The 68538-nt window shown below is 57.0% G+C and overlaps 3 protein-coding genes across 4 annotated transcripts; all 3 read left to right on the forward strand.

The window, feature by feature from the left end:
* Window positions 1-694: 694 nt before the first annotated feature.
* Window positions 695-16956, forward strand: RAC2 (Rac family small GTPase 2). Of its 2 annotated transcripts, XM_072844076.1 has the most exons (7): window positions 695-873; window positions 3927-3998; window positions 11123-11240; window positions 11756-11818; window positions 12217-12376; window positions 15686-15818; window positions 16435-16956. In XM_072844076.1, exons 1-6 carry the CDS (start codon window positions 839-841, stop codon window positions 15814-15816), a joined length of 579 nt encoding a protein of 192 aa, XP_072700177.1. In that variant the 5' UTR covers window positions 695-838; the 3' UTR covers window positions 15817-15818; window positions 16435-16956. The 2 variants fall into 2 exon arrangements, with proteins under 2 accessions (XP_072700177.1, XP_072700179.1); XM_072844078.1 differs by lacking the exon at window positions 16435-16956 and having other exon boundaries at window positions 12217-12383; window positions 15686-15746.
* Window positions 16957-29009: 12053 nt separating this feature from the next.
* SSTR3 (somatostatin receptor 3) lies at window positions 29010-37576 on the forward strand. The gene is made up of 2 exons (XM_072844079.1): window positions 29010-29674; window positions 34138-37576. Exon 2 carries the CDS (start codon window positions 34174-34176, stop codon window positions 35449-35451), a length of 1278 nt encoding a protein of 425 aa, XP_072700180.1. The 5' UTR covers window positions 29010-29674; window positions 34138-34173; the 3' UTR covers window positions 35452-37576.
* An 8114-nt stretch (window positions 37577-45690) lies between these two features.
* Window positions 45691-52479, forward strand: C1QTNF6 (C1q and TNF related 6). The gene is made up of 3 exons (XM_072844080.1): window positions 45691-45824; window positions 48515-48779; window positions 51735-52479. The coding sequence occupies exons 2-3, from the start codon at window positions 48521-48523 to the stop codon at window positions 52280-52282; spliced, it is 807 nt and encodes a 268-aa protein (XP_072700181.1). The 5' UTR covers window positions 45691-45824; window positions 48515-48520; the 3' UTR covers window positions 52283-52479.
* The last annotated feature ends 16059 nt before the right edge of the window (window positions 52480-68538 follow it).

Raw genomic sequence — 68538 nt, forward strand, 5'->3', positions numbered from 1 at the left:
CTGGGGTGCCTAGTCCCCCAAGGCAGCCTCCAGCACAAGACTGGCTCCTGTGGGGTACTGCCCATCACTTCCCTTTTACTTTTTCTCCATCAGCTGGCCTCCACCCCCTGCCTGCCCCAGCTGCCCCCCCCATCCCCCTGTACCTCCCATCCTTCCACACTCCAGGACCCCCACACTCGCACCTGCTTGGGGGAGCCTTGCACTTTGCTCACACAATCCCTCATCTGGAGTGCCCTCTCTCTGGCACCACCTCTCAGGCACTGGCTCAAATGCTCAGAGGCCCCAACTCTCCCTCTGTGTAGCTCTGAGTTCCCCTCCCCAGAGATCCCCCACCCTGACCCCATCACTTCCTGCCTTGTCTTATGGACACATGTGTCAGGTGGCATCTTCCCCAGGGATCGGCTGTACCTTTTGCACCCTGGACTCGCCAGCATCTGACACTATGGCTGGCATACAGCAGGCACTCATTAAATGCTTGACACTTAGAATTAAGATGAACTGAATTTCTGGAAGCTTAAGTCTTTGGAGAACAACTGTGGCCCTACCCCAAGGGCAAGCGGGGAGGCCCCAGCACAGAGGGTCCCCAGGTCCCCTGCTGGCGTCCCAGCCCAGCACCTGAGGGGCCCCGAGTCCTACCAGACCGCATGCTCCGCCTTCTGCAAACGGCTGTTGGGGCAGCAGCTTGGGTAAGTTCCCCTTCCGCTTCCTCCTGCCTCCTGTCCTGCTGCTGCTGCTCCTCTGGCGGGGCGCCTTGCCAGGCTCTCCAAACCCCTGGAGCCCGCGGAAACGCTCTGTGCCCTGAGCTGTCACCGGCGCTACCTCCCAGGCCCGGAGCGAGATGCAGGCCATCAAGTGTGTGGTGGTGGGAGATGGGTAGGTACCTGGCTGCACCTCCTCACCTGGCAGAAGCTCTCTCCTGGGCTACCCCTGAGGCCCGCCTGCCCTGGAGTCTCTGGGGGGCAGCTGGGAGAAACCACTGCTCCCTTCTTGTCCTGGGGCCCAGGGAGAGCCCCCGAGGTAGGGAGAGGACAGCTTCATCCTCTTTGCCCACTTCACTCCGGAAGCTGCCTGGGTGGAGGTGGGTGGAGGTGGGTGGAGGGCACAAGACTGAGGGTGGAGGTGCCTGGGGCCCTTCACTTGCACCCTGAGAGCTGGAGCAGGTCTCTTACGGGAACCATCTTCAACTCTGTGGATGCAGGTGGGGGGTGGCCTTTTTCATCAGGCTGGCCTGGGCTCCAGTGGCTGGCTTGCATGGCTGTGTGTCCTTGGGCAAGCCACAGAGCCTCTCTGAACCTCAGCTCTGCCATCTGGGAAGAGACCACGCCCCCGGGATTGATGTGAGGGTCACCTGACATATTTTGAGTGGCTGTCCTGTGCAGAGAGTGCTCAAGAAGTATTAACCCCCCTCCCCCCTCCGGTGCTGTCCCCTCCGCCTCAGCCTGCCTGGTTGGGGAGGATGTGCGGGGTTTGTGGGCGAGGAGCAGAAGGGGGAGGGGGACACGAAAGGAAGGTGCAGCAAGGAGGGACAGGAGGGTGATTGGGAGGGTCAGTGAGGGCCAGGCTGGGCTGCGGGGGGGTGGGGGGGCAGGGGAGGGCCCTCAGCTGTCAGGTCTCAGTGGCCTCAGGTTGTCAGGTCCCCGCGGGTCTCTGTGTAACGACTGGTCTAAGCTGCCCATCTTGGTGCTGGCCAGCGACAATGTCTCTGGGTCCAGCCACCTGGGGTTTTCCGTGAGTCCAACCCAGCAAACCCCCCAGCATTTCTAGCTGGGCGGGCCTCCCTTGCAACTCTCCCATTCTGCAGAGGGGCAGCCTGAGGCCTGAAGAGACCCAGATCTTCCCGGGCCCGGGGCCCCGTGGCCCTGACCTGTCGGCCTGACTTGGGCTCTGATCAGTCTCATGGGAGCGGGTGCATTACCAGGCAGCCCTCTGCTGATTCTGAGGCACCGGCTTGGCCTTATCTGCCCCCGGCCCAGCCCCGCTCACTTCCTCTTTGTATCTGATCTGAGGAGGGGAGGGCAGAAGCCAGCATTCAGTCATTCAGAGTCACCTTGGTGGCAAGCTCTGGGGAGGGCAGCGGTGGGGAGAAGGTGGCCAGCCTCTTCAGCATAGGACGTGGCAACACCAGAGTGGAGCTGGAGGGGACAGGGCTGCCCCTCTGGCTGCTGGACTTCCCACTGCACAGCCCAGGTCCCCTCCCAGCCCAGCGGCCCCGCAGGCCCAGGGAAGGCAGCGCGCCACGGCCATCGCTGGCACTGACTACGGGCCAGGAGCTGGACCCCCTGGAACCCCTCCCATTTGATCTTCCCACCAACCTAACACTAGGCCCATTTTACAGGTGGGAAAACTGAGGCTCAGAGAAGTCAAGTAATTTGCCCAAGTCCTCGTGGGATTTGAGGCCAGGTCCCTCTGACTTCAAAACTCAGTGCTCTTAACTGCTGCTCTCTCGGGTGTCGGGTGAGGTGGGACGGGAAGAGGAGGGAGGTCAAGTAATTTGCCCTCATGTAGACTGGCTGCTACACTGTGCCAGACGTGGGCTGGCTTCTTCTATGGGCTTTTTTTTTTTTTTATTTTTTTTTATTTTTTTATGATAGTCACAGAGAGAGAGAGAGAGGCAGAGACACAGGCAGAGGGAGAAGCAGGCTCCATGCACCGGGAGCCCGACGTGGGATTCGATCCCGGGTCTCCAGGATCGCGCCCTAGGCCGAAGGCAGGCGCCAAACCGCTGCGCCACCTAGGGATCCCTCTATGGGCTTCATCTAATCTACCACTCAGCGCGCTCCTAGGAGAAGTAGCTCATCTTCTCCCCATTTTCTAGATGGAGAAACTGAGGCTTCTGGAGGCTGAGTGCCTTGCCCGAGGCCGGAAGGTGGTGGAGCTGGTGTCTGGAGCTCTGGAGCCCAGGCGCGTGATCGCAGAGCCCTGGTCAGGCACTGTGGCTTGTCCCCTTCCGTTCAGTGGTCTCCTGGGTATCTCCCCGCCCCCTGGCCCCTTCTTTTTTTTGGGGGGGGGGGGCTGCACACTCGCATTATTTTATTTTGCTTTTCCAGTCTGAAGCTACTATCATGGGCGTTTAGTTATACAAATGACACAAAAAATAAAAGACCAAGACACCCAGAGTGAGATGTATGGCCGAGATGAACTGGTAGGGGCGGCTGGCAGGGGCAGGGCTGGGAGCCAGGGGCCTGGGGATTCCCCATGGGGCTCCCGGTGGAGGGTGACGCCCAGCTACATCCCACCCCGAGACCCGAGGAGTCCAGGACGGGGAGCACCGATCACACCGGGGGTTCTGGCTGAGGCGGCGAGGGGGCTCAGCACCACCAGATGGGGACAGAGGCCTAGGCAGCCCCCGGCCCCTTAACCCTGTGCCCCACATCCGGGTCACCTGGGAAAGCTGGTTAAAAATACAGATTCTGGCAGCCCCGTGGCTTGGCGGTTTAGCGCCACCTTCAGTCCAGGGCATGATCCTGGAGTCCTGGGATCAAGTCCCACGTCAGCCTCCCTGCATGGAGCCTGCTTCTCCCTCTGCCTGTGTCTCTGCCTCCCTCTCTCTCTCTCTCTCTCTCTCTCTCTCTCTCTCTCTCTCTCTCATGAATAAATAAATAAAATCTTTAAAAAAATAAATACATAAATAAATAAAAATTAAAAAAATAAAAATACAGATTCCCAGTTCGACCCCACCCCCCATGATCAGAATCTCTGAGGTAGGACCCTGGAGCCTGCCCTTTAACAAACACCCCCGATGACTCTCAGGACTTGGGTTCGGGACCATTGAGGTTGGCATCCGCAGGTGGGGACACTGAGGCCTGGGGAGGTGGGCCTGGGTCTTCCCTGAGGGCTGGGCTCGGGGACGGGGCGGGCACCCAGAAAGCTCCCAGTGTCAGGGGCAGGGCCATGACCGCTGTCCTCTGGAACTTCCTGTCTTCCAGAGCCGTGGGCAAGACCTGCCTTCTCATCAGCTACACCACCAACGCTTTCCCAGGAGAGTACATCCCCACCGTGTGAGTCCTGCGGATGCGCGGGGGGCTGGGAGGATGGGAGACACATCATCGCCAAGCCCGCCTCCTTCCCAGGCACGTCCTGTGTGCTGGGGCCCAGGGTGGGCACCTGGGGGTCTCTCTGCCTGGCGGGGCTGCCTGGTGATCCTAATGACCAGTGTTGCAACTTTGCGACGGCCAGTGAGGACCAGTGCTGAGGCCCCCGGCCCCCGGGTAGGGAGAGACTGGACGTGGTGGGGTGAGGCAGGAGGCGAGTGGCGCCTTGATGGGCCTGGGCCAGAGTGGGACACCGGACTGGGGTTGGGCAGTGGGGGGGGGGGTGAGGAGGCGGCTGTCAGGGCCTTGACACTAGGGGACAGACAGCAGGACAGGGGCTGTCGGTGGAGAGGGCCCAGGGAAGCCCTGCCCTCCTGTCGGGTGTGGAGGCGGGTGTCATTGCCGTGTTAGGAGTTTGTGGGTGGCAGCCTGGGTGGGGGAAGGGTAAGTGGGGAAGCACCAGCCCTCGGAGGCCCCAGCACTCACTGGACAACTTCCCCACCCCAGCACCGCACTCAAGGCTCCGTGTGGGCTTCTCCCGACCTCGCCTTCCTATGTCACAGCCCTGTCACTGCTTCATGTTCTGTCTGCTGGTCCCCACCAAGCACTCCCCGGGCATTTCCTCTTCAGGGCCTTTGCTCAGGCTGTTCCCTCTGCCCAGAGAGCCTTTCCTTCCTACGTGTCTAAGACGTCCAGGCCAGCTCCTCCTCCGGGAGCCATTCTCATCCAGCCCCAAGGACCTCTCACCCCCTGGAGTGACTATATCTGATCTTCCCCGTGACTCTGAGTCTCTGCAGGGCAGGGAGCCTCACCCAGTTCTCGGGTGCCCCCATGATCTTATGCACACTACGATCTACACATTGTCTTATACACGATGGACGCGTTTTGAGTTGACCTGAATTGAACTTCATGGAGAGGCCCCCTAGGAGGATCCATCAGAGCTGCCCTCCATCTACTGAGCACCTACTGTGTGCTGGCCCCCACACAAAATGTCACCCATGTGTACCCTCATTTGATCCTCAGGAGAAGCGGGTGTTCTACCCAGGTCACCCACGAGGGTGAGGCTCAGAGCAACTAAGGGGCCTGTCGCCCAGGACACTGGCCAGCACCTCGACCCGGGCCGGAGGAAGGAGGTAGCCAGGACCCAGCAAAGAAACCAGGGCAGGGAGCCTGCAGCACTGGTTTTAGCCCTAGCTTGGCTCCTGAGTCCCCAAACGCCTGGTGCCAGTGCTTGTCCCTCTCTGCACTTGCCCTATTTGCACCTTTGCCATCAGTCATCAAACGTTTATCAGGCACCTTCTAATGCTGAGGGAGGGCTGGCTCGAGGTGGGAGGTAAGGCGGTTCCTGCAGAAGCTCATTGTCACCAGTGGCATGACTGTACCCCTGCCCCTGCCTGTCCCAGCTGGGCTGGGGGCCCATGTGCTGAAGAGCCTTAGACCAATCACTTCCCCTCTCTGAGCCTCAGTTTCCCTTTTATAAGGCCAGGGCTGGACTGGGCAACCCCAGGCTCACTGCCAGGGTGCCTCCCGTGGCCAGGGAGAAGAAAGGCGTGTTCTCTGGTGCAAGATGGTGGGACTAGCTAGGGCCAGTTGTTCTCAGCGACTTGGAGAACAACTCGGGACACCGGACGCCCTTGCAGGACAGACAGAATGAAGCAGGCAAGGTCTATGTTCCCAGGATTCTGGGGAGTTGGGCAGATAGTAGGACAATCTTGAAATTCTTAACCTTTGAACAGGAGGTTTTGCATTTTTCATTTGGCATCAGAGCCTACAAAGGATGGTCCAGTTGTGCATGTCACCCTCCTTTGTCATCTAGGACAGAGTTGCTCAGCTCTGGACAAGCCCTCCGAGGGGCTCCTGCTACAATGCCTGTACTCCCATTGTCAGGGGGAGATAAATCATGCTGAGCCCTTGATGTTGGAAGTTGGGGGTCACTGGGGAGAGCGGAATTGGGGAAAACAGGGGATCTTTAGCACAGAGATAAAGGTGGGGGTACCTGCTGCGGCTTGGGGCTGGGAGGGTTTGCTGGGGGTGGGCGGGTTTCCTGGGACCTGGAGGCATGTGCTGCTGCACACGATCAGATAAGCAGGTGAGCTGAGCTCAGCTCATGGCCAGGGTGGGGGTTAATAGCTCAGGGTCATACCCCGTTTCCTCAGATGGGGGGACTAAAGCCCGCCCTGTGGATGGTCTTGTGCTGGGTGTCAGGGATACCAACACATGGCAGGAAGACCCTGTGATCTAGGGGCTCTCCCCTTCTACCTCTCCCCTGTACATTCTCAAAAGGAAGCCCAGATGAATTTTCAAAAATGAAAATTAGATGCAGCCATACCTAGGCCTAAAAACCCCCCAAGGGTCCCCTTCACTCTTGGGACCATCTCTTCTCCTGGCATGTGAAGCCCTGAATGGCACCTGCTCCAAGCCTCACCTCTGGCCATACCCCCCCTTACCCACCCTCTCCAGACTCCTGGGCTTCCTTGCGGATCCCAGACACACCTGTCCCCACCCCCCATGCCTCTGTCCTCCTCCTTCCCATCACTCAGCTCCCTGCTCGGGGGTCAGCACCCTGACCCACCGTCCCTCCTGGCACCCAGGCCCCCCCATCCCACCGCTCCATGTTGTTCAGGCCCTCTTCCTAATCTGACTTCCCCTGCTGGCAGGGAAGCTCTGGGAGGACAGGGCCCTGGTCTGCCCAGTTCACTGCCATCACACCACCTTCTAGGGCAGAGTGAGCACATCACTGGTGCTCTGCAGTGACTGGATGTGCTGGCCGGCTCTGAGAAGGTGCCAGAACTCAACCACCAGTGGGTAGCTCAGGGGTGGTAGGGAATGTTCGCGGTTAGTTTAGGTCGGATTGGCCAGTACTTGGTGTTCGCCTTCATTTCACCTCCTGGCAAGTGGAGCCTGGTAATCCATGAACACGGAGACACCAGCGGCCCTGCTGGGCTCTCACTGCCCCTCACCCCTACGCCTACCACCAGGGGTGTGATTCACTCACTGGGCCCCGCTGCCTCCAGCCTCCCTCACTCATGCACCTTCTTCCGTCCCCTCGTGGTCTGCCTGGGACTCCCCCCTGCCACCCTCCCCTCTCGCTACCAGCTTGGTAAGACCCTCCGCACTGGCCCCCCACTGCCCCTCTGACCCTTCTCCCAGACTTCTCCATCCAGTGGCCAAGAGGAGCCTTTTTTTTTTTTTAAGATTTTATTTATTTATTCATGACAGACACACAGAGAGAGAGAGAGAAAGAGGCAGAGACACAGGCAGAGAGAGAAGCAGGCTCCATGTAGGGAGCTTGACGTGGGACTGGATCCCTGGTCTCCAGGATCACACCTTGGGCTGAAGGCGGCGCTAAACCGCTGGGCCACCCGGGCTGCCCAAGGAGCCTTTTCTAAAGGCAAATATGATCACGTCACCCCCTGCCTGGTGAAGCCTCTCAGCAGGGCCCCGTTGCCCTGAGGACCAGGACCAGAGTTCCAACACCCCTCCTGAACGGGTCAGTCCCCCCGGTCCCCACGTCACCAGCCATGCATACTCCAAGGTCTCTGGGTTCCTGAATACACCACCTTCCTCTCTGAGTGTGGGCTTGGGTGGGGGTCAGGTGATGCTGGGTGCAGAGCCCCCTTCCTCCTGCCCCCAATCCCCTCCTCCTCTCCATGCCAGGGTCAGGGCTGGGCCTGGAGCCCTGGGGATGCAGAAAGAGGCTATGGACACTCTGGGTGAAAACACTCCATCTGTGTGACCTCGGACAGGTCACTCCTGCTTTCTGAGTCTACACCCTCAAGTATAAAATGGGGACAATGGTGGCATCTGTTAACTGGGCCCACTTAGGTGGTCTAAGTAGGAAGGGCCTGGAGAAGTCATTGACACCCGCGGGTGCTCAGCAAACATGAGCCATCTGGGAAGCCCCATGCCCAGGCTCAAACCACCCACCTTCCAGCCATGAAACAGCCCCCGTGTTTACCATGTGGGATTTTCTGAATTGGGGAACAGCACTTAGTCCTTGCTCTGCCACCAACTGACTATGAGATCTTGGGCAAATGCCTTCCTGTCTGTGGGCCCGTTTCCTCATCTGGAAAAAGGGGTGAGGACTGGCCAGGCTGGTGTGAGGTTCCTCTGGTGCTGGCCGCCTGTGAGTCTCAGGAAAGGAGACCCCCGGGAGGCGCGGGTCCCCGCTGGCTGCCTGCGGAATCTCTCTGGCTCTGGAGGCTGGACCTCTGGGGAGGGACCAGTGGGTATGTGTGAGGACGTGGAAAATGAGATCACTCAGCTCCTCAGCATCTCCCCTCCGGGTGGCTTGAAAGTCCTTTCTCTTCGGATCTTCCTAAGGGCCACACGAGAGAGGACTTTTTTGCACATTGAAGAGCGTGAGGCTCAGAGAAGCTAGGTTACTCACTCAGGGTCACACAGCCAGGACGAGGCTCATAAGGAGCCTTGTGCCCTCCTAGCTCTGGGTAACTGTCCCTGTAGAAATCACAGCCACGCCCCCAGGTCATTTGTCCACTTGCTTACAAGAGGTGTCACAGAAGGAGCAAGGCTCAGTCCTGGCTCCTTCACTTATGATATGGAAAGGTCACTTGACATCTTGAGGCCTCAGTTTCTCCATCTGTCCAATGGGAGTAACTTGAGGTCCTTTTCTTGGGTTACATGGGACTTCAAGATCTAACATATAAAAGTCCCTAGCCTTCTGCCAGGCCCCCTATTCGGTGCTTGGTGCTGCTATAAGGTCCCAGGACCCAGCTCTAAAGGCCCCATCACCATGGCCCCTGAGACCCTGGGGATGGCTCTGAGAGGACCATGCCTTTGGCTCAGGGAATCTTGGGAGGCTCTTTGGCCCCAGAATTTCAGGCTGGACACTAGAGAGGAGAGTGTCCCCACACCCTAAGTGTGATCCAAAGGAATGTTTCTGACTGAGGCCAAGGACAACCCTAGGTGCTTCTTTCCCCATCATGCCCTGTGGTGTCTCCCGGGACAGCGCCTTATTCCTGAAATCCCATGGCTGTATGGGTGGCATCCAGAGTTGGTACACGGGGCACCTACTACGTGACACGTGCTTTACTGGCCTCAGGATGCAGGGAAGAGCAAGCAAGGCAGGCTCCCCCGCTGTTTGGGTAAAGATTGCTGGGTTGGGGCCTGGACTAACTGGGGGAGCAGGGAAGCCTCCCTGAAGGAGGTGACCTTGAGATAGGGCTAGAGGTGGGTGAGGAAGAGTCAGCCGGGCACTGGGGACGAGGAGGGAGGGAGGAAGAAGAGTGGAAAGTCAGAGGAGGAGTGTTTGTAGGAGCTTCCAGGCAGTAGGGAGCGAGGCCATCTGAGGAATGGAGAGGTGACCGGAACACTCCATGGATGAGTACGCATGGTATATACTTCATGGTGTGCATACTCATCCATGGAGTGTTCAAAATCTCAGACTGCTCACTTTTGTGTGTTTGTGTGTGTGTGTGAGTTTCTCAGAACAGGTGTCTTTGGAGTTACTCTGAAGCATTAGGACTTCTTCAACCTGTCAGTGAGCAGCATTCTGTGAGGGCTTCCTGGAGGAGGTGGCATTCCAAGGGCTTCAGTTCAGTTTGCTTTAGTTCCAATCCACCCGCATTCATGGGTGCGAAGCCTGAGATTGCAGATGAACCCGGCCTGGGCCCTGCCCACTCGAGCCCACGGCCCTTGGCAAGACAGAGACACATTAACTGCAGTGTTTAAGGTCAAGACAAAGCAGTTGCCTAAGGGAGGGAACAAGAAGCTGTTTCCAGGTGGGGGACAGGGAAGGGGGTGGCCTGAAGGCTTCCCCACAGAGGAGGAACTGCCTGGGCAGGACTTTGAAGCATGAAGAGGAGACAGGGTGAAAGGGGGTGGAAGGGTATTCTAGAACGAGGCACAGGCAGGAGTGGAAAGCCTGGAGAGTGGGCAGGACCCCATGGCAGGTCAGCAGGAGTATTTGGACAAAGAGAGGTGGGGAAGGGCTTTCTGGGGAGGAGCAAGGACAGAGAGGTGGGCAGTGGAGGCCTTGCTTGGCTGGTGTATGAGGGGAGGAGAAGGAGGAGGAACCTGAGGTCTCAGTGGGCCAGGGCAGGGGACAGAGAGCAGGGCCAGCGTGGGTGGCCTCAGTGAGGAGAGACAAAGTGATGGCCCTTAGCCCTCCCGGGCAGTGGGTGAGCACAGCTGGACACAGGGCCGCGAGTGCTGGTGTGAGCCCTGGAATCACACACAACTGGTTTCTCACTTAGTTTGGCCAGTCGCTGGCTGTGTGGCCTTGGGCAGGTCACTACACCTCTCTGATCCCAGTCTTCTTTTCCACAGGCTGAGAAACCCGCACCTTCCTCTAGGGGTTATGTGTAGTGAGAAACCCAAATTGTTGCAGTGAATTAAAAAAAAATCTGGAAGCTTGTTTGGTTGCCCCGGGGGCCCCTCTGGGGCTGGCGGGAGATTTTAGCTGTTGATGCCGGACACAGCATGCGTCTTATCTGTGTGTGGGGGTGGCAATTCTTGAAACTGTCTGTGAGGATGGCTCTCGGTGTGCACTCCAGAGTGGCCTGGAGGACCAGGGACTTAGTGTCTGGGGACATCCTTCTGCCAACACAAAATAGAGATGCTGGATAGGAAGCCTCAGGTCCCACCGCGCGCCCTGCAGCGCCACTGGCCCTTCCCAGTCCCTAGCCCATCTCCTCCGGAGGCTCCTCTGCACCACCTCCTCCTCTCAGGGTTTGTTCGGGGCAGCGGGGCGGGGGGGGCACCCCAGCTGAGACGGAGTTCAGCTGGGGGAGGCCTCAGTCCAGCATAGGATGTGGGAAAAGTTGATACTGATGGAGCCAACAGTGTGCAGCCTCCAAAAATCACCTGTTGTCAGGATAGGCAAGGGCCGAAGGGTGATGGGAGACGACGCTTTCCTCGTGATGCTCACCTGCATTTAAAACTTATTAATGTCATGAATCAGCAGTGAGAAAAAAGAAAAGGAATGAAAAGCCGAGGGCACGGAGCTCTGGGACTCTGCCGCTGTGGCCGTCCCTTAACCCCCCTGGGGTTGCAGCCTCCGCACCCCACGAGGGAGGCTGGATGGGAGGGCCCAGGGGAGGCTGACTCTTCCGCTCACCTGCTCCCCACAGGTTCGACAACTACTCGGCCAACGTGATGGTTGACAGCAAGCCGGTGAACTTGGGACTGTGGGACACGGCAGGACAGGAGGACTACGACCGCCTCCGGCCACTCTCCTACCCGCAGACGGTGCGCTGCCCTGGCCTCCTCCCGGGCCGGGCTCGCCCTGCTGCCGAAGGGGCCACATCCGGGCCTGGGGGCTGGGGGTCCCCGCCCTCCTTCGGTCCCCCAGTTCTCTCTCTGCCCATCTCCTCAGCCCCTCTACCCCATGGGCTCTGGCACCCCCTGGCTCCCAGTGGTTGGGGGGCAGACAGACCCTGGATGAGGCTCCCATGGGGACCCCAGGATTCTGAGTCCCTGGAGGAGAGGTGGGGGCCCGCCTGGAGGTGGCTGCTGGGTGTGGGCATCCTTGGCCCTCCCTCTAGGCTGGCCAGGAAAGGGCTGGTGCCCGGGGAGGAGTAGGGGCTCTGGTGGCTCGCCCCTGACCTCACCTTCCCCATCTGTAGATCGGGGTGGGAGCGGCACCTGCTGCAGTGTCATGTGAGGATTAGCCTCGAGGGACAGGCCCTTCGGGGTGGGAAGGGCCCGGGTGGGAGGCCACCAGGCCTCCCCTCGTGGGTGACTGTTGCCTGCTCTGTCCCCAGGACGTCTTCCTCATCTGCTTCTCCCTTGTCAGCCCTGCCTCCTATGAGAACGTCAGAGCCAAGGTGAGCAGGACAGGGTGGGGCCTGGGGGGGCGGGCAGGTGACCCTGAGCAGGGGAGGGCCCCGTGACTTCAGGGCAGGGGCAGGGGCCGCAGAGAACATCCCCAGTGCCTGCCCACCAGGGCTGGGGCGGGAGGGGGGGGACTCGGGGGGAGACTCAGAGGGGGCTCTGAGGGGCCTGGGGTAGTCAGCTTTACCCCGCCCTCTATAACCTTGCCCCTCTCCTCCCCGCCCAACCTCCCAACCTCTGCCTGCCTTTCTCCTCTCATGAAATCTTGCTGCTGCCTCTCTTCACCCCCTTGTGCCCCCTCTTCTCTTCCATGCTTGGCGCCCCCACCTGCTCATGCCTATGCGCCCTTGGGCTGTCCCCCACAACTTCTCGGTCCTGCCCCCCTGCCCAGTGGTTCCCTGAGGTGCGACACCACTGCCCCAGCACGCCCATCATCCTGGTGGGCACCAAGCTGGATCTGCGGGACGACAAGGACACCATCGAGAGGCTGAAGGAGAAGAAGCTGGCGCCCATTACTTACCCGCAGGGCCTGGCCCTGGCCAAGGAGATCGGTACGGGGCTCGGGCTCAGATTGGGGAGCTGGCTGCCAGAGGGGCCCGACTTGGGCCCGGGCCAGGCTGTGTGACCCTGGCTGAGTCTCTGTGCCTGTGTTTCCTCATGAGCGAAACATGGCATAGTAATCATTCCCAGCAGTTGGGGGGCATCAAATGAATTCACACCCAGGGAGCTCCCAGCTCGGCACCTGCAGGCCGCACTCAGGGCAGGTCAGCAGCAGCACACGCGCCCCGTACGCAGACACTGAAACAAGTGCGCTGGAGCTGATGGAGCAGGGATAGAGTGAGGTGCGCTGTGGTTGCTCTGAAGACCAGCTGCCAGGTCAAGCTTGCGTTGTCCAGGAAGGCTTCCTGGAGGAGGTGCCTCTGCCTTAGTTTGAAGGGTGATTTCTCGCCTCTCTTTCCCTGGCCTCCCTCCTCACCCCAAGTGCTCTTTGCATCCCAATCACTGGGCCAGAGAAGTGAAGTGACTTCTCAAGGTCACACAGCCAGAAGGTGTCAGATCTGGGATTTGAATGCAAGACAGCAGATTGCTGGCTCAGAGGCCCTCCTCCCGGGGGCTCAGGGCTGCCCGTATCACTGATGGGTCTGGCCTCTCCCCTGGTGCCTGGGCCTGCTGTCCCGGGTCAAGCCCTGACCGGCCTGCAGCCGGGGGATGGGACACTTGTCCACGAGCCTGGCATCCCTAGCTAGGTGGGGCCGCCGTGAGCCGTGATCCAGCTGCCCGGACACTCTGCCTCGGCATGGGTTCCCGCAGGTCCAGGAGGTAGGGCCTACTTGGAACCCCAGTAGGTAGGGCCTCCCCGCCCCAGCCCTGCCTTGGCCTCACCACTCTTCCTTCCGCCGGAACTGGGAGGGCTCTGGGGACTCACATCTCTACAGGAAGAGAAACCGCAGCTGCCACCTCCTCCTTCCTGTGACTCGTCCAGCGACATGGCCATCTTCCTCAGGGGGCCTGGGGCTGCTTCTTAAGCCTTGAGTCCCCAGCCCCATCTTGGGCTCTTTGGCTCCTCGGCCTGCTGGCTTTCCTCACAGATGTGGGGCTTGTACCCTTGCTTTCTCTTGTTCTCTGACCGGCCCCAACTCCTTCTGCCCCCCGCTGACTCTCTAGCCAGCCTTGGACACGTCCCCTTCTAAAGCACCTGCTTCAGGACAAGGAGAGGGGCTAGAAGCCTGGATGCTGGTCCTGGCTCCAGCCTTGACCATGTGTGTGGCCTTGGGAACGTGGCTCCCCTTCTCTGTGCCTCAGTTTATCCATCTGTACAAGCTGGCCTGCGAGATCCTCAGAGGTCCTTTCTCCTCCGTAAGGAGGGGGCTCAGGGTCCTGCCTTGATCTCTAGCCAATCTCTCCTGGAACTGATCCCGAGTGGGGGTGGGGCAGGGGCAGTGACTGTGAACTTGACGAGGACCAGCCTCAGCCACAGGGGGGAAGTCCCGGGGGACCCACAGCTGCCTCTGCCCTGAGCCTGTGGTGGTGAGTTGTGGGGCCAGTCGAGGCCCCAGCTGATAATCACAGCAGGCTGATGAGACTGAGCACTTCTGGGGTGCCGGGCCCACTTTGTTCTCACAGCAGCTACGAGGGAGGGTCTCAGTGCCCCCACTTTACAGAACTGGAAAGTGAAGCTCCAGGAAAAGTCATTGGTTCAAGGCCACCCAACCAGGCTGGGGCAGAGCCCAGATTCAAAGCCGGGCTGCCTGACTCCATTAGTCATGGTCATTGGGGCACCTGCTGCCGCCTGCCCACCCCCTGGCCCTCTGCTGCTCCTCTGCCCCACCTGGCTCAGCTTGACAAGCTGTCCCAGGTCCCCATGTCCTAGACAGATGGGAGAGTGAGACACAAAGAGGGGGCTGGCTGGCCAGGCTCCTAGGGTGGACAGAGGCAGCGCTGAAGGGAGCCCAGCAGCCCCCCACACTCACCTCCACCCCTGCTCAGGACCCTTGCTCTGGAGGCCACCAGGCCAAAAAGAGCAAGAGGGTGGCAGGGTGCAGGGAGGTGACAGTTGGCCAGTGTGGAAGAAGTGGACACTGGCTATGGTCCCTTGCAGGGAGACAGTGGCCAAATGCCTGGTGACACGATTCTTGGCGTAAGAGGTTATAAGGTGATGAGGCTCCCGGACAGAACCAAGGGCACTCTGTCCCCACCAGCCAGGCCCTTGGGACCACTACCCACGCTCCCCAGTGGGAGTATGCTCCCAAGTGTGCCAGGGACGTGCTCTGTGAACCTGTCTCCTTGTCCCCGCCCCATCTTTTCTTTCTCTCTTTCCAACCCCAGGTCATCTGTGGGCTTCCTCCATCTGGAGGTCCTGGCTCCCCTCTCCCCAGCTGTGTGTCTCTGGGCCCCATGCTTCTCCCCCCTTAGCCTGTTTCCTCATCTGTAAGTGGGAAATCACAGTATTTCTTCACAAGGGTTTTGGAAGCACCCAGCTCGGTGCTGGGCAGAGAGCAGGTGCCCATCAGCGCCGGTCCACTTCCTTCCCCCACAGGAGCGGACTCCAGGGTGAGGGCAGAGTTCCCCTTCCTGCCCTTCTCTTTCCTCTTGTTCCTGAATTCAGCCCCCAGCCCCCTTCAAAGAAGGGGTGTTGTGGTTCCTTACTTCACGGAAACTGTGGTGTAGTGGTCATGGGAACTCACACAGGCTCCTTCCGGAAGGTCATGGAACACTGGCCCTGGGAGCGGGAACTCAGCCTGCCTTTCTGGCTGTCTGCTCCTCAGGCTCCTGCTTGGAGCCGTCAGGTGGAAGAAGTCTGGTCCCTTCAGGGGGGAGGGAAAGCTCTCTCCTCCTGTTCCCCTCCCTGGCAGCCCCCAGCCACCCCGAGGTGGAGGAGAAACTTCCAGCACGTGACTCTGGACAGATGAGTCCCCGCCTATGAGCCTCAGTGTCCTCGTCTGTAAAATGAGGTGACGCTAAGGAATGGTCAGGTGACATTTGGAAGGTCTTGGTGCCTGGGCCATGAGGGCCTCCTGGGGGAAGCATGGAGGCAAGTGTGTGGCTGTTTTCTAGAAGAAACTGAGGCATGGAAAGATTCAGTCACTGTCATGTTGCTCGAGCCCCTGTCTCCGCCAGGAATGCCTCCACATTCCTGCCTGCCTTCCAGAAAGTAAGGGCTTCCGCATTTAAGAGAGGTCGGACCTGCCTTGGGGGGCTCAGCCTCTCCTTTGGGGATCAGGCTCCCTCTTCCGGGCATGAGGCGGTGGAGGCAGAGAGTGGTGGTCACCCTACCCCACAGCCTGGCACAGGGGGTGCTCGGGAGAGGTTTCTGCCCATCCCCTGACCTTGGCCTCTGCCCTCTTGCCGCCCCACCCTAGACTCTGTAAAATACCTGGAGTGCTCGGCCCTCACCCAGCGAGGCCTGAAAACCGTCTTTGATGAGGCGATCCGGGCGGTCCTGTGCCCCCAGCCCACGCGGCCACAGAAGCGTCCCTGCAGCATCCTGTAGGGGTAAGAGCGCCCCTTCACCGCTTCCCCACCGCCCCCCACCCGCACACAGTAGGCTCGACCGGGGGTGGGGGGGGTGGTGTCCAGCCGCTGCCCAGTGGCCTCCTGTATCTCTGGGAATAATAGCATTTAGCCCAAGACAGAAGGGGGGGGGATCAAAGTGGCCTCAGTTTCCCTATTTGCCTGAGCCAATCCAACTCAGGGGAGCCTTCTTGTTTCCAAGAAGGAAGGTGCAGGGTATGGTATCAGAAAGTGCCAGAGCCATGTCAGGAGTGTCACCAGGCTTCCACCCTGCTGACCCTGCAGGAGGCCATGGAGGACAAGGGATGGAAGCAGAGCCCAGTGGAGTCAGGGAGACTCAACACCCACAGAGAAGGGTGGAGGCAGGGCAGACTGAGCTGAGAGCCCCTGGGGTGGAGGAGGGACCAGCATGGGGTGGAGGCTACCTGGTGGGGGGACAAGAAGGATGGAGAGGGTGCTGTGTGGTGGGCAAGCAGGGTGGGCTGGTGGGAGCTCCAGCCCCGAAAAAAAGTTGGGAGGTGGCAGCGAGCCTTGAGTCGGGAGCAGGCGATCTGCTTGTCCCCAGGTTCTCACCCTGCCCCGCATGTCTTCCTTCCAGGTTCCACCCAGCTCTCCCAGCCAGATGGTTCTGACCTCCGGGGCCCTCACCCAAAGCCCAGTGGCACCCTGGCTGGCCCTGCTGTCCCCTCCCCGTGGTGTTTCTTAGCAGATGGCTGCAGAGCTTGGTTGATCATCTTCTCTGGGCTGGAGGCCCCCTGGGGCTGGAAGGCTGTGAATTTGCAGGCTCTGCACCCAATCCCTTCCTGCTCCTGCCTTCCCAGGGGTCAGAGGGGAGCCACCCTTGCATTACGTGCCACATGTGGAAGCATCTGTCCATTTACCCCAGGCCCGCCCGATGCCTGAGTCCCCTCTGGAAATCTCGGGCCGGATGGTGCCAGCCACCACTTGCGTACCTTTAGGGGTGGGTCCCTCCTGAGGCAGGCTACTCCCGTATTGATGGTCTTGCTTGTCTGCAAGTTCTCCTTCTACTGAGCTAAAATGAGTGTCTCAGAAGTTTGCACCTGCGGCCTTAGTTCTTGTTTTTGGGACAACATAAAACAAATAAAATTTTCTGAATGTTGGTGGGTTCCTGCAACAGCCAGTCAAAAACCCGGGTCCAGCTGGCTCCTGCCATGTCTCAGATCTTTGTACGCCACTCACAGGATCCTGAGCTACATTTGCCTGTAGAAGTCTGGATACTTTCAGACTCTGCCAGTCAGAACTTTTGCCATTCCTAATTCAAGCTGCTTAAGCAGGAAATAAATCTATCAATCCAAATTTGGAAACATCAGGGGGACTCAAATCAGATCATCAGGGCTTGCTGTCCTGCACCTCTTTGCTCTGCCTCCTGCTGTCTGGTTCATTCTCAGGCAGGTGACTCGCAGAGCATCCTTCCAGGTTCAAGACTAGCAAAAAAAAAAATAAAAAAACAAAAAACAAACAAAAAAGAACTTCTGCCCCAGGCGAAGTTCTAATCAAGGTTTACTCTGATTGGACCAGCCTGGATCCCAGACCCCACTTCAACCAATCATATTTGTCCCCGTGCTAGAGCCAGGAGTGGAGGCAATCCCTTAAAAACCTGGCGTCCTTGGACACAGGGGTTGGTTCTCAACAAATGCAGAGTAAGACCTGGCTAGAATCTGGGGCTGTGGGTGTCGGGCAGCCAGAAGTCCCCAACCCCTACCATTGGAGGTCACGACAAGTGTCCCAACAGTGTGTCAGGTAGCAGTGTTCGGGGCAGGCCCTGAGCGAAGGCGAACTTCTTTAAGAGGGAAGGTGGGGCTGCCGTGTCCAGCAGGGCCTGGTGTGGAGTGGGTGCCACGGGGGTGGGGGTGGGGGTGGTGCTTTGCTACTTTCCCGATGTCTGTCTTTCCGCTCCAGCGTCATCCACATTCAATGCACACTTACTGAGCACCTTCTCACTGTGTTCCAGGTGGGGGGTGCAGCGTGGCGCATGAGTTCCTGCCCTCGTGGGCTGACCCTCCAGAGGGGCTACCGGGAGGGAGTAAAGAGAGAGATCTAAGCCTCCTGGCCGCCCCCTGACAGCACAGAAGTCCCCCGATTCCCAGGACAGAGATGCTTTGGGTTTCTGTCTTCTGCTGCCCCTGAGCTGCCCCCACCCCCAAGTCCTGAAGTTTGGGGGCTGGGCCCTCCAGCTCACTGGCCTCCTGGGATCCCCACCCTCTTGAAAGGGACAGGGATCCCTGGGTGGCTCAGTGGTTTAGCACCTGCCTTTGGCCCAGGGCGCGATCTTGGAGACCCGGGATCAAATCCCACGTCAGGCTCCCGGTGCATGGAGCCTGCTTCTCCCTCTGCCTATGTCTCTGCCTCTCTCTCTCTCTCTCTCTCTCTCTCTCTCTCTCTCTCTCTGTGTGTGTGTGTGTGACTATCATAAATAAATAAAAATAAAAAAATAAAAAAAAGAAAGGGGCAGGGTTTGAGGGGCCAGGGGGGGAAACCCCGTGGTGCTTCTCAGTTTCAGCTCAGAGAAGGCCTTTATGTTTTTAAGGTTACTTCTCCTTGGAAACCAAACACCCCGTGAAAAGCCAACACTGACCCCCACACCGCCGTTTAGCAGCCCCGGGGCGCCCCCTCCAGTTGGCCAGAGTCTCAGGAGAGCCTCTTTTGCTCCCAGCTCTCCTAGGGCCTCCAGGTAAACCTGGGACCCCTTCTGGTGGCCCCTAGTCTTGGTCACACTGCACCTCCTTCTGTCCCCTGCACACACCTCCACCCTCAGAGGGAACTCTCATATCCTCAAAGCCACCTTGACACCTCTATCATCCTGGTCCTTCCACACCCTGGTCTGGTCCTCTTTCCTGGAATGATTTCCTCTGTTCTTCCAACTTCCTGGCATGCTGAGGGTGGGCGTGGCAGGGGGTGCCTCTGCCATGTGTCTCTTCCCCTGAGCCCACCCCAGTGGGCACAGTCCTTGACTTATGCCAATAATAACGTGGGTAAATAAATTCTCTCACCACTGTGTTCTCATCTAACACATATTATCTCATTTAATCAGTCTTTCCAATGTTGATGCTAGCAGCTCAGTTTTGCAGAGAAGGAAACAGAGGCACAGGAGAACCTGGGACTGGGAGCTAGAGCTCAACTCACAGGCAGACACTCCCCTTTCCCATCTCCTCCCATTACTCCCATTCTTCTTGCTAACGGATACCTAGTTTCGGGCGGAGCCCTTTTACAGCTGGCGTCCCAAGGGTGCACAGTCACTGGCCAAAAAGACAAGTGTAAGTCAGCTGGAGAGGTGGTGTCTGTGACAGTGTTTGTTTTCTTCCACAAAAAAAAAGGACACTGCCCTTTGCTCCATCCTCTTCCCTGATGAATACTGAGGGGATGTCTGGAGCCGCAGCAGCCATCTTACACACTTGAAACCACAAGCATGAAGATGCAAGCTAACATGCTAAGAATGGAGGAGCAGAAAGATCAAAAGAGCCTGGATCCTCCACGACTTTGGTTGGCAGCTGAGCCAATGCCAGTGGCTGCCTCATTATGGGAACAAAAGCTAAATGAAACCACTGGTTGTGCTACTGTTGGTCAGGCCTCTGTTATCATTAGCTGACAGCATTGGTATCTGAGGTCTTTGGTCTCTTAGCTCTGTGCTCTTTCCACTGTATCATTGTGTCCAGCAGTCACTGGACATGGGGTGAGTCACTCATTTCTGTTTTGTGAAGTGGCCGAGGACCAGAGGCCCTTTAGATAGGAAAGAGAAACTTGAGGGGAGTAGGTGAGGAGCTGGTTTTGAAACAGGAAGAACTGTTGGTTGCAGGCAGAAGCTGACAACACGGTGATGCTCACTCTGATAGTAACCACCCCTGAACACCCACCTAGTTGTGCCAGGCCTGGGCTAGGCTTCCGGGCATCAGACTGGGCGCCTTGCAGTGATACCATTGCCTGGCAGGCAAGGAAAGCACCTGCCAGATGAGCTACTTCATTTGGGGCTTTCAGTCTCAGAGCCTGGCTGCTCCTTGTTCATTACTCCAAAGCAGAGGCCTGGGGTGCGGGGATCCCCTTGGTTCCTCCCATTCCCTCCCCCAGCATCTACTCGTCACCAAATCTGGAAAATCTGGCCTCTCTTTGTACGCTAAACCCATCTCTTTATCTAGCCCCACTGCCACTCCCTGCTCCAGGCCTTGCATCTCTTCCCTAGACAATAGCTGTGACCATCTCAGTGGCCTCCTTGCATCCACTGTCTCTACCTAGACTCTGGCCCCGCTCAGGCAGCCTGGGGGCTCCTCCTTGTTTACAAACAACTGTGCCACTCAGATGCCACGATGTACACCTATTGCCTTAGAAAATGCTTGTATGACCATGGATTCATTCAATCATCTCATCACTTAGTAAATAGTTTTTGGGACCATGTACCAAACACAGGGTTTGAGGGTGAGTCAAGTGTGGGCCTGCCCATAGGAGCTCACAGTCCAGGGCAGAGACAACTGAGTCAGCAGCAAACCCTGAGAAACAGCGCCTCTGCTTGGATGGCTCCCCATGACCCTAGCGTGTATCTGGCACCTCGTAGATGCTGGATAAGTGTTGTTCATGTAAGTGAACAAGCAGATGGAAGAATAGACTTTCATGGAGAGAGAAACCCAGCCCTCCCAGTGACCCAGCTGAGCCCAGCCTTCCAGCCATCCTTGCCAAGGCACTTGTCATGTATGTCAACTATCTTGAATGTGCCAGCCCAATCAAGTCTCCGGATGACTGTGGCCCCAGGCAAAGTTATTGTGCAGCAGAAGAGCATCCAACTGAGCTCAGCCGCCTCATAAAATCATGAGAAATAATACCATGATGTACTGAAACAGTGGCTTTTCTGGGGCTGAGGTCTCTGTTATCTCTTCCTTTGATCATTTCCCTCTCCTCCCTGCCCACTTAATTGCCCCACCACCAGAGAAATAGTCACCTCTGGGGACATATGACCCCATCCAGGTCTCATGGGATGTAAGAGGCAAGGCAGGGTAGGCTCTGAGGAGGGAGACAGAGATCTAGGATGGTTCTAGAAGACTTCTGAAGGCCCTCAGGTAGGTGAAATGATGAGCAGTCATCCATGTAACTTAAAGTTCAGTTCAGTTTAGTTCCTATGTACTAACCCAGGCTCCATGCCAAAGTGTGTGGGAGCTGGAGGTGTAGAGACAGTGAGACCCAGCCCTCTGCTCCCCAGGGACTCAGAGGCTAATGAGACAGACAGATGAGTAAATCAACACCTGCCATGTGGTTGATCCACATACCACGGAAGCGTATGCAATAGAGCAAGAAAGAGATTCTGGTCTCAAGATGCGAAGGTTGAGATGTTTCTGCCGCCTGCCCCCCCTTACTGAAAAGCAGCCACGACAATAAGGAGAACACGAAACAGAAACACAAACTCTCATCTTCAAAGAAACCAGGAGACACCTGTGACCCCAAACCACAGCACACAAGTACAGAGAGCAGATGGAGGGATGGTAAATGATTTAACAGAGCCCAGGGAAACCTAAGTGCCTGCTGTTCTGTGGTGGGGTGGGCTGGGTGGGGGGGTTGGAGATGGAAGAGATCCAAACCAACTGACCTTGCAGAACCCTGGGAGGCTCTGAAGTAGGGGGTCCAGACACCACAGATGGCAAGGCAGGAGGTTGAACGCCAGCAAGTTATTTGGAAGTTTGTTTTAGGAGCAATTAGATCCCCAGGTCCTTCCCCCTGTACTATGCACCCAGGCAACCATCCCTCCCTACCCTGGGCAGGAAAATCCAACCAGAGATTTCTGGATCCAAGGACACCAGCTACAGGGCAGATGGAGGCGAGGTCCCAGACTGATTATTTGGGGTGTAGTAGGTTGGGTTATGTTTGGCAGATTATTACTCCTTCCTCACCCACCTCCAGGGGAGGAACACATTCCCCATTCCACTGATGCTAGCTTTGGCCTTGGGACTTGCTTTTTGCCAGTGAGATGTTAGTATATGCATCATAAGGTAAGACTTGATGCACTTGCACCCTTCGGCATGCTTTCTTGTGCTGATGAAAGAACATGCCCTGGTAAGCCCACTGGATTCAAGAACGTAAGGGCAGAGGTGTCCAGCTGACCTGCACCTCAAAGCATATCTGCCTAGCTTAGTCCAGCCCATTCCAGCTGACCTGAAGGTGTGAATTATAATAAAGGCTTATTGTTGTGCAGCACAGAGATGTGTGGTCGTTTGTTACACAGCAATAACTGACAGATGAAGGGGGAGTCAGTGAGAGTCTGAACACTGAGCAGGGTGTCCCTAGTCCTTTTCCCTGGCTGAGTTCAGGAATGCTAACACACAGGCATACATTTATCCCAGAATCTGTGGACAGGTTCTGACCACCTCAGAGAAAAGTCTTACAGATGCTGACATTGGGTAACATCTAGTTATCCCTGACAAAAGATCCAGCTGTCTCTCCAGAGATGTTCACTATCTTACAAGCTCTGCCTTTCTACACAGAGCTGCCAATCTGAGTTTTAATGCTTCATTCTGAAAAATGAATAGATAACAAAAGATGAACTGACAATTGAGGAAAGCTCTGATATGAAAGAGACCCAATTAAGAAAAAAAAAACAGAGAAAAAGGAACTAGTAAGAAATAGAGACAAGGCAGAGAGCAGAAGAAAACTCGAAAGAAACCATCACTGCTATACTTGGAGAGATAAGGAAACATATTATACCCACAAATAAATAGAGAATACCATTTACAAGGGAATAATCAGAAAACAGAGAAGGCTCTCAGAAATTAGAAAAAAAAATTAAATAGAAGATTTGGAAGATAAAACAGAGTGAGCATCAACAACAAAAACAACTCCTAGAAGGGAGAATAAGATGGCCAAAGTAAACAACAAGAAAATTATAGGGTTAAGCCAAGAGGCCGATAGTCAAATAATAGGAGTTCCAAAAGAAAACAATAGAAAAATCTTGTCCTGGGGTCCCTGGGTGACTCAATAGGTTAAGCATCTGACTCTTGATTTTGGCTTGGGTCATGGTCTCAGGCTCATGGGATTGAGCTCCACATTGGGCTCTGCACCCAACTTGGAGTCTGCTTGTCTCTCTCCCTCCGTTTCTCTTCTCTCTCACTCTCTAAAATGAATAAATAAATAAAATCTTTTTAAAAAGAAAGAAAGATCTTGTCCATAACTGAAGAGCACAAATCTTCAGATGGAAACGGTTCACTAGGTACCCCCAAAAACTTGGTGTTGGAGCCAGGTATGTGGGGCATGGGGGAGGGGTGCACAACCCAAGCAAAGATCCTAGAATCTTCCAGAATAAAGGGAAAATGACCTAAGTTTACACATAATGGATTGAGAATAAGAACAGTACTGGGAAGCCAAACTATGGACTGTGGAGAGAGCCCAAATGTCCAGTGACTGATGAATGGATAAAGAAGAAGATATATATATATATATATATATATATATATATATATATATATATGAATAAAGTGGATATATATCTGAGAAGTTTAATGTATATATAGGTATAAATGTATATATATATATGTCTATCTATCTATAGGTATATATATATGAATATCATTCAGCCATCAAAAAGAATGAAATCTTACCATTTGCAACAACGTGGATGGAGCTAGAGTGTATTATGCTAAGTGAAATAAGTCAGAGAAAGACAAATACCATATGATCTCACTCATTTGTGGAATTTAAGAAAGAAAACAGATGAACATATGGGGAGGGGTGGGAGGGAAGGGAGAGAGGAAAATAAAACATAGGAGACTCTTAAAAACAGAGAACAAACTGAGGGTTGATGAAGAAAGGTGGGTGGGGGATGGGATAGATGGTGAAAGGTATTAAGGAGGGCACTTTTTGTGATGAGCACCGGGTGTTGCACGTAAGTGATGAATCACTGAATTCCACTCCAGGAACCAATATTGCACTGTATGTTAACTAAGTAAAATTTAAATAAAAATTTTAAAACTTAAAAATTTTAAAACTTAAAATTTTTAAATAAACATTTTTAAAACATTAAAAGTAAAAAAAAAGAAAAGAAAAGAAAGAAAAGAAAAGAAAAGAAAAGAAAAGAAAAGAAAAGAAAAGAAAAGAAAAGAAAAGAAAAAGGATAGTCCTGGGAGTTAGACATATGAACAAATGCCTTCCACCACCAGAGTCAAAGTAATTCTCAACCTAGAATTCTATACCCAGCCCAGCTATTAATACATGTGTGAAGAGAATGAATCTTTTCAAACATGCTCACTTGCTCAGGGAATTACCAGAGGATGTGTGACAACAAAATCAGGGAGTACACCATTAAGGAGGAAGATTCAAGAAATGGGATCTAACAGGAAAAAGTTGAAGGAAATCACTGCTAGAGTGGTGAAGAGAGACACTCCTAGGGCAGCAGTCGTCACACAGGTATAGAGGACAGCCAGGACAGATGAGAGGAGTTTAGATGCCTCCAAGCAGAAATCCTCATGGAGCTCAGGACCTAGAAATTCCCCTGTGAGGTTTTATGAAGCAGTAGGAGCAAATGCAAATACTGAGTCCTAGGAAACTGAGATATTAAAAAAAAAAAAGACTAAGCAAATGAAAAAAATGAAGCAATTATGAACTCCAGGCTGGGCAGGTAATAATATTTCCAGTGCATTCCTAATGAAAACACTGAATATACATTAATGGAGAATGTCATTTCGTGGAGAGGGTGGAGAGAAGGGACCAGCGTGTGTAAGAAACCTACAATCCTCATCTATCGTAATAGGAAGTCAGTAGATACTGGATAAAATTGAGGGGTCAAGACATAGAAAAACAAATCATATATTTAGCAAGATGGAGACAAACACAAGGAAAAAGAGCTAAGAGGTGGAATTGCCTCTGGGAGAAGGGGTGGGTCAGGACCATGGGAGGACCACTATTTTCTGCTGTTGTAAGTCTTTTTTATCACTTTGGTTTTTAAAATTTACTTGCAGGGGCACCTGGGTGGCTCAGCTGTTGAGCACCTGCCTTCAGCCCAGGGCATGATCTTGGAGTCCCGGGATCGGGGTCCCACATCAGGCTCCCTGCATGGAGCCTGCTTCTCCCTCTGCCTGTGTCTCTGCCTCTCTCTCTGTGTCTTTCATCAATAGATAAATAAAATATTTAAAAAATATAAAAATAAAATAAAATTTACTTGCAAACAGCACTTTGAGAAAAATAGAAGCAAATAAAAAAAATAATTGTATTACAGATAAAAAAGAGAAGCCAGAGGAGGGAGCATCAGAAAATGGGAAGGCTTCAGAGCAGCTGGCGCTAAACGTGCTGAGGGATTAAGAGCTCGAGAGGGAACAGTCTGTGCAAAGGGCTTGGGGCACACATGGGGTTCAGAGTCAAGACCATGGGACTGTGGAAAGAGAAGAAGGGGCGAGTAGAAAGGAAGCAGGCAGAGGCGGATTCCACCGGCTTCTCAGGCCATGGTGAGGATAGGGGATTTCATTCTGCAGCAGCAGGTGGCCCTAGGAGGGTCTCAAGGAGGAAGCCACTGGCCTGACTTGGTTTTTAAAGGACTCACTCTCCCCACTGAGGGGGCAGGATGAGGGCAGAAGCAGGGGGGACAGAGGAGCTGACAGTGGCCTGGCGCAGAAGGGAGGCTGGGGGGCTGGAGAGCAGCGAACAGGTCAGAAAGCAGAGAGTTCGAGGTGGAAGCCACGGATCGCGGTGCTGGAGGCCACAAGCTCGCAGGCGTTTCCTCCGTTTGGCCATCGTACAGGAAGGTGGACACGTTCTACTGAAGGAGGGGCTTGGCAGGGGCGTTTCTCGAAGTCCCGCTGCTTGACTGGGCCAGAGCTGGGGTGGAAACTCACCTGCTCAGGCTGCTAGCCTTCCCGCCCCTGCTGCCCAGGAGGACGGGGCAGGCTCATGCTGCGGGTGGCGTCTCCGTGTCCCTGGGAGCTGCTGCTGGGTGGGTGTAGGGCTTAACTAGTCCTCTTGTCTCCCCAACTCTGCATGGCGGGTGTTGAAGCTGAGAGACGGAGGCTCAGAGAGGCTAAGTCACATATTCGAGGTCACACAGCCAGTAAGCGGAGGAGCTGAGATTGGAGGCTAGCGGGAAACGGCAGGGGCCCAGAAGAACCAGAGGACACCTTTAACAGGGACTGGGAAGGTACTCTGGCTCACCTTGGCCTATTTGAAGGAAAGACCTTAGTGTCAGTGGCTCAGGCCCCCAGTCTACACTGTGGTCGGCTTTGGTCTGAGGCCTTGTGAGGGACGGGAGGGAGGACACAGCCCTGTCCTGGCTCTCAGGAATGGGGGAGCCTGGACCCCAGCTCCTGGAAAACCACCTGTCTGACATCAGAGACACGGTCACAGGTCTCCAGAAGCCCCACAGTCTGAGGGTGGAGACACAGCCCTCGTTTTGAGGAGGTGGGGGTCTGATGGCCCAGACACAGAGAGGCGGTCCAGGCAGCCCCTGCAGGACCCCAGGCAGACACAACGCTGTGCCAGCTCCGAGGTTAGAGGCCCTCGTGCTCCAGGACCTCGACGCCAGGCAAGGTGGGGCCGCGCTCGGCTCCGCCACCCAACATCCCCTGCGTCCCAGGCTCACTGATGTGGAGCGGCACTTCCCCTTCCTGCGCTGCCATCCCCAGAAGGAGAGGCTGATCAGGGATCCCGAGTCGCTTCCGCTCGGGGAAGGCCCCCCGGGCAGGGGTCGGTGTCTGACCCCGGCCACACCTGCCCCCAGCCTGGTGTCCGGGACCGTACCAGCACTCGGCCCCCAGCAGACATCCTGCAGAGTGCAGTCTTCCTCCTCCGCCACCCTGCCCCTCGCCCTCCATCCACCTCCTCTTCGATAAACATGCAGCAAACACCTGCTGTGTGCTAGGCTGGTGCCAGGCCTGGGGACACCTGTGTGGCCGAGGTCTCTAGGAAGTCGAGAGGAGAGGCCTAGCTCATCTAGGATGGGGAAGACTCCAGGAGGAGGCCGCCTGAAGGAGGACTTCATCTCACACATAGGGGTGGGGTGGGGTGCGTGAGGAGAGTGGCCAGGGTGGGGGGCACAGCCTGTGCAAAGGTCCTGTGGAGAGCCAACACCGTCACCGCTGCCTGACTGGTGAGCCTTTGAAGAACATAAATTAGGTCGAGAAGCTCCTCTGCTCCCACCTGTGAGGCTCCGGACCCACCGAGACTGAGACAGGACCTTCCGTGGTCAGGCCTCCCGGCCTCCCTTGCCTCCAGCCACCCTGCTCTCCGCCTGGGCCCTCTTCCCTAGGACTGCTCCATTCCCCTCACTGTCTCACGGAGGCCTGAGCCCACCCCTCTAGAATTGAATGAATGAATGGGTGAGGCTGGGTGTGCCTGGAGCTCAGGGAAGAAGGAAATGAGCAGAGGAGGCAGAGGCTGGAGGCAAGGCCAGTGTGGTATAAAGCCTGGAGGGCTGCATGGGGTCGGTTCTGAGAGGGCCCCCGGCAGGGGAGGGGAGGGAGAGGGCCCCAGAGAAGCCTCCCTCACTCCCAGGAGCTGCCCACCGCCTACTCCTCAGGAACTTGCACCGGAGGAACCCTGAGGCTGGAAAGAAGGGCTGGCTTGCCCAGCTCCCCTGGCGGGTGGAAGGGGGGCTCCAGGGGCCTCCGGAAGCGGGTGTGCTCCTAGTCCCACTGTGTGCCGCAGCCCCCAGAGCGGCTCTTCTGGAAGAATCGGATTCCCGGCTCTCTGAGGGGCTACTCCACATCAGCCCGGGGTGCCCAGTGACGGAGCAGGTCCAGCCCGGTCCTGAGGCACAGCCCGTGGTGGAAAGGGGCCTGGGTGGTGCCTGGCACCCCGCAGGTGCTCAACGGAGACCCATTACCTTCCTTCCCCTCTTCTCCGCTGGGAGGTGCTGACGGGCACACCTTTAGCAGGACGCTCTTCCCTCTCTCCTCGCTGGCTGTGTGATCTGAGCAAACTGCTTTCCCCCTCTGAGCCCCAGCTTCCCGTGTGTAAACACTGTACTGCTCACTGTCATCGTCGGCGGTGTGGTGGCCACGACACAGGGCAGCGTGTGTGAAACAGCTGGCCCTGGTGGGGGGGTGTTAATAAAAAGCTGTCATTACTGGGATGCCTGGGTGGCTCAGTGGTTGATCATCTGCCTTCAGCTCAGGGTGTGACCCCGGGGTCCCAGGATCGAGTCCCGCATTGGGCTCCCTGCAGGGAGCCTGCTTCTCCCTCTGCCTGTGTCTCTGCTTCTCTCTCTGTGTCTCTCATCAATAAATAAATAAAATCTTTTAAAAACCACAAAAAATCCCTATCATTCCCAGTTGACCCCTAGGCATTTCCGATGCTTACATCCAAAGAGGAGCTAGGAATGATCTAGTCCAACCTCCCTACTATCCAGATGAGGAAACGGGCCCGAGGAGGGTGTTCTCGCCGTGGTCACGGGGTGGGTCAGCAGGAGCTGGGGCACTCATCCGGGGGCACCCAGGGGTGTGCTCAGGCCCAGCGCCTTAGCCCACAGGCTGGCACATCCGGCCCAGGGGCCCGACCCAGCCCACTGCCCGTGTTTTGTGCAGACGGCAACTAAGAGCGGATTTTACAGGTGAGCATTTGCAACCGATTTGAGGATAGGAAATACTGACTTGATCTCTGATGAAACACAATGTTACCCGCCCCCCCAAAAGAATTCCACTCTTCTCAGTAACATTGTTCTCGATTCTTATCCCATTTTGAGTTGTATCAATTTCTAAACAGTGGAGATTTGTTTTCTCCTGTACAGGATCTTTGATCCTGCCCTTGGGCCCCAAAGCCTGAAATCTGCATTCTTTACCCAATCCTCCCACCCCGACCCTGCCCTGGGCTCCCCGGGCTCCGGCCACCAGACCGTCTTAGGACTGCTGCCCTCACTTGGCCTTCCTCTGGCTGGTGTCCAGCCTGCGGCCAGGACTGTGGACTCCCAACCCAGTGCTCGCCCGCGCTCTCAGCCCCTCACCTGCCTGGCCCTGGGACCCAGCTGTCGCCTAGCAGGACACGTGCCACAGTGGCCCGGGGGGCGTCCAGCTCCCTAAACGCCACACTCTCCTCTCCGCCCCACCGCGAGAGCCAAGGCCAGCGTGGGTGGCCAAATCTCCGCGGTAACAGGGTCTGCCCCCCCACCCCCCCTGCCCTCACCCCCTCTCCCCCTCCTCTCCTAACCTGCCACCCCTCCCCCCTGCCTGCACCTGCTCTCTGGCCCCTCCCGCAGCCCCCCCCACCCCTGCTCCCTCCTTCCCTGGCTCTCCATGTCACCATCTGTGGCACAATCCCTCTCTGTCACTCTGCCTGCCACCCCCTCCTTCTTCCTCCTTCCTCGCTCTCCATCCCTGCCTCTTTTCTGCATCTCCCTCTCGCCCCTTCTCTCCTCTTTGCTCCTGCTTCTCTTCTCCCTGCCACGCATTTCTTATCACTCCCCCTCATTCTGGCTTTCCACCCACTCACTGTCTTCTCCCGTTCCTTCTCTCTCCACCTCCGACCGAGCCCCCCTTTCCCTCTATTTCTATTGGCTTCCGACAGTCCCTGCTCCCCTTTTCTCCTCCTTGGGAGGTTCTCTGTCCACCCCCACCCTGCGCTCCTGCCCACAGACCCCCCACTCTGGGCCTCCAGCCACCCCCCCCCGCCAGGACGTGTCCTGGAGATGGGGGGTGACGCACCAGGAGCCCGTGGGAAGTCAGGGCCGGAGACCAGATGGGAGAGGCTCTGTGGGCAGCTGTGGCCGCCGCAGGCCTAGGGGGCCCGGGCTGTAAGCCGCCTAGAAGTGGGCACTGTGGGGGGACCCCAGCTGAGGGTGCTCTGGGCCCTTGGGGACTGGGCAGGGAGAAGGGGCAGCAGAATGATAACCAGCCTGGCAGCCAGCAGGGGAGCCCTCGCCCCATGGGCAGGTAAGGAGGCTGGGGGTGGGGTGGGGTCCCAGAGGGTGGGGAGCTGGAGCACACCCTCTGCCCGGAATGAACCCGGGAAGCTGCGGCTGGGGGCTGGGAGAGGGTGGGAAGGCCCAAGGAGGAAGGAGGGCTTCCTGTGACCTCTTGGTGGGCTGTGGGGGGTGGGGGGCAAGTCAATCTCAGAGTCTGGGGCCACGGTTCTCGAATCCTGGAATCATACAGCAGCAGAGCGTCAGAGCACTGGAAGAAACCAAATGCATCATGTCGGTGGGCCTCCCCGGCCCTGGGGCCAGCTTTCCTGAGCTCCCCATCCATGCCGAGCACTGGGCTCCACAGTATCCCATTTAATCTTTACAGCCACCCTGGGAGGTGGGTCTAACAGTCTTCATTTGAATAGGAGGAAACTGAGGTCCAGAGACAGGAAGTGACTTGCCCAAGGTCACCCAGTAATTGGGTAGCATCTTTCTGTGGCACAGGCCAAGTCCCCCAACCCAGGGCCTGTGGGGTGTGTCCCTGGGGGTCAGGCCTCGTCTGGGAGGGGAGTATGCTGGTCGGCTCTGATGATCAGCACAATCCAGATCTTTGAGTGGAAGGCCCAGGGTTACAGACAGCAAGCAGAATGCAGTTGCCCAGGGGCAGCAGCCTGTAGCCTTTAGGGCCGTCCAGGCCCCAGTCCTGGATTCCTCTCAGCCCTCAGGGGAAGCCGGCAGGACCCGCAGGTACTGATGGTTTAGAAGTAGACAGAACTGGGTGGTAATTCTGGTGTCCCACGCACCAGCTAGGTGACCTTGTGTAAGTTACTGAACTTCTCTGAGTCTCAGTTTCCTCCTCTTTAAAAATCCTCCCTCCTGGGCTTTGTGAAGATCTCACAATGGGGGCCTGAGCCCTGGGCCCAGGAGCAATGCCCCATCTTGCTCCGAGCTCTACTTGCTGAACTGCTTGGTCTGTTCACGTTTCCCAGTGCGGGGTGCTGTGCCAGGTCCTGAGGCTAAAGTAATAAATAGCTTAGGGTCCCTGCAACCCAGAGCCAGGATTCAAGAGGGTAAGTGAATGGGAGCAGAAAAAAGGAAAGTGGATTGAGGTGTTTGGCATCTTTGAGGGGCTGTCCTGAATTGCTGTGTGGCTCAGGGCAGCCACTCGTCCTCTCTGGGCCTCTGTCCCCTCTCAAACAGTCCTCTGAAGAGTCCACCCCCAGCTTTCAGGCAAGCTGGTGCCAAAGATAAACCAGGCAGGGAGAAAAAATCCCTCCTCCCTGAGGATGAACTAGATCATGCACAGGACTCCAGCTCCTTAAAAGAAAAGGCGGCCCTTAAATTGCAGGTTGGCTTATGCCCGCAGAAAGCTATAATTTTCCTGCTCCTGGCACCCGGCCTATTAAACTTTGACAGGGAAGATGCGCCCAGATGAGGGTGGAGGCAGAGAGTCCCCAGCACAAAGGCAGGGCCTGGCTGGCTGTGCTGTGTTCCCGCCAGGGTTGTGTGTGTTAGCATGTGTGCATGTGTGTGTGTGTGTGGGGGGCTGTGCACGCGTGTCCCTGAGCAGGAGGGGGGCTGTCCTCAGAGCTCACCTCCAGGCTTCCCTGGGGGCATCTGTCCCTGCAGCCTGGAAATTAGGTTTGCCCAGCTCCCTGCTCTCTCAGAAGAGAGCACTTTCCTGCCTCCTCCAGCCCTGGGCTGTGATTGGCTGCCCCACGGGGATGCTGTAAAGAGGATGTGCGCAGGGCAGCAAGGTGGACAGATGGGTGACGTAGGGCTCTCGGGCTAAGGAAGCCAGAAAGATCTCCAAGGTCTCAGATCCCACAAATCCAGGTGGAAGAGGGCTGATGCTGGCATTCAGGAGTTCTGACATTCTGATTCAAGGACATGGAGTCTAACAATCTATGACTCCACACCTCAGTTCTAAGTATCTAAAATTCTATTTTTAGGACCCTGAGATTCCAAGTGTTTGAGTCCCTGAATAGTCCAAGAACCTGGAGAGCAGGGAGGGGAGCTCTGCATAGGCTGGTGGGAGAGTAGAATGCCGGCTGGGTGCCTCCCCAGGGCCCAGACTCAGTCTGTGAAATGGAGGTGGTGCGTGTGTTGGAGGATGACCCGAAGGGTTCGCCCAGGTCTGCCCCTTCCTAGCTGTGTGTCCAGGGCTGTGTGGCCTCACCTGTGTGCCCTGTCTAATGGTGGGGACAACGCTAGTCCCTCTCCTACAAGACCCCATAGAATGCTGCATGTTGCCAGCTTAGCCTGGAACCTGGCAGCTGGGGTGGGTGACAAAAAGCCGGCAGCCCTGTTAGGATCCTGTGAGCCCTGTGTCCACTGTCCCAGGCTCAGGAGAGCAGATGAGATCCCAGGGTGATGACAGGTTAGGGGCTCCTGCCCTGGGGTTGGAGGAGCAGGGAGGGGTGCTCTGAGGCCAGACAGCCTGAGGTATCAAAACGGGGAGCCACAGCCAAGCGATTCTTTGCCTATTCTCTGCATTGCCCGGCCTGGTGCTCAGACCTTTATAAAGCCAGGGTCCTCGAGCAGGGGCAACAGGCATGCCTACCCACCCAGAGGCGTTTGCTCCAAGTTGGGGTGCCTCCCCTTTCCAGAAGCTTTGCATCTTAAAAATCACATCTGCATAGGGCAGTGCAGGTGGCAGGTCCCACTGGAGGTGATCCAGGCTCCGTGTGGGCTCAGAGTGGGGACATCAGAGGCTTTCCTTCTCTCTCAGGGTTTGTTGTAGGTAGAGGCAGGGGCCAGACAGGAGCCGAGGGATGGGGGGAGGTCATCAGAAAGGAGAGATGGGGAGAGGGCCTCCTGAGAGCCAGGAAGTCCTGCTGAGGGAGGCTCCAAGTTCTGAGGTGGGCGGCCTTTCTGAGCAGGGCTTGAATTTCCTTTGTCAGCAATTCATCCCCCCTTTGCATTGAGAATTGTCCACTCCGGGCTCCTCTGATTCATTCAGTGCCTCAAACACTGATGCAGAGCCTGTGCTGTGTGAAGGGACCAGAAGATGGTTCAAAGCTGAGAGCGTGTCTCCCCATGTAAGGGGAGCTGGTCTAGCTGGGGAGTGGGGAAGAGTCCTAGCTCCTTAGAATATGCAGGAAGCATGAGAAGAAAGGGCATGCTGGTTCCCACTGTGCCGCTGGGCAAACTCTTATTCGTGCCTCAAGACCCATCTGAAATGTCCCCTTCTCTAGGAAGCCTGCCCCACCAGTGTGGAGGGTGAGGTGGCTTCTCTTGCACTTACCCCAGTGTGCTGTGAGTTCCTCACCACGGGGTGAGAAGGGGCCCCACGCGCCCACCCCCAGCTTCACAGCTGGCCATCCCAGGCAGGGCCTCTTTGGGGGCCCCAGGGGATGGGCTAGGCTTAGCAGGTGCCCAAGCACTCTGACTCCCAGGAGAGGGGACATTGATGTGCCTGTGGCTCTTAACTGCATTCAGAATCTGAGGAACCTGATAAAACCTCTGGGCTCTACCCAGAAAAAGGCAAGGATGCATTAGTGTGCACCAGTTTTGGGTGTTCATGGATCCTGTGCAGTTCATCTGGAGACTCAGATTCAAGGTTAAAGACCTGTGATATGCAGCTGCTGGTTTCCCAATGTGAGGGCTGCTGGTGGCTGCCTTAGTCGGTTCGGGGCTGCTGTAACAGAATACTGCAACCAGAGGAGGGGGCTTATAAACAACATTTATTTCTCCAAGTTCTGGAGGCTGAATGTCCAAGGTCAGGGTGCTGGCAGATTCAGAGTCTGGTGATACCTGCTTCCTCGTTCATAGTCATCTTGCTGTGTCCTCACATGGCAAGAGTGAGGCAGCTCTCCGGGGTCTTTTATAAGAAGCCTGATCTCATTCAGGAGGGCTCTACCCTGAAGACCTAAGCACCTCCCAAAGGGCCCCCCCCCAACCTCCTAATATCTTCTCTAGGAGTTAGGATTTTAATGTATGAATTTTGGAGCAGGGAGAGGAACACATTCAGTCTCTCAGAGTGGGTGATCCACTTGGGGTCCTGCCAGCGGGGGGCATCCTATGCAAAAAGGCAGGTATCGCTCTGTGAAACAATATGATTTCATTGACTTGCGACGTAAGACACATTGGTGTCAAAGACGTTTGAGAAAGAACAGGAAGGGCATATGTTGCCATGGGCCGATTGAACGACCCATTCACTCCTCTAGTAGACATTTGTGGAGTGCTCACAGGTGCACGGGTGAAGGAGATGCTGAGGTGTGCAAGCCGGTGAAGGTCGCTGCCCTCGGGAGCCCGGCAGGCCTGCGTCCCACGCCACACCCTAGCTACATGACACGCTTCACCTCTCCGAGACTCAGCCTCCTCATCTGAGAAGTGGGCATACCTTGCTGGCCTAGGCAGAGTAAAAGAGGTGGTGTGTGTCAAACGCTGGCCGGGCATGCTCTAAGTCTCCAAGGTCAGTGCGATGGGGAGAGCATTGCGGAGAAAGCCATCATCCACCATGACGTGGCTGTGTCCTTCCTCCTCCAGGCCAATAGCTGACTGCTGACCACTCTCCCCTCGGCCATGGATACCCTTGGCTATCCTGCATCGGTGCCCACAACCCTGGAGCCCGGGAACACCTCCTCGGCCTGGCCCCTGGATGCCACCGTGGGAAATGTGTCGGCAGCCCCAAGTGTGGCAGGGCTGGCCGTCAGCGGTGTTCTGATCCCCCTGGTCTACCTGGTGGTGTGCGTGGTGGGCCTGCTGGGCAACTCACTGGTCATCTACGTGGTCCTGCGGCACACGGCCAGCCCGTCGGTCACCAACGTCTACATCCTCAACCTGGCACTGGCCGACGAGCTCTTCATGCTGGGGCTGCCCTTCCTGGCTGCCCAGAACGCCCTGTCCTACTGGCCCTTTGGCTCCCTCATGTGCCGCCTGGTCATGGCCGTGGATGGCATCAACCAGTTCACCAGCATCTTCTGCCTCACGGTCATGAGCGTGGACCGCTACCTAGCAGTGGTGCATCCCACCCGCTCGGCCCGCTGGCGCACGGCGCCCGTGGCCCGCACGGTGAGCGTGGCTGTGTGGGTGGCCTCGGCCGTGGTGGTGCTGCCCGTGGTGGTCTTCTCGGGGGTGCCCCACGGCATGAGCACCTGCCACATGCAGTGGCCCGAGCCGGCGGCAGCCTGGCGGGCGGGCTTCATCATCTACACGGCCGCGCTGGGCTTCTTCGGGCCGCTGCTGGTCATCTGCCTCTGCTACCTGCTCATCGTGGTCAAGGTGCGCTCGGCGGGGCGGCGGGTGCGGGCGCCCTCGTGCCAGCGGCGGCGGCACTCGGAGCGCAAGGTCACGCGCATGGTGGTGGCCGTGGTGGCGCTCTTCGTCCTCTGCTGGATGCCCTTCTACGTGCTCAACATCGTCAACGTGGTGTGCCCGCTGCCCGAGGAGCCGGCCTTCTTCGGCCTCTACTTCCTGGTGGTGGCACTGCCCTACGCCAACAGCTGCGCCAACCCCATCCTCTACGGCTTCCTCTCCTACCGCTTCAAGCAGGGCTTCCGCCGGGTCCTGCTACGGCCCTCCCGCCGCGTGCGCAGCCAGGAGCCCGCCGGAGGACCTCCAGAGAAGACGGTGGAGGAGCAGGGGGAAGACCAGGAGGGGGAGGACCGGGAGGGGGAGGACGGGGCCGGGAAGCAGGGGGAGGGGAAGGGGATGAACGGCCGGGTCAGCCTCATCACCCAGCCTGGCACCAGCGGGCAGGAGCGGCCGCCCAGCGGGAAGGCCAGCAAGGACAAGCAGCCCCTACCCCTAGAGGCCTCGGCTGCAGACAAGCCAGGCGCGCTGCACATCAGCTATCTGTAGGGGCCTGCGGAGGGAGGCCCAGCGTGGCCCACGGAGGGGCAGAAGCTGTGGGTGTGCCTGGGGCATGCCGCCCATGGTGTCAGAGGCCCCCCGATATTTGGAGGCCTGGGCTCCGATCCCATAGCTGCCGAGGCTCGCTGTGTGGCCTGGCCTGGGCCCCTTTCTTTCTCTGGACCTTGCATTCTCTTCTCTGACTCAGGGATGGGAGGAATCAGCCAGGACAAGCTCTATTGGATGAGAAGTCTGGAGGGGCATTGCTGCTGGCTGACCTTCCTGAGCGGGGTCCAGGTTCAGGGGACAGGTGCTGACTGGCCTTCCCCCTCCAGGACAGAGCATCCTGGCAGACTGGCCTGAACCTTGGTCCTTGGAGAGACGGAGTCAGGTTCACAGGAGAGAGGCTGGGGCCCCAAGAAGAAGAGAGTCTTCCCCTGTGTGGGGAGGGGTGCAAGCTTCTGGGGCCCCACAGCAGCTCCCCCCCACCTGCTGCAAGGCCTTGACCAGCTCTTCCTCCCCTCTGGGCCTCGGGCCTCAACTGCTGAACAACCCAATAACCTCCTGGCCCTTGTGGCCCATTTGGTCAGTGCTGGGGCTCTGAGTTCCTGGCCCTGAGAGGAGGTGGATCTTCCAGGGAAGCCCCTCAGGCCAGCTCCAGGGCCCCTTACCGCTTGGGCCCACCCAAGGCCCTCTTATCTAATTTTGTACTTGTAATTTTATATTCTTTTTCATAAAGAGGGTCTCCAAACTGCGTAAGTTTAGGCCACCCAAAGCCCAGCTTCTGTTGAGGACAGCTGACCAATTCCCAAAGCAGCTCACTTTGTGTCCTGTGGCTGCGGGGGTGGGGGGTGAGGGGTGTGTCCTCTGGGTGTCTGAGGGCTCCGGGAGCCTCCTCAGAGCAGCACCCATGGGTGTTCCTCACTCCCAGAGACCACGGCAGGACCCGGGTCAGGCAGGCTGTCAGGGAAATGCAGTGTCTAAACAGCACAGTGAGGAAGGGGAGGAGGAAGAGGGACAGGGAGGAGGGTGGAGGACAGATCTGCAGCCATCCTTGGCCCCTCTGGGCTAAGCTCTGCCGCAGCCTGGCTGAGAGCAGGTTGTGGATGCCTGGTCCGATCCACCTCAAGGAAAGGATGCAGTCGGGATGGGAAAGCAAATGTTCTGTAAGGTACGGCGCTGGCCCCCTCGAGGGCCTGCCTGCACTGCTAGGAGGGGCTGTGCCTTTACGGTGGCCTGGGGACAGAGCTGAGACTCAGGGCCCTGTGGGTCAGCAAGCAGGCTTCTCCATTCTCTGGATTGTCTGGGGCCACAGTTTGAGGCGGCCCAGGGAAGACAAGAGAAAGGGAGCTGGAGAGGGACCACAGGAGAGGCCACCATATAAGGACTCTCTCCCAGAGATAACCCCTTAGAGCCATGGTGGGATTGGCCCTGGGGAGAAGGGGACACCTCAGGCTAGACCCCTCCATCCCCCACACCTCAGAGGGCAGGGCGGTCCTCAGGGAAAGCACAAGTTGGGAGACCTACATCTTCAATCCATCTCAGGATCCTGGCCAGCTTTGACCTCTTTGGGGCTCCGTTTTCCCATCATACAATGGAGGTTGTCCCTGTCTGCCTACCGCTTGGATCTGGGGGGAAAATGAGTCATGTTGCGCCAACTGCCCCCCACACTACAATGGGTAGGGGTGAGTGTATCAGGTTATAAAATGGAAGCAGCCCCCATGTCGGGCTTGGCCCATACCTACTTCTTCATCAAGTGGCCTCTCTGTCTCCGGCCTTTGGCGGTAAGGATACTGCAGGTCCCAGGATCAGTGGCAGGGGGAGGCAGAGGCCAAAGAGAGAGAGGGGACTTAGGGGGTGCGGCCCACCCAGAAGTTCACAAAAGCGGACCTTGTGTGGATATTGGAGCAGGAAGCCCAGCCCTCAGTCTGGGGTTCCCCTGAGGAGGATCTAGGAGTCTGAGTGAAGAAGGATCCCCTGCATCTCAGCATTCCCTGGCCCACCCAGCCTTCCTGATTCCTGGGGCAGGTGAGCCTGGTCGGCTGGGGTGGCTGGAAAGCTCCAGAGGGAAACCCTTTGCTGCTCCTGCCCCTAAATAAATAAACACAATAAAGACAGTGACACATGACCACAACTGTGATCTGGGGCAGTTCCTCTGCTAGGTGCTGCATGTATTGCTTGGTGTGCCTAGATGGGTGTGTGGGGGGCGTCTCTCCCTCTGTTCATCTCTCAGCTCTGCGAGCCCAGGTCTGTGTGCATGGCCTTCCAGAATCCCAGTCCTCCAGGGCACATGGAAGATGACCCGATAAGCCTCAGCCTACATCCTTACAGATCTTGATCACAAAGCGGAAGATGCATTCTTTTCTGATGCCCAAATAACAAATCTCAGGGCAGAAAGCTGATTGGCTTGGCTGGATCATGTGATAGCTCCTTGGGCCAGTCACCAAAGACAAGGTGATGGAGTGCCATGATTGGCCTGGTGGGGGTCATGTGCCTATCCTTCTGCCAGGGAGGATGTGGAACACTGTGACAGACAGTCTGGCCTGACCCATGGGGTAGGGGGTGAGTTGGGGACCCGCTGCCAAAGACAGGGGTGCGGGCCAGGCAGCAACAAAAGACTGTGTGCATTTGTGAGCACAGTGCAGGGTGCATAGTAGGGGCTCGCGCACCTCAGCCACATCCACAAGTGAAGGCACATTGCAGTGTTAAAGCCAAGGGCCTACTGTGCCCGAGGCAGGTGTGCATGAGGTGGGAGCAAAGGGACTGCTAGGGGCTGAGTGTCCCATGGGAGTGGTTTCCTGGCTAGGGTCTCCTCTGGATCCCGTGAGCTTCCTGCCACACGATGCCTCACTGCCTGTGCCCACTCACAGTCATGCGTGTGGAGGTCCCGCCGGCCTCGTCTCTTTATGCAAGGACTGTGTTCCCAGGCTCAGCAACTATGAAGACTTGGAACAAATGAATGAATCGGGGAATGCCATTTTGCAAAGTCCAGGGGGCAATTTTCACACTGTGACTCTAGCCTCCTTTGGGTGTGTGCCACGCAGTTACCCTGAATAAATGGGGGGACAGCTGGGGGAGGGATGGAAGGAACTTGTATAGGGGTTTGGGCCTGGAATCTGTGGGTTATTGGAAATGCAGAGGCCATAGGCTGAGGAGAGGCCTGGGGTCAAGGGCCTGGGCAGGCAGGAAGGGGTGGCAATGACCCTCCCTCTCTGATTCCCCCTCTCCAGATATTTAAGTTGCTCACACCCAAGGCCTTACCTTGAACTTGTCTCTCAGAGGCGGTTGCCAGGCAACAGCCCATGGCCACCAGGCTCCGGACCAGGACTTCATGCGTCAGCATCAGCATCAGTGGGGACGAGCTGGGAGTCTGCAGGGCCTGGGGGAGGGGAAGCCAAGCTTCAGGTGGTCTTCACCTACAAGGGGTGGGGGAGACAGAGGCCACAGCCCCATGCAGAGGTGACAGCTGGGCTCCCCAGGACTCCAAACACTGAAGCAAACACTCTAAAGGTGGCAAGAATCCCAGGCTGGAAGGGGAGGGACATTCCTAGGAGTAGTGCAAAGCCATGACCTTGCCAGGGCCTTGCAGTGCCCCCTGTCACTGGCTGGCCCTGGTGACATTCTTGGTGAGACCCCTGGATGGCTGTGGGCAGTGGTGGTGGTGGTAATACATCCCCTAAAACTTACAGGACCTGGGATGCATCCCCTAAAACTTACGGGACCCGGGATGCCCGGGTAGCTCAGTGGTTGAGCGTCTGCCTTCAGCTCAGGGCATGATCCTGGGGGCCCGGGATCGAGTCCCACATCGGGTTCCCTGCATGGAGCCTGCTTTTCCCTCTGCCTGTGTCTCTCCCTCTCTCTGTGTCTCTCATGAATAAATAAATAAAATCTTTAAAAATAAAATAAAATAAAAGTTATGGGACCTGAGTTAGGAGGCCTGGGACCTAGGCCCACTCTGTCATGAACCTACTGTGCAGCTTTGGGCCATTTACTTCACCTCTCTGGGCACAGGCCATTAAGTTAACGAAGACTTTCATGAGCACCGACAGTATGCCAGGCTCTGCCCTCGACTGAAGGCATGGGGGAGGGAGAGAGACCCGGTCCTGCACCCTGGTTGCTTCTGGGCAGCCACACAGGTAAACGTATCACTATCTAGTTAGGAGGGAGGCGTGATGGGGAAGGGGCCTTGAGGCTGGAGGCATGAGGGCTAAGGGGCAGAAGTGGTGTCAGACAGGGCCTCCAAGGGGGTTAATCCCTGTTGAGGGTGGAGTTGCCAGGTTCACACTGAAGCCCTAATCCCCAGTGGCTCTGGATGCGACCTTATTTGGAAGGATGGTCCTTTCAGAGGAAAGGAGCTAAGATGAGGTCCTGATGGGGCTGGATGGGCCACTGATCCCATGGGATTGATGTGCTTAAGCAAAGGGGAGATTTGGAGGGCTGGTGGGCACAGGGAGGGTGCCAGGTGATGCTTCTGCAAGCCCCGAACACCAGAGGTTGCTGGCCAACCACCCAAAGCTGGACGGCAGGTCCTCAGAGCCCTCGGAAGGAACAACCGTGCTGAATCTTTTGATCTCAGACGTCCAGCCTCCAGAACCAGGAGCGAATGAATTTCTGTTGGAAGCCACCGAGTTTGTGGTACTCCGTTCTGGCAGCACCAGCGAACCTACACAGTTCCCCACCTGCAAAAGAGGGATGATGGTCCCTCCTCTCCAGGACCTTCGGGAAGTGCGAGGGACTGGCCCCTTCACTCTTTCATTCAGCAAGTGTTTTCTGGGCAGGTGCCAATTGCAGAAGGCTGAAGGCAGAGGAGTACAAGGCCCATCGTTTAGGAGCAAAAGGAAGTCACAATGAAGAGATACACTAACCAGTTCTCTAGGTGGAGCCAGGAACTGCCTGGGTTTGAATCCTGACTCATCCATTCATTGGCTGTTTGACCTTGAGCCAGTTAATTAACCCTTCTGTGCCCCCATCTCCTTTCCGAGATGAGGATGAGAGCAGATGCCTCTTTTGTTAGGAGGTTTAAATGAGTGAATATTTCTAAACAGTTTAGCACAGTGCTTGGTGTGTTAGGTGCTGTGTTCAATGAACGTGAGAAGTGCTCTTACAGGAGCCAGGATCCCTCCACGGTTGGGGGTGGAAGTCTCCCCAGGAGGCGTGATGCCCCCGCTGAGTGCCCAGGGGAGGAGGCATGCAAGACGTTCCAGGAGCTGAGGACAGCTCTGATACCACGAATGGCAGGGGATGGTGAGGCCACGGGTGGTCTAGGACCCGGCCCACGGTCACTGCACCAGAATCACAACCAAGAAAATTGTTTTCCCAGCCCTCAGCCCAGTGTCTATAGTTTTTAAAAAAACTTTGTAAATGAGGGACACCTGGGTGGCTCAGCGGTTGAGCATCTGCCTTCGGCTCAGGGCGTGATCTGGAGGTCCTGGGATGGAGTCCTACATCGGGCTCCCCACAGGGAGCCTGCTTCTCCCTCTGCCTGTGTCTCTGCTTCTGTCTCTCGCAAATAAATAAATAAAATGTTAAAAAAAAAAAAAAAGAAAGGAAAACTATGAAAATGAGGGACTAGGTGGCAGGAGCAATGCTGGGAGTGGACAGAGCTCTGAGGCCACTGGTGCCAGCTCCTTGGTGGCCACTGGGTAGTAGCAGATGATGCCCTCGGTGACTTGGCCACCCCCTAGAGGCTCAGCCACCCTCCAGTGAGCCCTGCAGCCCAGCACAGGCCTGGCTGTCAGGTCACGGTGCGCTGCGCACACAGGGTGAATGAAGAGCACACACCTGTGCATGTGTGCGAGCGGGGGCAAGGCCAGCCTTCACTTTTTCCAGGCTCAAGGAAAACGCCTGGGCTGCACTTGGCATCTCTGGGGTCCTAGACCCCTCAGGGCCTGGGTCAGGGGCCCCAGGGACATCCTCTGGAGGCAGCCAGGAGCCCAGGGCCTCTCTGGTCAGCTCATTACAGGTGGGGAAGAGGAGACCAGGAGGCCAGGGGCGGGACGTGGCCTCCCGGTCCTGCTCTCTGCTTTAATGACCAGGGACGATGTCAATATTCGCACACGGGGCGGTCAGGCCAGCGGCTGCACTCGGTCAACACGGCCCAGGGCCTGCTTAGTTTCTCCATGGGTAATTAGGGGCTGTCTCTGAGCCCCGGTTTCTCTCTGCTCATCAGACGGCGCAGGGCCCTCCTGCTCTCTGGCCCTAAAATAGCGATTACGGGGAGAGCAGAGCAAACACACGATGCCTGCATACGTGGGTGGCAGTCGGCTGAGCTGTCAGCCACACGATCAGCCTCCAACCCCAACGCCACCTCTTCGTAGCTCTGTGGGCCTCCGGGCTAGTCCTGGAACCGGAACCGCAGCCTCAGTTTCCTCATCCGTAAAATGGGCTTCCTACCCTCTCCCAACGCAAAGGCAGCGGGGCTGGCTCCGGCCGAAGCCCGCGCTGCGCTCCGTGTCCGGCAGGGGGCGCCGCAGGACCTCGGCGCCCGGTCGCGGCTCCGCTCGGCCGGCCTCGGCTTTCTTCGGCCGCTCTCGGCTCCACTCGGTCAGACCCGGCCAGGTTCGGCCGCACCCGCCAGGCTCGGCCAGACTCGGCTCTGCTCGGTTGTCCCCGGCAGCACTCGGCAGGGCCCGGCTGTGCTCGGCCAAGTCCGGCCGGGCTCGGAGCTGGACGCGCAGAGGCCCCGCCCTGGCGCCGCGGAGGCTGCTCTCGGCCGCCTGGGCTCGGGCTTCCCGGGCGGGGGCTCCGGGGCCGGTTTGGCTGAGCCCTGGCCCGACGTTTCTGCCTTCCGCGCCCTGGCGGCCTCGTCATCCGGCTCTGCCGCTAGTCGGCCTGCGGAGGGAGCCAGTGGCTGCACCTGTTCCTCAGTTTCCCCCTTGTGAGAGTTAACGGGGCTCTTCTGGGGCGGCAGACGCCCCGAGGCCTACTGGCCCTTTCTTTCCCTGGACCTCTTGGAGGATTCAGTTTCTCCTTCTGTAAAACGGGGTTACACTGGCCCAACTCGGATTAACACTCTTGGGATCAGACGTGGGTTGTTGAAAGTCTAGGACGGAGCAACTGAGTCCGGAGGTGGAAGTAAGGGCTCCGTAGGACCAGTCTGGGGTTCCCCGCCCTGCAGAGGGAGGGTCCCCTTGGGCCCCCTGGTCACGCTGTGGGGAGGGCACGCGCGCCCCAGCTAGTCCCCGTCGCGCGTGGGCCTGGGATGCGGCGGGTGCGGGTGGGACGGGTCACCCAGGCCGGGCGCGCCGGGGCTCTCCCCAGCAGGGGGCGCTCGCGCTTCCCTCTGTTTTAGTTTTTTATGTAGCTTCTAGCGGCCTTGAGCCATCAGATCTGTGCCTCGGCCGTTCACAACTTGCACTGCTGAGTCCGGGCATCATGTTTTCTCTTCTACCTCATTTTTTGGACAGGCACACATTTTATCTTTTTTTTTTTTTTTAAATACATGAGGGTACCTGGCACTTTGTAAGCACTGACCAACCCACTCTTTATAGCTTCTCCCAAATCCTGGGTTGTAACCTAGATGCGGCTAGGAGCTTGGTTCTGAGCGTCTGTCTGTGCCTCATTTTCCTCATCTGTGAGATGACGATAATACCTGTGCCTTCCTCAGAGGATTGTTGAGGGATTAGATGAGTTAATGCCTGTAAAAACCTCAGAAGGGATCCTGGTAGGGAGTAAAAGCTGTGTTTGGGAACAAGCAGGGGGCGGGGGCGGCGGCACACACAGCTCTGCCCTGGATTTCTGGCCTTGGTGATGAGGGTTTTGGCTCTGTGCATTGGGGTTTTTCCGGCTCCAGTGTGCGTGGAGACAATGGGCTCACACGCCTACCTACACGGAGAAGCACCGAGTGGCCAGTAGACGCTACCCCTCTTGGGTATCCCACCAGACTGCGCAGATGCTCTTGGCCTCCTCATGTCCCTCTGGCCCAAGGACACCAAGGCTCGGAAGTAGGGAAGCGTGTGCAAGGTCGTACAGCTCGAAGGAGCCGGGTATAACCCAGTGCTGTCTGCCCCAGGCCTGGGGCTCTGTCTCCAAGCTGTCTGGCTGCTGGGGAGAGCCTCCGGATGGCTGGAAGACCAAGGGCTGCTGCACAACTGAAGGATATTTAGGAAGAGTGAGAGGAAAACCATTGAAGTGCAGTATATCCCACTCTCGCTCTCTGGTCTGCCCTGCCTCCAGCCAGCTGTTCTGGACAAAGAGGACAAGGGGCCCTTTTCCGGGGCATCGGCCTGCCTGGGAGCCAAAGGAGCCAGCGCTTGAACCTGACAAGTCAAGTCCCTTCCCTGGTCTCAGGCTCCTCAGCTGCTAAATGGGATGAGCGGCCTTTGGCAGAGGGGCCGTTGGGCGCCGCCTGCAGCACAGTGCGGGGACACCGGGCACACCGTGGGTTAAACTTCCTGTGTCCCCAAGCTGCTCTCCCCAACCTGGGCTGTCTTTTCTTCTCCCTCTCCTCTGCCTCTAGGCTTTCTAAGCCAAACTGCTCAGAGACAGCCAGGAGCTGTCTCCCCCTCTGGTGCTGCTGACTCAGCCTTTTTCCTGGTGGCAGCAGATGGGGAGGATGGGGAGGGCGGTTCCCACCCTCTGCAGCCCTGGCTCAGCGCCCTGGGAATGCTGCCTGGGGCAGGGCCACGTAGAGGGCATGGCCAGTGTGGCCCTGGTGTTTTCTCCATGTTCTTCAGGTTGCTTTCTTTGGGCCCCCCTGGGACCCCTAAATAGGCCTGGGCCAGCGGGGGGGCTCCAAGTGGGCTTGGGAGGTGAAAGCCAACACAAAGCTCCAAGCTGTGAGAGTCTGCCCTCATCCCAGCCTGGACTCTGCTCTGCTATGACCTTGAGCCAAAGAATGGGGTCTTTCCTGGGTCACAGTCTCTGCTGGTCACAATAAATAGTTGGGTTAGGTCATCTCTCGGGGTTCTTCCAGGCCTGATATTCTACTGTTGGATTATTCCCAAAGCTGCTAGAAAAACCGAGGCCCACAGAGGAGACCTGGTCAGAGACACACAGCCTGGAGGCTGTTCTATCCTCCACACTTGCCCAGTTAAGTGGGGACTAGGGTTCAGTGCCCAGAGCCCCAGACTGAAATCCATTCCCAAGGGGCACATGTCTGTACGGAGGGCAGTGACATCCTCTTCCCAGGGGACAAACCTGGAAGTATAGCCTTTGCGCCACCACCACCCAGCTCACCATGCCCAGGCATGTTCACAGGACTCCAGTGGGGTAGGGGCCCCTTCCTTTCTGTGGGATTGTGGCTCCTCCTCACTAGCCACGTGACCCTGGGAAAGTGCAAGGCTGGGGTGGGTTTCGTTGAAATAGTGGATGGGAACACCCTTCAGGCACCAAAAGCCCCTGCAAAGATGGGGCCCGGCCCAGGCAGCAAATACTCAACCAAAGCTGAATGAGAGGGTGCTGGAGGGGGAGGGACATTTGAGACTGTGCCCAGGGGTCTCCAAGCCCAGAGTCCCAGGGCTGCAGCCTTTGGAAAATCTCCACAGGCCCAGGAGAATACCAGAGGCTGCCCCCCTGTGAACAGGACCCTTGTGGGGGATCGTTTTCACAAGGGGGTTGGCTCCAGAAGACCTGGGGGATGGACCCATCAGGGGAGATTTCTAGGCAGAGGAGGGGGACTTCAGGGTCCCTGCGGAGGGGGCTGTTGACCTGGTTGCTGCCCTTCCCTGATACCTGAGGGGGTATCACCTGCTCACAGACTCACTGGACATGTGCTGAGCCTCCCCTGTGCCTGGCACCAGGGGGCTGGGGACTAGAGTGCTAATAAGGACCAAGGTCATGGATCGGCCCACGTCCTGTGCCCAAGGGGGTGGCAGTGCCAGGATTTGACCCTGAGGCTGCCGGCTGGTGCCCCAGCCCTCTCCACTCTGCATCCAGCCCTGTGAGGTGACTGCAGAGCAAATAGGCCAAGCCCACCCCTCACCCCCACCCCTCATCCCGGATTCCAGTGCTGCGTCCCCCTTCCTGAGCCACTTGGGGGGCTCCTGCCCCTTCCCTTCTCTGGCCTCAATTTTCCAGCCTACACCTCAGGGGGCCCCTTCCTGCTCTGACTCTGTTGGGCCTTAGAATCAAACCAGACCCCACTGGATCACCAAAGAGTTAAGCAAAGGAAGTCCCCAGCTCCCTGGCGGCTCCCTTCATCTCCCCGCAGATCCCAGAGGCTGGAGAGGAGGGAGCAGGGAGGAGGGGAAGTGGGAAGCCAGCTCAGCCCGCTCCCTCCGCCCTCCCTCCGCCCCTCTCCCTCCCTTTCTCCCTCCCTTCCTCCCTCCCTCTTCGGCTGGGCCTGGGGGTCCGGGCCAGCAACCAGCAGACATGGGCCAAGGAGCCAGAGGCTGCCCAGAGGCCGGGGGTCCGTGAGCCGCTGCGGAGGCCCGGGACACAGGGTGAGTGCTGAAAGGTCCTGTAACTTCCTCCAGTGGGCCGGGGTGGGAGCCCAGAATTCCCTTCCTCCCCCCGTCTTCCTTCCACATCTTGGGTTCTGCTCTCTCCCTGGGACCCTGGCCAGCCGCTCTTGCTCTCCTTCCACCTTCCCTCCTGCTGACTGAGACCTTAGCCCCCCCCCCACCCCCAGAGCTGCTCGGCTGTGCCCGCCCCTGCCTGGACTCTCACCAGTTCAGCGCAGCAGGCCCAGCCCCTCCCTCCCCAGAGAGTTCCCCGCTCCTGCCTCTTGCGTGGAGGCGGCAGGGACCCCGGATCACCCCAGATCACCCCAGATCACCCCAGATGGCACGGCCTCTCAGCCTTGATCCCTGCCTGGCACCCTCCCCCAGGGCTGTGGTTGTGATTACCCCTCCAGGCTGCCTTGCTTCCTGCCTCCTGCCCTCCCCAGGTCACAGTTCTGGGTCTCCGAGCTTCTGACTCCCATCGGGCCTCTGCCAACAGGGCGGTCCCCAGCCATGCCAGTCCTCTGGGCGCAATTCTGCTCTTCCCATCCCCAGGCACCGGGAAGAGGTCTTGCCTGTTGCAGGAAGGAGCACTTTTAAATTGTATTTGTTTATTATTGAAGTGTGATTGACATGCAGCGCTATATTCGTTTCAGGTGTGCAACGTAGTCATTCGGCGATTCTATACGTTACTCAGCGCTCACCCCCATGAATGTAGTCACTGGCGATGATGCTATTGACTCTTCCCTCTGTCATCCTTATTAAGAGTCTTTTACAAGTCAGGCACTTTCCCTGATCCTCCCAAATAACCTGGGAGACTGGGGGTTTCAACTTCTCAGAAATGCTGAGGAGCAGCGGGAAGCCCCGGGAGGTTAAGCTACTAGCCTGAGGTCACACAACTTGTAAACCCTCCTGGGATCTTAGGTCCAACCCTCAGGCCTCACCCTTTCCCATAAAGTCACATCTATGACCAGGAAAAGGGGGATTTTTGCACTTCTCAAAAATCACAGAGATGCGTCGTTTACAAGCACAGGCTGAGGGCGATAACCTCAGACAGAGAGAATGTTGATCTCTGAGAAGTTGATCTGCCTTATGGAGCAGAACCAGGCAAGCAGACGAAGGTAGAGCTGAGGACCGGTCACCTCTAGGAGAGGGGTGCTGTCCCTGGGGACGACGGCCTGCCCATCACCCCCCTCCTGCTACTGCCCAACCCCCAGTGCATTGGAGCCCTTTAAAATCTGTCCCTTACCTCGGTGCTCACTGGAGATAGAATAGCATTTTAAAAAAAATAATTTTACCTTCTTTACATGTATTAACCACAGAAAAAATATTTTTGAATTGTACTAAATGTTAAAGGAACAAAAAGGAAATAAACAGAGAAACGCCAGAAGTGTAAAAACCAGTCTGGTTTCAAGAGCCGAGTTTCTGATCCTGCGATAACATGCCAGCCCCCAAACACCGCTACCACCTCAAAGGCTCTTTGCCCGGCTTCCTGCCCACCCAGCCCCAGCCTGTCCCCAGTGTCTGCTGTCCCGGCTACTTCCTGCCCCTCTCCTGGCACCCTGGAACCTCTCTTGGCCAGGGCCAAAGACTCATCCTCCTAAACCCTTGGACTTCTCCCATCCTTTTGAATTTTCCAGACCTTCTAGTCCTGCTTCTTAATTCCAATTTACCCCCTTGGCAGCTGATTGGTAGGTCTATGGTGATTGACACAACCATCTTCCAATGAGTTAACTCTAGAACCTGCCCCGACAGGGTTTCTGTGTAAGGTTGAGTTGTGTGGGTTGTTGACTGCACAAAGGTGCTGAGGGGGAGGTGGGTTGACAATAGCACTTGCAAAGCTACATGCCCTGCTCCAAAAATGACTTTTTTTTTGTCGTTTCTAATTTGTCCATCCAAAGAGGTACCATCTTCTGCACACAGACAACTGCATGGGAGGCCAGCGGTGGCCGGCAGTCTGCAATTCCGCAGACCTACTCTCAACTCCCAGAGATACAGTAACAGTAACTGTGCATAAGCCGTGCATTTGCTCTGATGGGTGTTGCTTCCTGACTGCTAGGATAAACGAACTTTCCTAGATCTTCGTCAGGACCACGGCGCTCAGGTGCCAGACCGTGTGGCTCAGCCACGCATACCGTCTCCTGGAGAACCTGCAGAATTCTGGAGAATCCTTTGTGTTTGTCCCAAGGGCCCACTAACCTTCCTCGTGCTGTACCAGGGGCATGTTCTTGCTGGAGATGGGAGAGTCCGTGGCGAGAAAAGAAGCCAAGGGAGGTGGGGGAGGGAGAGCGTTGCACAGTCTTACTGCGTATGACACGTGGGTGGCTGGAGCATCTTCCTCGCCCACCCCAGCAAAGGCTTCCCGGGACCCTGGTCTGTGCCCAGCTGTGGCTCTCTTTAGAGGGATTTCCCCCCCAGGCCCATGTGTGCCAGACATCCCCGTGGGCTGGCTTCCAGGGGACTCGGCCTGCGGGCCCTGCGTTGCCACCAGTCTCTTCCGTGACCTTGAAGAAGTTGCTTCTCCATGTAGGGTCTCAGTCTTCTCATCTGTTACCTGAGGGCGCTGACGCCTGCTCTGTCCCTGAGTTAGGTCAGGTGCACAGAGGCTGGGGTGGCCGCATCTGTGCTGGGCATCTGCAGGTATAGATGTGACATTAAATAGAGTCTCCGCCCCTCCTTCCTCGCTCCAGGTCGCCATGGGGATAGCCACCCTGGGCCTCCTCTGCGTGGTGCTCCTGCTTCCTCTTCTGGTGTTTGGGGTCCCCACCGAGGAGCCCTCCTCTAGGGAGGCCGTGGCATCCGGTCCCCATGGGTACTGTCAACGGTGCTGTGACTCTGAGTCTGAGGACCCCCTGGCCCCCGCCGATGCCGCAGATGTGTCCTCCGCCTCTCCACCTGGCCTCCCATACGTGCTGCCTGAGGTCAGGCCGTACATAAACATCACCATCCTGAAGGGTGAGTACCTGCCCCAGCTCAGGCTGTGCTGGCCTATCTGGGGGCGGGGAGGGCAGGGGACCCTTTCCTTGGGCTGGAGTCAGTGGGGTGGAGGGAGCAGGAAAAACCTGGGCAGAAAATGATCCCAGACCCTTCCTGTCATCCATACATTTATTGAGCGGCTACTACGTGCCAGGACTGTTCTGACTTCTGAGGACAGAGAACAAGCAAGCCAGACAGAGATGCCTACTGCCGTTCTCATGGGAGAGGCAGACAGTGGGCCATAAATATATTATCTAAGTTAGTGAATGTTCTATGGTGAAAAATGCGATGGCAGTGCCAGGTAGAGCAGGTAAGGAGCATCAGGAGAGCAGGGGCCGGGGGATAGTTTGCATGTTAAATGGGGTGGTCAGTGTGGGTTCATTGAGAATGTGAGGGAGAAGCCATGTGGCTATCGGGGGCAGAGTAGTCCAAGGAGGATGAGCAGCAAGTGCAAAGGCCCTGGGGCAGAAGTGGGCCTGGTGTGTTTCAGGAGCAGGGGGCAAGAGGAGGAGCTGAGGTTGACGATGAAACAGGGGCCGGGTCAGACTTGGGTTTCCCTGTGTGGGAATGGGGAGCAGGGGGAGGTTCGAGCAGAGGGACCTGATCCCACTTGGGTTTCATATGGATCCCTCTAATGTCCATGGAGCAGAGCCAGCCTGGGACAAGGGTGGAAGCAGAGAGACCCATGGGTAGCCACTAGGGCTGTCCAGGGAACAGCTGGCTTCCCGTCCTCTAAAATCAGGAAGAGACTTCTGCTGCCGGGGACTAGAACAGGTAGGGCTGGGGCCAGGGCCTAGACACCCTTCACCTCCATCTGTGCCTCCAACAACCCCAAGGCCGGGATGGAGGACACCCCTGGGCCAGCCTTCATCGCCCACCAGGGCGGGTGGAACTTTGCTGCGGCAGGAGGCACCTGGCTGTTCAGCTCCCTTGCTGTGTGGGGCAGGCTGGTCTCTCCCTCCCTGGCTTGCTGCCTCAATAGTAAAAAGGAGAAGGTAACCCCCTCCCATGATCCCCTTCACCCTCCTCCCCGGGGGCTGGGGCAGAGAGGTGCCCTGTAACCTGTAAAGTGCCGTGCGGGTGAGTTGGGAGTTCTCCGCTAAAGGTGGGCCCCCTCCTCCTTGCTTCTCCCCATGCTGTCCTCCAGGGGCCCAGGCCTTCCTTTTGCTCCGTCCAGCAATATTGCCGTGGTCACAGGAGACCTTGGGAAAACACAGGGCCACGGGGTTCTCTCCAAGGGGAGTGGCTAATAGTGCGAGTTGAGGCACTGTGACAGGTGGCAGGGAAACATCTGGGATGAGGTACCTCAAGACCTAGGGGGTCACCTGCTTCTCCTGCGTGCAAGGTCAACTTGAAGCAAAGGCTGGGCTGAGGCGTGTGTGCCTGGGGACTGGGACCCGCTGCCGGAACCCCTGGGCAGTCAGGGACGGGCTGAGCTTTGCTGGGTGGACCACCCTGCCTCATATTTGCAGTCTGTAGAGCACTCTCCCGTAGGACATTTTGTTGAAGGCACAGGAACACCCCTGTGAGGTGAACATGATCCTCTTCAAGACAGAGACAAAATAACGACCCTGACTGTAAAATGCCCCAGTGGGACATAACACCAACCAAGGGGGGCCTGGCTCCTAACCAGGGCTTTTCCCTTCAGGTTAGGCAGAGGCATTTTTCTTGGCTCCTTCTGTGGGTCAGAAATGCAAAGTGCAACTCAGCCGTCAAAAAGAATGAGATCTTGCCATTTGCAACGATGTGGATGGAACTGGAGAGTGTTATGCTGAGCAAAATAAGCACATCAGAGAAAGACAAATAAATGCTCAAGGATTTCACTCCTACGTGGAATTTTTTTTTTTTTTTTACAATAGTCACAGAGAGAGAGAGAGAGAGGCAGAGACATAGGCAGAGGGAGAAGCAGGCTCCATGCACCGGGAGCCTGACGTGGGATTCGATCCCGGGTCTCCAGGATCGTGCCCTGGGCCAAAGGCAGGCGCCAAACCGCTGCGCCACCCAGGGATCCCTCCTATGTGGAATTTAAGGAACAAAACAGGAGCATAGGGGAAGGGAAGGAAAAATAAAATAAGATGAAATCAGAGAGGGAAACAAATCATAAAAGGCTCTTAACTCTGGGAAACAAACTGAGGGTCACTAGGGGGAGTTGGGGGGGAACTGGGTGATGGGCATTAAGGAGGGCACGTGATGGGATGAGCACTGGGTGTTATATGCCACTGATGAGTCATGAAACTCTAACCCTGCTATGCACTACACAATGCACTATATGCTAACTAAATTGAATTTAAATTAAAAAAATTTTTTTAAAGAGAAAAGAAATGCAAAATGCGACCTGCATAGCCCTCATCTCCACAGGAGTCTGGCTGGGTGTGAGGACCTCCAGGGTTTGGGCCTGGCTCCCCAGGGAGCACGATCACATCTTCATTGTAGAGGGAGGGGAATGGGCAGGTGGGAGACAGACTGTCCTGAGACTTCCCCTTCCTGCTTCTTCTGAGCTGTATGACCCTGGGTGAGTCACTTAACCTTCAGGTGAGTGGAGATGGTCAGGGTATCTTCCCCCGCCCCATTTTTTTTTTTTAAGATTTTATGTATTTATTCATGAGAGACACAGAGAGAGAGAGGCAGAGACACAGGCAGAGGGAGAAGCAGGCTCTGCGGGGACCCCAATATGGGACTCTATTCCAGGGCCCCGGGATCACGCCCTGAGCCAAAGGCAGACGCTCAACTACTGAGCCACCCAGGTGTCCCGGTCAGGGGATCTTCTTTAGAGGGGCATTCAGGGAGGCGATGCCCGGCATGCAGCAGGTGCCCGGTACATGCTAGCTCCTTCTCTGGGCAGGACCTGGGTGGAGCCCTCCACGAGCGCAGGCAGATGCAACCTGGGGACCAGCCTGGGTGCCTGCCCTGACCTTGCCCTTCTTGCCTCCACAGGTGACAAAGGGGACCGAGGCCTGCTGGGCGCGCCGGGGAAGCTGGGCAGGGAGGGGCCCCGGGGGGAGCGCGGCCCGCAGGGCGGCAAGGGCGCCAAGGGGCAGGCGGGCAGCCCCGGCGGCCCGTGCCAGACACGCTTCTCGGCCTTCTCCGTGGGCCGCAAGACGGCTCTGCACAGCAGCGAGGGCTTCCAGCCGCTGCTCTTCGACACCGTCTTCGTGAACCCCGACGGGCACTTCGACCTGGCCGCCGGCCACTTCGTCGCCCCCCTGAGCGGCCTCTACTTCTTCAGCCTCAACGTCCACAGCTGGAACTTCAAGGAGACGTATGTCCACGTGATGCACAACGAGGAGGCGGCCGTCATCCTGTACGCGCAGCCCAGCGACCGCAGCATCATGCAGAGCCAGAGCGTGATGCTGGCGCTGGCGCCCGGGGACCGCGTCTGGGCACGACTCTTCAAGCGCGAGCGGGAGAACGCCGTCTACAGCGACGACGTGGACACCTACATCACCTTCAGCGGCCACCTCATCAAGCCCGAGGATGATTAGTGGCCCCCGCAGGGCGGCCCAGGCCCCGGGTTGAGGGGTGTGGTCAGGGCCTCTGTTTGTACCTCCGGAAAGGGGGCCCAGGGCCTGGCACTCTGCGTGGTCTTCTGCTTCTCTCCTTCCCTCCCTCACCTCTCTGTCCTCTCTTGAACATATTTTAAGAAGCCCTCTAACCTGAATATTCTAGAGTTTTCCCAGCCTTTTAGACCAGAACTTCTTGTGTTTGAATCCCTTGCAGATTCTGATTCTGATTCTGGAGTGGGCCCGGGGTTCTGCACGTCCAGTCTGTTCCTGGGTGATGCTCATGCTGCTGGTGTGTGGTCCCCCCCTGAGTGACCAGATTCGAGAACTTCCACAACATTCTTATACTTTCTAAACATTCTGGAGTCCTCCAAACATTCTAGACTCTTCCCAACATCCTTCAGTTCTCTCTCATCCGTCCAGGACTCCCCCTCCCCTGTTCTCCTGCTCCTTCCACCTTCTCTGTCACTCTGTGCACCCCACCCACGCAGCTGCTGTTCACTCATTCATTCATCAAATACTCACCGAGCGCTCACTCTGTGTCAGGCTCTGGGAAAGCCCAGGTGACTCAGACACAGGCCCTGGCCTTGGTGAGCGCCCAGGCCGGCCAGGGTGGGGAGACACAGGATTGGGCAACCAGACCCAGATAAATGCATGGGGCTCTTATCACACAAGTCTGTGTCTGGGCCTTCAGGCACCGTGGCTCCTTGTTGCCCACAGCCCCCCAAGGTGGGATAGAGTCCCCTAGGTGGGTATTCTTACCCTTGCCCATTCCTTTCCTTCCTGACCAAATGCCCTTCATTAAAGCAAACCCCAGAGGGGCCTTGGTCAGGGCAAAGGTGCTATGAAGGGAGGATCCAGGGGCTTGGGGCAGTTGGGGGTAAAGAGGCCCTTGGGGAAGGGAGCCCAGACCCATAGCTCCCCACACACCTGGTACAGTAACGTGCGAGGACCCCATTCTCCTCATACATCCCCTTCCTTGTCCCGTCAGCCCCTCCCTGTCCAAGGCGCCTGGGCCTCAGTTCTCCCAGGCTGCCAGCCACCATCAGATATTGGCGTTTGTCCCCCAGGTGCTGTCTGATCCTCCTTGGCCCCTCTCGCCAGCCCAGCGTCCCTGGCTTCCCAGGCTTGGCTCAGGGGCTGAGGCCCCAGTTGGCAGCTCCCACCAGGGAGCCCAATGCTGCCTTTACATGCCACCGGGTGATAGGCCAAGCTTTGGACCCCTCAGCAGGTCTAGGGAACTGAAGCGGGCACCATCCCAGGTCAGTCGGGGGGAACTTCCTCTGAGCCATGATGCCAAGACAGGCACGGGGAGAGACCAGGGCCCCCAATCAGGGACATAGGCTTTCTTGTCCTTTCTCCCTCTTGCAGGCTGGGGCAGCCTGGTGGTCTCTAGCCTTCCTCTCCCCAATCCCAGGCGGCCTGAACCTCTCTCCAGAGGGAGATGGCCTCCACCCATTGGTGCTTATGCAGACTCCAGGGCAGAGGTGGCCCTGGTGGTGGTCTCTGGTGCTCACTCATAGCTGACAGATCCATGGCTAAGCGGCTGGGGGCTGGCAGCAGGACCTGACCAAGTGCCGTGAAGGCTGGTGCTACACAGCCACCCCTAGCCTGACTTCGCCCCTGCCCTGCTTGTCCAGAGCAATTAAAGTTTGTGTGTCTTTTTGGCAATTCAGGCTGTTTTTTCTGCTCGGCTCCCACGGCCCACCTTGGGAGTGCAGCCCGTCCTGGTTCTGCTGGGGCCCCGCTGCAAATCCCCACACACTCGAGCCTCAGTTTCCTGGTCTGTGAAATGGGGATGGATGAAGGTGATCTACCTCATGGGGTGGCCATCAGGATCAGAAGAGAGGTTGCCTGCTGAGCACTGCGTTCATCCTTTGAACTGCACCTGCTGGGCACCTACTGTGTGCTGGGAGCCCCACTAGGTGCGGAGGCTGCTGGGAGAACACAATCCATCACCTTGCCTTGGAGAACACCATGAAGTTTACGTCTGGGTGAATCACTTGCAAGTGCCCAGCACCATGGCCCCTACTGGGGAATGTGTCTCTTATTTTGTGTTTAATATTTACAAGAGAACTGTTGGCTATTCTCTGGAGGGAAACACACAACTTCGTTCTGCAGTGGACTGGCTTGACAGGGTCTTTTTTTTTTAAGTTTTTAAATTTATTTTTTCATGAGACACACACACACACAGAAGCAGAGACACAGGCAGAAGCAGGCTCCATGCAGGGAGCCCGACGCGGGACCCGATCCCGGGTCTCCAGGATCACACCCTGGGCTGAAGGCGGCGCTAAACCGCTGAGCCACCCAGGGATCCCCAGGGTCTGACTTTCTAAGCTAGCATGGTGGCTAGTCACATAAATATATTTACATTTGAAGTGACCCCTGTGGGCCCTCCTGACACACTTAACGGTGTGTGTGTCGAGGGAGCATCCTGCACCTCTGCGCATCACTATTGGTGTGCTGGAAGGCTTTCCGGGCACCCTGTGCAAGAGAAGCTATAACGAATGACCCTACTGTGACCACCCCAGGACTCAGCCCAGCCCATTGGCCCGGCCCTGGCAGGGGAGACATAGTCTCCATTTCTCTGGAACCTATATGGTCATGGCAAGAGGCTTCCCACTATACCTGAGCGCTCCTCACAGGTCAGGGGCTACTCAGGGGAGAGACCCCGCAGCATGCTTTTGGCCCAGGCTCTGTTCACGCGTCATCGGCCTACCCCACACTCCCGCTCTGCCCCTGGGTGGAAAAGGTTGCTCCTGGTGCCAGGAGCCTTTTGTCCTGAATATCGTGATGAGAAGTGGTTTGCCGATCACTAAGGCAGCAAAGCTTTTTTTTAAAAAAAAATTTTGGCAGCAAAGCTTTTGAAACTTCTTGCCAAGCACCTGCAGGAGGATTGAAGTTTGTCCCTTGGAAGCTAAAGCCTAAGGTCCCAGGCATTTCCAGGCCGCGTTAGGTCAGGGCTCCCAGAACGCAGCCTCTGCTGTGTCAGCTGACCTGTGGCAGACGCTTCTATCCGTGGTTCAGAGCAGCCTCTGATGTCCCCCTGGGCCAGTTTTTGCACAGGAGCCCGGTTCCCGGGTTGGTGGCATAGCTTCAGTGGGTGGTAAGAGCCTCTGGGTCTTTGTGATGGGAATTCTTCCAGAAGGCTGTGTCTTGGTGGGTGCTGGGCAAGGACCCTGGAAAACTGGGGACCCCCAAGCCTGCGGCCAGGTCTGTGGTGACAAATGTCTCCCAGGAGATCTGTGATGCTTAGTCCTGGTGACTCCAGTGAGCCCCTGTCTCTACCTCTGCACCCTGGGGGGCAATCCCTTTCAGTTACATATTTTGAAAATAGTATTTCCCTCTGAAATGTTAGCAAACAAGGAAAGGGAGAGAGAACTGGGCCAGGAGGAGATGCAGTCCAGGAAATGGGAAGCAGCCTAGACTGGGAGCCAGGGGACCTCGCCTCCGCTTTACCATTGTTTGGTCTGGGGTTGTGGGGGGTGGGATGGGGGTGGGATGCAGGGAACATGGAGGGGGAAGGGTGACCAGACTGAGCTGGTGCAGGCAGCTGAGCCTGGCTGTGTCCCTGGAACCCTGCTATCTGGGTGGGTGGGCTGGATCCATCTCGTGGGCTCAGGTAAGGTCTATCTGGGAGTCCTCAGCCTTCCCAGGAGGAGGATCCACACAGAAGATCCTTTCCTCTGTTGCAGGGAGTATGGGGGAGAAAGAGGAGAGTTCTAGAGAGGGTCATCTAGGGAAGCTTCATAGTGGAGGGGACATTTGAGCAGGGCTTGGGAGGACGAATAGAGTTCCAAAGACACATGATATGGGGAAAAGGGACAGCAGGATGAAAGGGGTGGAGGTGGGACAGTGCAGCCTATGTTCTGGGCAGTGAGAGAGGCCAGTATGCTAGGTGCATATTTGGGAAGGTGGCAGAGACAGAGCAGGGTGGGATTCCAGGCTGGACAGGTAGGGAGGGACCATAAAAGGCCTCCAATGTCTGGCTAAGTCGGGACTTGACGTCCTAGATGCTGGGGGGCTGCTGGAGGGTTCTGAGCAGTGTGGTCACTGGTTAGAGCTAACCTAAGAGGGAAACTGCTCTGGCGGTCAGGTGGAGCATGGATTGCACAGGGTTTAATGCAGAGGGGCAGGAGGAGGGCAGCAGGGGGCAGGGTGGGGGGAGCTGGGCATCCAGCTTGAGCAAAGGGTCTCCCAGGCTCTGCTGCTCCTACCAGACTTTTCTTTCTTTCTTTTTTTTATTTTTAAAGATATATTTATTTATTCATGAGGGATACAGAGAGAGAGAGGCAGAGGCACAGGCAGAGGGAGAAGCAGGCTCCATGCAGGGAGCCCGACGTGGGACTTAATCCCAGGACCCTGGGATCACACCCTATGCTGAAGGCAGACGCTCAACCACTGAGCCACCCAGGTGTCCCCCTACCAGACTTTTCTATGACAGTGAGAAGAGAGCAGGCCTAGGTGCCAGGAGGTGGGCCGCGGGGCCAGCTCTGCCCTGGGGAGTCCCTGAGTGACCCAAGGACTGGAGGGTGGCTGGGGAACTTGTCTGGCCTCTCTCGAACCCCTTATTGCCCTTATCTGTCACCTTGGATTCGAAATCCCTCTTCTCTTGCCCCACGGAGGCCTCTGGGGTTATCCAAGGCTATATGGAGTGACTATTTTCAGAATCCTGGATCAGGACCCATGAACTAATTAATGATGGAGGAGAATGTGAAATTAGTGCTGATTGTCCCAGAAAATATAACGTGCCAAGCGACAGGGCTAAGGCAATTTCAGAGAAAGGGCACTTGGGGTGGCTCAGCGGTTGAACATCTACCTTCGGCTCAGGGTGTGATCCTGGGGTCCCAGGATTGAGTCCCACATCAGGTTCCCTGCAGGGAGCCTGCTTCTCCCTCTGCCTGTGTCTCTCATGAATAAATGAATAAATAAATAAAATCTTAAAACAAAAATTTCAGAAAAGCACTAAGTATTCAAATGCCAGGGGGTGTGGGCTTTGAGCCTGGCCGGGGGCTTCTGATCCTGGGTCCGGATTTCTGACTCAGAGCAGACACTTATTTTCCTATATGTGTGAGCTGGGCTTGTCACCTCGTCCCGCTGAGTGTCAGTTTTATTTCAAATGAGGACAGAACGTGATGGTGTTTTGTGCACGGCGGTGCTGGCACAGAGCAGGTGCTCCAAGGGCGTTTGTGGGATGAATGACTTCCACTGAGCAGGAGCGGAGAGGAGCCGCGGGAGGCCAGAACCCGAGTCCTTGGCGGGGGTGAAATCCTGCGGCTCCCTCCACCTCCTGCCAGCCCACGGGCACCCGGAGCCCAGTAGCCTCGCTCTGCCACGTGTACATCTGGAGAAAGGGAAACCGGGCAGAAACTCAACACGACCAGAAACAGATGTCAAGAACATTATGGGTGGGGCCCCGAAAGGGGAGCGCTGGGGCCAGCGGGTGCTGCGGGAGCCAGAGAGGAAGGAGGGATTTCCAGGACAGGAGTCAAGAGTGCAAGGCTTAGCCCGCTTAGCCCGTGCCTGGGAGCAGCTGGTCGGTGCTCCCGGAGGAAGGGAGGCTGGGGAGGCTGGGGGGCAGGCGGTGGGGTGGGGAGCCAGAACCAGGCCCTGAGATGGGGGGTGGGGTGGGGGCCAGAACCAGGCTGGGGAGCAGAGGGTGGGGCGGGGGGCCAGAACCAGGCCCTGGGGTGGGGGGAGTGGGGGCCAGAACCAAGCCCAGGGCCGAGCAGGGTCAGGCTGGGGTGTGAAGTCACGGCCTGGAGGTGGTGGTGTGAGCGGGAGGAAGTACTAAGTGAGATCTGGGCACCGGAGGAAACGGGACCCACTGCAGGGCAGCAGCGGAGTGAGAGTGAGGGTGTGAGGCTGTGGGTGGCCGACTTCGTCCTGGCTGACTGCTACTCACCACTGGGGGGAATGAACTGATGCCACAAACCCAGATATACGCGAACCAGAACTTGCTTTATTTCCTCACCACGTAACTCAATTTCTATCAGGCACTTCCATTCTGCTGAAGTTGAAGAAACACGCCTTTGGCCAGCCAGGGCTCCCCTGTCACCTCATGTCCCAGGGGGCCACCCATAATGTTCTTGACAGACATCTGCCGAGTTGAGTTCATGGACGTGCCATCTGCTCTGGGCTCCTGGTTCCCCCCACATTCCTGCTGAATCATGCTCAGAGCCCCCGGGGTCCTCACTCCCCTTGGATGTCAAGGTGCGCCCTGCACAGGTGCTTTCCTTGCAAATTCTGGGTCCCTTGGAGGGCTGTCTGAGCCCAGCCCCTCTGCCCAAACACACCGCGTGACCATTTCTTCCCTGGGTTCACAGCCACCTCCCGGGGTTCGGCTGGGAGGGAGGGATGGCACCTCTGAATCTCGGATGCCCCACACTTGCTGGGGATCTTCTCTGTGTGCCGCTCCCAGGCTTGGCTGGAGAGGAGGGGTAGGGTCCCCTTCGCCCAGAACCCCCAGACTGAAGCACTCCTTGCTTCCCCTCTGCCCGCCTCCCTGCCTTCCTGCCTTCCCCCCTCCCAGGGGTATCCCAGGTACTGGGGGAGGGGGACAGTGTACGGACCCAGTGCCTCCTCTCCAAAGCCCTTGGACTGGGCAGACAGGCTCTGTCCTCCTGTTTGCTGCGCATCCCTTCTGTATCTGTTAGGGCGCTTTTGGGTGCAAGGAATGCTTATTGAACATAAAGCATCAAAAAGGAAAAATAACCCTAAATCCCAAGATAGGACAACTCCAGGGCTGGTTAACTCAGCATCACTGAGCACTGTGGTTTGTCCCATAATTCCACTCATCACCGTTAGTGCCACAGCTCTGTTCCTGGGCCAGCTTCCCTTGGGCCACAGGCACAAGATGATGGCCACAAGACTGCTGTCCCAGGGGGGTGTCAGAAGAAGAATCAGAGTCTTTCCTCTGCAGACCCTCCTTACTTCCCATTGGCCACAGCCGGTCACATAACCACACCTAACCCAACCTCTGGGAAGAGAGGACTGTGGCATGCAAGATTTACCCTTGAACCCTGAGGGTCTGGGCTGAACCCCCAAGCAGGATCGTGGCTCTCTGACCACGTTACCAGATGTGTGCACCTGACTCAGCCAGGGTGACTTATTCTAGGGACCCTTCCCAGACTTGGGGGGACAGCCTTGGAACCCTGAGTGTCCCCTGGTTACAGCCCTGCCTGTTGGCCTGGGCACTGACGTCACCCTGGCCCGGGGCTCTCCCCAACCCTCCCAGGCAGAGATGAGCTTCCCTGAGCACAACCGGGGCTGCTGGGGACACTGCCCGGGCCCAAACCTAACCTGGACATGAGGGCACTCACCCGACCACTCTGTGCCTCGGTTTCCTCCCCCAGAAAATGGGGACGATGATAACGACATCCACCCCAGAGAGCGGTGTGAGGATGTAAGGCGTGAAGTGTGTGTAGAAGCCTGGCCCACAGTAGGCTCACTGAGGTGTCCATTATCTTGAGGTAAACACGGCGCCAAACTCTGTTTATAGGAGAAGAAACTGTCAGGTGCTGAGACTGGATAAATGCCTCCAGGTGCCAGGTGTGCGTTCCTTCAGCGATTACGGAGCGGCCACTGAGTCCAGGCTTTGCACCCGGCTAGGCTCAGGGGGTGCAGCGGGCTCGTGATAGGAGAGGACTCCTTGCAGGCGTCTAGGAGGAGCCCAGGCCCTCGAACCCCGACAGGCACGACCAGTGGGGTGCTGGAGCCCACTGCACCCGCTGCTGAGGTTCGACCGTGTGCATCTGTTCCCAGCTCTGAGGTCAGGGGTGTCACGAGGTCAATTGGAAATTGGCCTCAGTGGTGGTTCTTTTGCTACAGAAATTGGCAAATGTTAGTTTTAATTTTTACAAAACAAAGCCTTCATTAAAAAATGCAGCTGCCTTGGGGTGCCTGGGTGGCTCGATCGCTTAGGCATCAGACTCTTGGTTTCGGCTCAGGTCATGATCTCTGGGTCCTGGGATCGAGCCCTGTGTTGGGCTCCGTGCTCAGTGGGGTAGGGAGCATGTCTGCTTGGGATTGTCTCTCTCTCTCTCTCTTTGCCTCCCCGCCCCAACTTGCACCTCGCCCTCATGCTCTCTTGCTCTCTAAAATAAATAAATAAAATCTTTTCTAAAAAATGCAGCTGCCTGGAAAGCATGTTCCCCGGTGAGGTGTGATCTCACTCACACCTATTCTTCGAATAAGGCTGGAAGGGTGTGGGCACGGCAGATGGGATGGGGCCGCATGAAGGAGGCTGCCCAGGTGTTGCTGCCCGGGCTCAGTTTACCGGGGACCCCTCACCACCAGACCAGCCCCCACCCTGCCCAGGCCTGTGCTGTCTGCTTTACCCCCGCCCTCTGGTGGCCAGGGTGGTGGATGGCTCCAAGGGAGGCCCCGGCCCAGCAGAACCAGCCTGAGTCCTGCTCCTGGGATCAGGGAAGCGGAGCCTCAGCCAGAGCTGATGTAACTGGGCACATTCAGGAAGAGGGCATTTCAATCCTGCCAGGGCCTCTCCAGGTGGTTCTAGGAATCCAGAGGTCAGATCCCCTTGAGGGCTCCCAGCGCGAGGAAGGACAAGGCCCTCAGAAAAAGAAGGGAAATGTGGTTCATTGAGGGCTACCACAGAAATCTGTGTAAGACGCAAGCCATTGTGTAAGAGCGGGCACTTCAAAGGAGAGAGCAACCGGCTCTGTTCCTATGTGCTCGGGTCCTGAAGGATGAGTAGGAGTTTGCTAGGAGGAAGGCGGAGAAGAAGCTTGCAGGTAGCATTCCATCCTGTGCAATCCAACCGGTAAATCCTATAAGCACTTTTCATAAGCAAGTCAAGCCACCTTGTCTCACATGGAGCTTACTGGCTGGTGTGGGCAAGGGCTGGGACTGGCGGTCCTGGGGCACATGTCAGGGAGGGTAGCAGTTGTCGTGCGAATTCAGAAGACAGGCCGTACTCTTCATCCCTTCTCCAGTGCCGTCTGGCTCCCCTCCTTTCTTTCTCTTTCTCTTTTTTTTTTTCTTCTTCAGATTTTCACGTCACCTCCTCACAAGGTCTACTCCAACTGCTTTATTTAAAATTGTGTTCCTGTCCCTGCCGTGTCCCACTCTTTCCTTTCTCGTGGTGTTTGTCTTCTTCTCATTCCTGTGGTATTTACTTAGTTATCTTATTTATCGTTTGGAGTAAACAGGAATCTTTGTTTTGTCCACTGTTATGTTCCAAGAGTCTAGAATAGAGGTTGGCACATAGCAGGCTCTCAATGAATATTTGTTTCCTGGATGAATGTGAGTTCTAGAACTTGGGGAGGTTAAGGGTGGTTGGGGAGATGCTCTCCTGTTTGCCCCAGGCAAGCAAGGCTCTGGGTTTTGTCTTCTGCCTGTGTTTTCTTTGAACCAGCACACTCTATGCTTCTTACAGTCCTTATGACCACTTTTTCTAAAGATGAGATTGCCTATATAGACCGAACAATTCTTTTTTTTTTTCTGTCTTGTTGATTTATTTAGATGAAGCCTTCAAAGGTTTAAAATCAAATCATATGAACTTACTCTTATCACTTGATACTGGGACTGTCCTGAAATTTCAAGCCAGTGGTTTCTTAGTTGCAACTATTTGTGGATTGTCCTGTCCCCATACTGAGAGAAGGGGCTTCAGATTATGCAGGTGCTAAGTCCCATGGTGCCCAGCCTGGGGCTGCCAGCAGGAACCCAGTAAATCCCTGTTGAATTAAAGAAAGCATGAACAGATGCCTCTTCAGTCTGATACCAAGACCTTCCTTTCATCTATCCATCCATCCATCCATCCATCCATCCATCCATCCATCCATCCTTCCATCCATTCTTCCAACAAATATGAGTGTCTATCTGAGCCACAGATGGCTTTAGGTGCTAGAGAAGCCACAGGACTTTGAGGAACGACGGTCCAGCCAGGAAGACACACCAAGCAAATGCTCCACCAATGCCCAACCAACTACAAACAAGAGCAAGTACTGGGGGAAAAGTCAGGACCCGGACACAACAGGCTGGCATCTGTGGCCGATGCAGTGGGGCTGGCCAGGGAAGGTCTCCCCCAGAGAACGACCACTGGTTGGAGCCCAAGATGGGGATGAGCTCAAGCCTTCCAGGAACTGACAGGCAACCAGGGGTGGGGCAGCAAGGATGAGAAGGAGTCAGAGGGGCTGCAGGCCTGGGTGTCTCAGGGCAAGGAGGCCAGGTTGTCAGGAGCACGGCAGGAAGCCTTTGACATGTTTTAAGCAGGGAAGGATGTGACATTATCTGATTTTTGTCTTCCTAGTCCCCTGGTGGGGCTGAGGGCCTGGCAGTAGTACTTGGAGGGAGGGAGGGAAGAAGAGGGCTGCTGGGCAGGGCTGGTGAGTCCTTGGCACTCAGGGGCAGTCAGGGCCAGAGGTGGGGGTGTTTCCATCGCCAGGGCTAAGAAAAAGCGATGCAAGAGGAGTGGAGGGCTGTCTCAGGGACCCTAACAGTCAGGGCCTAGAGGAGGGGGTGAATCTGTTTCTGATCTCAGTAAAAGAAGATGACGAATTTTCTGGGTTAAGCTCCCTGCTCCATCTGGGGATTGAGTGGGATGAGGGGACCTGTGAGGCTGCAGAGCAGAGTTCAAGCCTCCCTCTGCTGTGTGTCCTAAGGCAAACACTGTCCTCTCTGAGCTCAGACTCCTCATCAGTACAGGGAGGGGATGGACCCCAGAGCCTCCAGATCCCGTGTAGGTCACTGATTTTGGCTCTCTCCTTCCTTGGGCTCCCCTCACACTGTCTTACTGGAATCCAGGGCCCCTGGTGCTTCCCCATTCCGTCTTGTGTGGGAGGAGGGGGTCCCCGGAACTCCAGAACTCCCCAGAAGGACGCTGGGACTGTCCAGCTAGGGCCACAACCTGCGTTTACCGCCCAGCCCTGGAGGCTGGAGAGCAGCAAGCATCGCCCTCTGGCGGCAGCTTCTGGGCTCGCACGTCACTGGGCCCGATGCATTTGAACTCCAGTGCGCTTGAAGCAATTATTGAGTGCCTTCTGTGTGCAGCGTCCTGAGCCAGGCACGTAGGAACGGCAGTGAGGTTAAAGAGGGAAGGAATTCTGTATGTGGTGCTCTAGAATTCAGCCTACTTGTGCTATGAGTGAGCTCCTTATTCCTCCTGGGTCCCTGGTGTCCTCTCTACCGTGGGCATCACGGTAGAGGCAGTGCCTGTGGTTGTACCAGGGACTAAACAGCAACATGCATGGAGAGCGTGGCAGGCTCGCTCCTGGCCCAGGCTGCACTTAGAACACACGTGTGCTTGGTGCTTTTAAAGGAGGCACCCTCCAGAGGGGTACACTACTGTGTGTGGACACACCGGCCTTGGGGTTTCTCCAGGCAAGGTGGCATTCAGAGGCAGAGGCCCCCCTTCCTAATGCTGGCCCTGCAGTGCTCCAGGCAGGAAGACAGGCTGTGCAGGTTCACCACAGAGTGACAGTGGCATTTCTGAGGAGGCAAGATTTCAAGGGCCTAAGGCTGGAGTGGGGGGCATCCAGGGCAGTGGAGACCTTGGGCCTGTGAGGCATCTCTTGCTCCCCAGGTAGCAGCTGGGCTGGCTGGCTCTGCCTGTCTCAGGTTTGCTTGAAGGAGGCTCACCTGTACCCAGGAGTGCTGGCTGGAACCGCCCCCCCCATGACTCCCCCACCCCCATGCACACCAGATCTGGAATGGGCTTGCTCCTCTGGATAGGAGTGCTCTCTTCATCACAGGGGGGGATTCAAGGGAGCCTGGGCACTCCAGGTGAGATGCTGTGGTGGGGAGTTGGGCCCCAGATGAGACTTGGACTTGGGGATGCGCATAAAGCTCCAGGTGTCTGCTTCGCCCACACAGGCCTCTTTACATCCGTGTCCATCCCCAGTGCTGCCCCTTTGCTCAGGCTGATCTCTGATCCTTGCTCTGTGTTAGCCATTTTTCTGCCTTCAAGGCCTGGCTCAAAGCTGCCTCCTCCCTGAGGCTTGCCCTGAAGAAGCAGCTGCCCAGGGAGTGGGTGAACATCTCATGCAGACTCTGGTCGTTGTTACTGCCTTCACGCACGCGCCCGTTTCCCGGCTCCTCAACCAGACCCAGGACTCCTGGAGGCCAGGCTGTGTTGAGCACCTTTGGCAGCCACCATAAGTCCCAGCCCAGAGCTGGGCTGATACAGGAGCTTGACAAATCCTCCAGGCCGACTGCACGGCGTTCTTACCTGCTATGCCTGGAAAAGCACGATTCAGACTCTCCCTAGAGAGGTCTGGGTCAGAGAAATAGTGACAAGGCCAGAGGGGGTGCCGGAAAGCTGGAGTGCACTCAGGGTAAGCACAGCACAGTCAGCAGGGCCTTGAGTTCCCAGGGCTCTCTCCTGGCAAAGGCAGTGGCAGCCTGGCAATTGGGAGCATGTCCTCTGGAGCCTGATGGCCTGAGTTCAAGCCCCAGCTCTGGCACTTACCACCCCATGGCCTTGGGCAAGATACTTCAGCTTCTGTACCTTGGTTTCCTCTTCCATAAAACAGGACCCCTCAGAGTCCCTCTCTGAAAGGGTTGTCATCAGGACTGAATGATTAACATGATGCCTCTCAAACTTCCTTCTTCATGCGAATCTCCTGGGGATTTGACTGAAATGCAGATTCTGACTCAGCAGGTCTGGGGTGGGGCCTGGGGTCCCGCATTTCCAACAAGCTCCTGGGGATGCCCCTGCTGTTGGAACTCAAACCAAACTTGGCGTATTTGGGGATTAATGCCTGAAGTGCTGAGAACAGGTCCTGGCCCATAGTAAGGGCTGGGAGAAATGTTCCGGGTGATGTTACCTGGCTCCGCTCAGGGAAGCATATAGCTTCTAGAAGTTTCTGCCCTTTCCATCTTTCATGCTGCTCTATTTTCTGGTCGGTGAGGCACCTTTGAGCAGGCTATTCTGAACCTCCTCGATGGTCTGTGCTCTGGGCCTTGAGGAGGGACAGGTGTTGGGGGCCAGGCAGAGGATGATCTTAGGAGACACTAGAGAAGAGAAACAGGAAAGGGAGCCGGTATAGAGCAGGGGCTCTCTTGGCTCACTCACCGGAGTGTCCGGGCTTTCTCTGGTGTGAACTTCACAGCCTAAACCACACACCTCACAGCTTCCCCCGCCCTGCCGCACCTCTCTGCCACCTCCGTGCCTGCCACCCCTGCTTCCTGCGGGAAAGGCACAGGGGACCTCAGCCAGGTTGCCAGCAGCTCTTCGGGGCTGGAACCGCAGGCCTGAAGCCATTGGCCACATCCTCCTGATTGCAGCGGCCCAAGGCTCTTTCCTCTCCCTGACCCGAACCCCCTCCCTACCCTGTTGGCCTGTGGCCACCAGGCCTAGTTTGATCCCTGAGCCCTGGCTCTGGGGACCAGTGAAGCTGGGCTTCCAGGTCCTTCTGGGTTGGTGGAGGAGGCTGGGGGTGGGTGACTACAGGGGGTGGGGGGGGCAGGGGTTGTAGGGGAAGAGTCATGTCCGGAGGCCTGGTGGCCGAGTGTCCGACGTGAGCTGCCTTTCCCAGCATAGCCTCATTCGTGGTCTCTGTCGTCCACCTCCGAGCCAGTCTCAGGGGGCGTCTGTCTCAACGACCTGTGAACAGTGTTCTGGGAACACGAATCATTCATCAGTTAGGAGTGAGTGAGGGGCCCCCCAGCTGGTGCAACTGGCTGCCTCTGGGGAGCAGGGCGAAGCCCTGAGGAATTGAATGAGCTAGTCAGGGCCCTCCCCAGGCCTCACCCTGAAAGAAAGAGCGAAAGAGCAGCTTGGCCTGGGGCCCCTTACCCTCTGTGGCTTTCAGGTTGGCTCATGAGTGCCTGGAGGCCCATGAGATCAAGGTCACTGGTTCAAGCCTCACAGGGGGGATGGAGGGGAGCTTCCCTCCTTTCCACTCAGGCAACCCTGACCCTGCCTGATTCTCTCCTAGATGGCAGGGGAAGCCTCTGGATGAGTCTGCAAAGCACCCTCATGCCTGAGAGCTGAAGAGAGCCCCATTTACCCTGAGGGAGGTAAGGTGCCCGGGTCAGAGTCCTCCAATTAGAGGATGCCTTTCCTGGAAGAGCCTTCAGGATCATGGGACCAGATCCCACCCCTGCAGGGCTGAGAAGGCTGAGCCCAAAGAAAGGAGGCCCTGGCACTTGTGACTTTTGCTGGCTCAGCATCTCTCTGCGGGGGGGTGGGGTGGGGGGGGGGTGGGGAGGGTGGGGGGGGTGGGGGGGGTGGTGCTGGGGGGCGCGCCCTGTTCCTGGGAACAGCACCCCATTTCTCTTTGGAAATCTACCTTCCTACATTAGATGAGGTCCTGGTCAAGTTGTCAACCAAAGTACCCCAACCTCTCCAGCCAGGGGGTGGGTGTTTGGCCCCATGTAGCCGATGAGACTAGGAATTCTAGTGGAATGAACCAGGAAACATCTAGAGGTTGGCACTCTGAAGGGTCTTTGCAGCTCCACTCTTGCAGCTGCTCTGGAGTCTGACACCACCACCACCCTGAGGTCTGGGTCATCAGCTGTTTCCAGAACCTGTAAACCACCCTAGATTCTTCTGGCTAGTTCTGTTTGGGTCGGGTCAGCCACAGCCTGTTCCTGTGGCCCAGAGCCAGGGAACAACGGCTACTGCTGGGAGGGACATGTGAGTAGTGAGCTGGTGGTACCGTTGGGCCTTGAACCCAGGTGTCTAAATTCCCAGCCAGCTCTCAAGTCCCCTGGGAGGAGCCTCCGGCCGAGAGGAGCGGCAGGACCGAAATGACGTGGAACCCAAAAGAAGAAATGAATATTCTTAGCTGTGGAGTTGGGTGGGGGAGGTTGGTGGCTTGGCCACTGAGCAAGGCGTGAGGAGGCATGTGGAAACTGGACAGGTAGGGGGGCTGCTTGGGGTCCCCTGGAGGGGCTCCCCGTGGCACTGACTACATGCCCTGGCCCTGCCCCACGTGCCCAGCATGTGGCTGGACGCCGCTGCTTCGCGGGGCCGATGAGGGGTGCGGGGCCTCCCGGGGAGCAAGCACTGGGTAAACAGAGCATGTGCTGACCTGGTTCAGACAAGCCCGAGGTGGGTTAGTGACTCCGTGTGGTGGGAGGACCCACAACGAGGCCATGTCTAACTCACTGCGAAAGCGAAACCAGCCACCCACCAAACACGGGGGCCCCTGCTAGTTCTGAAAGCTCCGCAGCCTGTCTCTTTATTAACCAGCACCCAAAGTGGAAACCAGTCAGTGGGACAGATTCAAGTTCAGCCAGCCAACTAGGATGTGCATAGGGGCCTCACTAGACCTTGACAGGCAGGCCTTCAACCACATAGCCAGCCAGGAGGTAGCCCGCTGTAAACCCCCTTTTTAGGGTCACCTACCCCTTGACTTCATGAGGCAGCAAGAGGTTTTGTCTCAGGCCCTTCTGAAGTATCCCCTGAGACCCCGGATGCTCAGCTGGCTGCAGGGCCTATGTCACAGCAACGACCCCAGTCCAATGGTCCCAGCAGAGAAAACTGTGGGGCAGGCATACTTCTCATGTCCTTTTTTTAAAAAATATTTTAATTTATTTATTCATGAGAGACACAGAGAGAGAGAGAGAGAGGCAGAGACACAGGCAGAGGGAGAAGCAGGCTCCCTGTGGGGAGCCCGATGCGGGACTTGATCCCAGGACCCCAGGATTACACCCTGAGCTGAAGGCAGATGCTCAACCACTGAGCCACCCAGGTGTCCCTGCTTCTGATGTCCTACCACCCAATTCCCACCTTGCTGTCTCCCAGGCTGACCAGCTGTTGCCAAAGGGGGTGGGGTGGCAATGAAGGACAGCTTCCGACCTTAAATCTGTGTGCTAAGGGATTGTCCCTCCACGCGTGACAAAAACATCTGTTGCAAGCCACAGAAGCCGGCCTGGCCTCCTTTCACTAGAAGAGGGATTTATTTAGGATATTCTGAAGCTCGGGGACCTCTGGAAGGACAGACAGATTAGGCTTGGAGGGGTGCCCCACGTGGGATGTGCCATGCCGACGCGCCCCTTCCCCGGCCTCCTGGGGTCCTTTGCCTCCTGAAGGGCAGCCCTGGCTCCCGAACCGAAGTCTGCAGCGGAACTCCACACTGGAGAAGCCTGCTCGTGTGCTCACCACCCCTGCTGCAAGGGAAGCTGGGTAAGTAATACTTTGGCTGGTTGCTTGGGACGTGAGACTCCCAGAGAAGCAAACACCTCCAACACAGGAAAGGTTTGCAGAGCTGCTCTGTGACCACGATGGAAGATAAATATCCGGCCAGCGCCCGAGAAGAAACGCCCTCGAC

Source organism: Canis lupus, chromosome 11, assembly GCF_048164855.1.
Source record: "Canis lupus baileyi chromosome 11, mCanLup2.hap1, whole genome shotgun sequence".
NCBI lineage: Eukaryota > Metazoa > Chordata > Mammalia > Carnivora > Canidae > Canis > Canis lupus.

Coding starts and splice junctions, on each gene's coding strand:
- RAC2 (XM_072844076.1), top strand. CDS start 839: ATGCAGGCCATCAAGTGTGTGGTGGTGGGAGATGG. Junction 11,241..11,755: donor CACTCTCCTACCCGCAGACG/GTGCGCTGCCCT, acceptor CTCTGTCCCCAG/GACGTCTTCCTCATCTGCTT. Junction 12,377..15,685: donor GGCCCTGGCCAAGGAGATCG/GTACGGGGCTCG, acceptor GCCCCACCCTAG/ACTCTGTAAAATACCTGGAG.
- SSTR3 (XM_072844079.1), top strand. CDS start 34,174: ATGGATACCCTTGGCTATCCTGCATCGGTGCCCACAACCCTGGAGCCC.
- C1QTNF6 (XM_072844080.1), top strand. CDS start 48,521: ATGGGGATAGCCACCCTGGGCCTCCTCTGCGTGGTGCTCCTGCTTCCT. Junction 48,780..51,734: donor AAACATCACCATCCTGAAGG/GTGAGTACCTGC, acceptor TTGCCTCCACAG/GTGACAAAGGGGACCGAGGC.